This window comes from Muntiacus reevesi, chromosome 3 (genome assembly GCF_963930625.1).
Source record: "Muntiacus reevesi chromosome 3, mMunRee1.1, whole genome shotgun sequence".
In the NCBI taxonomy this organism is placed as follows: Eukaryota; Metazoa; Chordata; class Mammalia; order Artiodactyla; family Cervidae; genus Muntiacus; species Muntiacus reevesi.
The window spans coordinates 156,980,683-157,051,161 of record NC_089251.1 but is presented as its reverse complement, the minus strand read 5'-3'; the positions used below and the strand labels follow the sequence as shown (position 1 = coordinate 157,051,161).

The 70,479-nt window shown below is 54.0% G+C and overlaps 1 protein-coding gene across 2 annotated transcripts; it reads right to left on the bottom strand.

The window, feature by feature from the left end:
• Positions 1–32,628: 32,628 nt before the first annotated feature.
• THBS2 (thrombospondin 2) lies at positions 32,629–60,830 on the bottom strand. 2 transcript variants are annotated; one of them, XM_065930968.1, is made up of 22 exons: positions 60,670–60,830; positions 58,019–58,093; positions 54,203–54,759; positions 53,042–53,126; positions 50,134–50,330; positions 48,891–49,031; positions 48,214–48,310; positions 46,901–47,065; positions 46,553–46,729; positions 46,253–46,426; positions 45,909–46,036; positions 45,678–45,830; positions 45,143–45,361; positions 44,417–44,524; positions 42,890–43,049; positions 41,237–41,355; positions 40,377–40,611; positions 38,777–39,004; positions 38,093–38,364; positions 37,330–37,427; positions 35,828–35,967; positions 32,629–34,652 (listed from the first exon to the last, which is right to left on the bottom strand). In XM_065930968.1, the coding sequence occupies exons 2-22, from the start codon at positions 58,068–58,070 to the stop codon at positions 34,645–34,647; spliced, it is 3,513 nt and encodes a 1,170-aa protein (XP_065787040.1). In that variant the 5' UTR covers positions 58,071–58,093; positions 60,670–60,830; the 3' UTR covers positions 32,629–34,644. The 2 variants fall into 2 exon arrangements, with proteins under 2 accessions (XP_065787040.1, XP_065787041.1); XM_065930969.1 differs by lacking the exons at positions 58,019–58,093; positions 60,670–60,830 and adding an exon at positions 56,694–56,710.
• Positions 60,831–70,479: the final 9,649 nt, after the last annotated feature.

Here is a 70,479-nt window from a genome sequence, read left to right as displayed (position 1 = left end):
GGTGTCACATCCAAGTTTCTCCATGTCGGGCTCACTTTTTCCTGCCAAAGCATCTTCACTGGCTGATTCTACTGGGCTCTCAGGTTCTCTGACTTTCTGAGCTCAGTACTTCAAAGATGCAGATTGAGCCACTGGAATGCTTTTCATTGTGTGATTGTACCCAGAGTTCATGGAAAATAAATTGTCTAAAGCAATGCCAGTTCTCTTTGTTTATTTACAATTTAGGTGGTTAAAGAGAGTGGGATCATTTCACTAGTGCCTTCAGACATAAACCTTTTCTCTTAAAAAAAGAAAACCCAGAAAACAAAAATCCCTGTGTATTCTTTGTGCTTTATTTCTTTGTCCTCAACTTAAAACTTGAAAAATGTTAACACATGGAGGCTGGTTGTTGGGATGGCATTCTCGTTGCAATGACCCGTGTGCTGTTGTTGCAGAAACCAGTACTCGAGAAACCGAACACCACACTTGGAGAGCTGGAGAACTCGAGTTTATTACACCGGCAGGCCCAGAGGAGTCGACACTCTAAGCTCTGAGCCCCGAACAAAGAGGTTACAGAGCTTTTGTAGACAGACTGTAGTGGGCAACACTACAACCAACCTGTTAACAGGCTGGTTGAAACTAAGGGGTTTCACACAGGTGGGAACGGCAGTCAAGAGGGGGAGGGGGATGCTGACCTTTACATGGACAGGCATGATTAAGCAGGTTTGCAGGGGCTGGGCAATTCCAAAGAGCAGGACAAGGGTGAGTGAGATAAGCTCCAGTTCCTAACATTGTAAATCCCCACTTTCTGAGACTACGTGACCTACGTGAGCCAGACTTTGCAAGGGACAAGCTGAGTTACAGAGGCAGAAGGGGCAGGAGGTGGTGTAAAATTTTAACTTTTCCTCTTTGCTGTGACCTCAGGGGGCCCTCCTTCACCGTGAAGGAGGTCCAGCACCACATGTTTGAATCCATTTAAAGGGTAAGGGCTCCTCCTGTGTGGGTGGCCTGGGTCCTGGTTGGCGGCACCTATGGATGGCAGTCGACCATACCCTACAAAGGACTTGCTGAGGCGGTTTCCTGTGTCAGCTTAACTGGTCTCAGGGACTCCCCAGCTGCTGGCTAGACAGGATCCTGGGCGTGTCTAGGAGATGAGCCTTTGAATCCTTGAACTCAGGGAGCAGATGGCCCTGCCTGGGGCAGAAGGGCCTCATCAAACAGGATAAGGGCCCAAGAGGACAAAAAGGGGAAGGAGAGGCAAATTCCTTCCTCCCCTCGAGCAAGGCATTCACCTTCTCCCACCTCGGACATCAGCTCTCCTGGTCCTCGGGCCTCTGCCTCGGACTGAATGGCACCACCAGGAGTCCCAGGCCCCAGCTGTGGGGGGCAGATTGTGAGCCAGCTCCTACAATGAATCTCCTGAAATCAAGCATTTCGTTTAAAAAAGAGAGAGAGATTATCAGTAAGAAAATAAAAATGCATCTACTTAGCTTCATTTCCTGAAAAATAAATACTGAAACTATGTGCAGAAATGAAAACAAACTTGTTCTTTTGCCCTTATGATTCCAGTCTGGCTGAAGAGCAGAGGGAAGATCATTTTCTTTCCATCTATCATCTGTCTGTCATCTATCTTCTTCCATCTGTCTATCATTCTGCCCATCATATCTGCTTTGTTGTTATTGTTCAGTTGCTCAGTCCAGCTCTTTGAGACCCCATGGAATGCAGCACGCCAGGCTTCCTGTCCTTCAGTACTTCCCGGAGTTTGCTCAAACTCATGTCCACTGAGTCAGTGATGCCATCCAACCATCATATCTGTTTATCCGTCATCTATCGATCTATGCACCATCTATCCACCTATCCTCTATCCAATATCAACTGTTTATACATCATCTATCATCTATCATGTATCTATATATCATCTATTATCTATCATCTGTCTGTCCACCTATCTATCATCTCTCATCCATCTATCATCTGTCTAACCATCCATCTAAAGTAACTTCAGGAGATCGCATAGCCTCCTATGCGCAGGCAGGAGCACCACAGTCAGGAAGGGTTCGGAAGGTGGTGGGACAGGTCAGGCCTGAGTCACCTGCATACAGAGAGCCTGCAAACCACCCAGTGCACGGGGGCCAGTGCAGCTTCATCCACCCCCGGTGACGCGTCCAGTTGGCTCCTCGGTGGCCTGGCAAGCCGGTAGGCTGGTGGTTAAAAGACAGCACAGCACTGCTCCCGCCCTGTGGTCTGACCCCTCCCCATGAAAGAGGGTCTGTCCTCTAAAGTGAACCAAGGAGGAGCTGTGCTTCTGGGGCCAGGGACTAGCCCTGCATGAAACCAGGCCTGGGGCACACGAGAAACTCCAGCTGGGTCTTCAGGGCCCTCAACCCCTTTCCCTCCTAGGGGATTCATGTCCTCAGGCAGAGCTGCAGGTCCCAGTGACCTGGGTCACCCAGAGGAGGTGTGAGTCCCACCCTTCTGAATCTTGACCATCGTCCAGTCCCAAAGGACAGCTCTCGGGTCGGGATGTGTAAAGCAGGGGGGAGGAGGGCAGGCCCTAGCTAGGGTCTCCTGCCGGCACCGTGCCTGGCACTTACTTGGCCACCGTCCATCAGAAGAGCTCTTGCCCACCACACTGGACACACAGGGTTCTCGGTGAAAAGCTGAGCAGATGTGTTTCCTGAAAACCACCCGCACCCTCTGGTCTTCCCCGGTGGTCCCATCTGCGTGGCTGAAGAGCCCCGTCTGCTGAAATACCCCCTGCTGGCCTGTCTGTGGGTCTCCCGGCTGTGAGCCCTCCAGGTCACTCAGGGTGACATCAGCAGTCTCTGTAGGAACCCAGCCTGCAAGGACGTGTGTGATGGTTAACTCACGCCGAGTATGTTCACAAACAAAGCTGAAGTCCGTGTCCAGTGGGGGGGCTCCCGTGGGTCCCCCAGAGCTGCCGCTGGTCCACACTCTCTCCACAAGAGCCAGGAACGTCTGCCATGAGGGGTTGCGATGGCTGAATCGGGCTTGGCCCTGGACAGGTCAGGAGCCTGGGCATGATGGTGGAATCCTGGGGAGATGAGAAGTGGAGATGACAGTTGATGGTGACGCCACCACCCTCAGGTCAGGCACGTGTGTGGACAGCATGGCCGTAAAGCACGGTGTGCTGAGGGTCCACCGCCTGCAGGCTCCACGCGAACCTCTTCACGCAGGTTTGCTCAGGCCCCACGGTCACTCCGTCTTCCTCAGTTAAGACCTGAACTCAGGATGTGGGGAGCTTACTGAAGACCCCACACTGGCCAGAGCATGACCCCCGCGGGGGAGGCCTCCTCTGGGGCCAGTGGGGAGCTGCCCAGCTTCATCTCTGCACTCCGACGGGGCCCTCATGAGGCCCCAGCGCAGGCAGGACGCAACGTCTTAGTGCCTTGGCTCCTGGGAGTTAGCTCGAGGCAGGGCCGGGTCCACAGGGTGGGGACACAGCAGCCGCCGTGTTCAGGAGCTGCTTCAGAGCAGAGTGGAGGAGGCCCGCAGGCCTGGAGGTGCAGGGCAGGGACACAGCCGCCGCCCTGTGCAGGAGCCGCTTCGGAGCAGAGTGGAGGAGGCCCGCAGGCCTGGTGGTACAGGGCACGGGCACGCAGACCCCAGCGTCGGGGAGCTGGTCCCTCTGAGCAGTAGCGTTCCAGGCCCCAGATTCAACCAGGACGAGACCCTCGTCACGTGCCGGGAAAGAATGTGCTCCGGGGGGGTGTCGGCTGGCCCCTGGGCCTATGTGAAATAGGCCTTGGCTTTGGTGAGCAGGACAGAAGGTCCAGCAGGGCCACGGCCAGGGGCCTGGAGAGGAGGGGCGGTGGGCCCAGCCCCAGTGCGGGCTCTGGCCTTCGAGCCCCGAACGGGCCGGGGCTCCAGGGGGACGACCAGCCTTTCCAGGCAGCCTCGGGGCTCAGGCTGCGACGGCCGGCAGTGTGCCCCTCCTTACAAGGGTCTCTCCCACTAAAGTGGCTTCCTCGGGGCTCATAAAACCCAATCTCGGCCCCGCACTCCAGCTGGCTGCTGCTTCCGCCCGGGCAGGGCCTCCACCCTGGAGCTGGCCCCCAGAACAACCACTTCTCTATTTTTAGGTTGTGGCAAACCTGATGGCTTTTGCTGTTCTCCTCAGCTGTCTTCTTTGTATTTCCAATCGTAGGGAATACGAGTTCATTTTTATTCCTTTCCAGCCATATCAAGAGCATTCCTCCTTTGGCTCAAAAGCTGATGAAATGCTCTTGCTTCGTGCATGGCTTTATCTCGGTCCTTGCAGCGGGTGATGAGACCCCCCTCCAGTTCCACGGAGCCCTGAGAGGATCTGAGGAGGGAGGCACTGTGCCTAAAATCCCTAAAGTTACCCTTAACTCACTCTTATCACCTCGACAAAATCTGAATAAACCAGAAACCATAAAGTGATAAAAAGTGACATCACAGGTAAATAGGAACTTGAAAGTCTGAGCAGAAAGCAAGCCCAAAGGAACAGTCCATGCCAAGACAGAGAGCCGAGGTGAAATAGCCATGTACCCAGCAGGGCATTGGCGTGTAGCCAGGGGGATGCCCGGTGACACAGGCAGGAGGAGATTCTGTTATCCGAAGAATATTTTAAAGTCATGTATTCAAAGGAATTTTTTAATGATTTCCCAAAGTCTGAGAAAGAAAACAGCGCAACTGAGAAGTCTAATCTTTTACAAATGATCAGGGTTAGCCCGCCAAGAGTTTCTAACATGCAGGGAGAGTGAAGGACGCATGAGCCTGGTTCTGTGCACTGTTGGCAGGGGGCCCATTCCACCAGGACGTGGCTGTGATCATCTTTGGTAGTCTGAGTGAGTGAAGGTCCTGAAGACAAGAGAGGAGAGTGGGCGTGCTCACAGGACGTCCCCGGAGCTGCTTCCCAGGTTGCAGGCCCTGAGGGTGCACCTTACTCTGCACCACATCCCATCTCTGCAATATGCCTGACCATCTCTGCTATGTGGGCAGAGGGGCTTGGAGAAGATGGTTGAGAGGGAGCAGTGCCCTTGGACCATACAGACTTAACGTTCTGAATCGGGCTGCTGCAGTGGGCAGGGCCATGCTGAGGTTCATACCTCTGAGGGGTCTCCTAATGCCTGGGAGGTGGCTCAGGCCTTGGGGACGAGGCTGCAGGATCAGTGTCCAGGGAAGAGCAGGTCCCTCACAGAGGTGTGGAGCTGGTGGTGGTAGGAAGTGGGGACCAGGCCACCACCTGCCCTCTGGGATTGGGAATAAGGTCAAGAGGGTGTGAGTGCAAGGGCGCCTTGATTCTTAAGGGACTAGTTTCCTTTCAAGGCTTGCCCTGTGTGGATTACAGATGGAAGAACCCTAGAAAAGCTTGTTGCCAAGAGTCATGTGTAAAAGGAGAGCCGTGACACCGGTTATGTGAGTGAACACTAGACCGTAAGTGTTTGGAGCCGTCTGCTGGGGTTCCTGGAACCCCTGAGCCCCCAGAGGGCATGGAGGGCGTTCTCGCCCTGAAATCAGTGCAGGGCACGGGGGACGTGGCAGCCTTGCCACTCGCCCAGTTGCACCAAAGTGGAAAGAGGTCGGTTTTAAGTTGCAAAATGAGTTAAGAATAGGCAAATCCCCAGCAATTTTGTCTGGCCAGATTATACTTTTAGACTCATGCCTATAACTTTATATTTTAAAAGCTCACATTATTTTATAATCTCCTGAAAATACATCATCTTGCTATTTGTTTTTAAAACCTCATCTGGAATTTTTCATAGTATTTAAACACCTCTCCCTGAACATTTTGGATAAATAAAGTAATATCATGCCGTTAAGACCAACGACTGAATTGTCTTTAGACACCTCCTTAAGAAGCAGTTTTTATGGTAGGAGGGTTTCACTGCTGTCTCCTGAAGAGTGAGGCCAGGCTGCCGTGGTCTCCAGAGTGCTGGGGAGGCAGACGCTGGGCTCCAGGATGGGGATCACAGAGCTGAGGGTGTGTAGATGGGATACAGCCCAAACCCAAGTCTCCTGAGGCCAAAGCACCACGGCCTCTGCCCTCCTTGCAAAGGGCAGGGCTGTGGGCCGCCCGCATCCCCGCCACCCCCCGGGCCCATGGCCCCTGCTTCTTTAAGTCACCAACCCAGCCTCCGGGTGATCTCTGTGGTTGAATCACATTCTCTCCCATAGACAGTTGTACAGAACCCACATATTCCTTTATTCTATGTTCTTCTCCAAGGTCGTTGGTGCTGTGAGAGGTGGAAATGACTCTTGTGCTGGTCCCCAGGCCTGGGAGTGTCATGGACAGTGTCCCAGCAGCTGCGACCCACCCTAGGACACCCCACCTCCACACGCCATCCCCTTAGCCCCACGGCCCTGGCCATCCTCCCGTCCACATTGTCACTCGACAGCACCAAATACCTGCAGGACCTCAGCGCTGGCCATTCCCAGCCACTGTCCCCATGGAGGGCATCTGCACTGAAAGCCTCTGGATCGGCACGCTGGTTCTGTCCTTCACCTCAAGGTGTGCCTCTGGGATGTTTCCTCATCACCATCGGCAGAGAGAAGGGATGAGACGCACGTAAGTTCTGCACACCTTTAAAGATGGGCGGCCCCCTGCAATCCTATAAATCCAAGCGTCGGGGTGACAGTAAACGAAATGCAATGCTCTCGGGGCAGCTCTAAGCCAAAGCTTGATGAGGTTAATCCCACGTGATCCTCTTGACCAGCCCACAGAGCCCACATCTTCAAAGACCTTTTAAAGGAGAGCTGTACCCAGCTTCCCAGGGCCTCGGCGAGGGTGAACACACCAAGCGCTCAGGATGCCCCTGGACACCAGCACCTCGGTCACATGCGTTTCTTCATCGTCAGGAACCTCCCTGAGGCCACACAACGGTCAGCGGCCAAAGCGGGCCAGCTCCCCCTCACGCCAGAACCCAGAGCAGGAAGCGCCAGATTTCAGGCTCTGGTATCCTTGTCCTTTTTATTTTTCACCTGAAAACTTTGGATCTTGTGAACAATGGATGACAAAAATAGCTCACATATTTCCTTTCCATAGGAATATCTATATCCTTCCAGTGACTGGGAATTGGTGTAGCAACATGGTCAGGACCACCAGTGCTGTGGTCCGGCAACCTGAGGTCAGATCTAGGCTCTGCCGGTTCATCGCATCACCTGCCTTGGATCAATCTATTCATCTGTAAAACTGACATAATGGCTGTTCTGGGCAGTTCAGATAACATAACTGCCCCAGGGCACTCATACACAGGTACAAGTACACAGTCATTGTTGTTTAGTCGCTCAGTCCTGTTCAACTCTTGGAGACCTCGTGAACTATAGCCCTGCAGGCTCCTCCATCCATGGGATTCTCCATGCAAGAATACTGGAGTGGGTTGCCATGCCCTCCTCCAGGGGATCTTCCTGATCCAGGGATCAAACCCACGTCTCCCACATTGGCGAGTGGATTCTTTACCACTGAGCCACCAGGAAAGCCCCAGGTACACAGTAGGTGCTCCGTAAATGTTGGCTACACATACTTGTTTTCAACTGAACTTTGCAAAGATCACCCTCTGTGTACTGTTCCAGATGCCCAGTGAGAATACTGCCCTTTAAACACTATTTGGTGATGCTGACCTAACAGGACCCATTCTGTACCAGGTAAGAACGACTGTATACATCAGCCAAGTTTCTGTTGCCCCGTCAGCAGCCACGCCTCTGCGGGGACTTTCCTCGGGGTCATGTCTGCCCGACACTCCCTACTTGTCATTCGGCAGAGGTTCCAGCTGAGAGAAGATAGCAGCAGGCATAGAGACAAATGTGTATAATTTCAGACGTTTCTGAAGTGAGAAATCGCGGCCACAGAGGAAAAGACCACTGTGTTCCAGAAAATGAAATTTGGTGTCAAAACGTATTCTGATGAGGCTATTGAGGTTCAAAGAAAAAGAAAGAGCATTTCACATGTCCATCCACATCTTAGGAGAAGGCGATGACCAGGCTGGCCTCCGGGGTTTGTGCCTCAACTCTGACACCAAACGTTGGAATCTGCAGCTTTGGTCCAGCTGTGTTTCCCCTCCAGCACAAAGACACTGCCAGCGGATGACAGCTCCACATCTACGCCGGGTCCAGGGCAACATGGATGTGGGGCACAGAGCCTTCCTCCTGAGCACCCCAGGGCCGCCACCTCCTTCTCCACTAGCCCTGCTTCCCTGCAGGGACACCAGACTCTGCCCTTCCTCAGGGCTGCCCCAATTCTTCCCTTCCCATCCTACACCCCTAAGACTGCTGTGAGCAGGTGGTGAGAATTTGGAAAAGCTTCTAAAACAAGCAGAAGAGGAAGAAAATTGAAATTAAAAATCAAACTGCTCTGAAAGCCCATAGCAGACAAGCAGTCCCATGACACAATTGAAGGAACGAACAAATGGATGGACAAAGAACAGATAGTATCACTAAGTCTTTCCTGGTTCGTGGACACACAATGTGCATTTTTTTTAAATGTCATCTTTTCTGCTTCTAATTAGTTGTGCATAGTTTAATGACTATCGCATTGCATCATATACAGCGGATACTTTCTGGGCAAAGTCTTCATGGGAGCAAAAGAAAACCCTAAGGCCAATAAATCAGTGTATACTTGATAAAAACTATGAAAGCAAAGCCTTTGTTGTCCTCGTCAGCCAGCAGGCAGGGTCAGTTCTCGTAGGGTCAGAGCATCGGAGTACATGGCCCTGCATCATGCTGGCCCCATGCCCGCAGACCCCCACGCCCGCCGGAGACAAGGGCTGCTGCTTTATTTTTCAGACTCTCCTCCCTGCCAGCGAGGAAGATGAGCACGGCAGGAGGATGCCAGCTCCCCCAGAATTAAGATCATGTGAGCAGCTTTCAGAGACACTGACTCCCTGTCATTTAATTAAAGCAGGAATGAAGACTTGAGCACTTGAGAATCTTGGGCATTTTAGCCAACAGATTTATCTCACAGAACATGATTTCCCAAGCAGCAAATGCCTGCTTGTTCTAGAAAGAATGTGTCCCGTGGAGACAGGACAGCACGTGGTCTTCAGAGCATTTTTGTCCCACCGGCCCTGTGCTCAGCACCGCACTCAGGGTGACACGCAGCCTCGTGGGTGGGGGTCGGGAAGCACGGTTCACAGCCCTGCAGGAGAAGCGCTCAGGCCCTGTGAGCAAAGGGTGTTCTGCATCACTTTCTGGGCAATTTCTGAACAGTCTCACCTACAGGTGGAGATTGTCTTTAACTGACAGTGTTCTTGGCAACACAGACTGTTCTTGATAAACTGCACCAGGAAACTCCCACGGAGAGGAAGGGGGCGCTACGGACAGACCCACGACGGCGACACAGGACAGGTCACGTGTGCCCGCAGGTGTGCATGTGACACACCTCTCCCTAACGCTGGCATCACGGTGACTAACGCAGGGATGCCCTGATGCAAACGGCCCCCTTGTTCACCCATCTGCCCAGCCCCCAGACATCTCCCCTTCACCGTGGATGGCGGGCTCTCTGCTGGGTCTGCCAGCTCATGGGCGCGACCAGCCGCACACCCAGCGTCTCTACCGTGACTGTCTGAGGTTCTTTTCACCCCGGCCGGGGCCCCGACATAACCTGGGGGTCAGCGATCATGCTGGACTGTGGGCTCCTAAACAAGAATAAATCAGCACCTCCTCCATCCACTGGTGGTTAAAGTTTAGTCTCAAAACAGATCTCTTTCCACAGCTGACAGGGAACACAGACACTGGGTTCCTGCCTCAAAAATGGAGAAGAGGTGAGTAAAGTCTCCTCACTTTTGGGAGAAGCTCAGTGGCTTTGTGACCCAGAGCGGTGTTGGGGAACAGGATGCCTGCCTGCTGGCTGGCACGCCTGGGCGAGCGTGGTCCCTGCTGAGTGGACGCGGACATGGCCCCCCTTGCTCTGCTCATGCCTCTGTGAGACCCCCACGCCGGTGTGTGCACGTTTGACCTGACCTCGCAGGAACCTGGAGCCCCAGGGCCGCCTCACTTGTTCTCAGGGGAAGGGGCGCTGAGACCCCGCCCACTGCAGGCTCCGGGGGGCGGGGCTTGGGGACTTAGCGCTGACCCACCCCCAGGGGGCGGGGCCTCGGGGAGGGGGCGGTCCTTTCCCCAGTGCCTGTCAGTCACAGCTGTCGGCAAACGAACAAGACCTGGGTCCCAGGGCTTCAGGGCCCTGACGGGGCTAGGAGACCCTGGGCCCCAGCCAGACAAAGCCAGCGCCGTCCTTCTGTCGGGGCCAAAAACACTTTAAACCTAGTGTTTGCTGAGTCTTCGTGGCTCTTCTTTCTCTGTGCAAACAGCATAATAGTATTTTAAAATTTATTTGAAAGGGGATGATAGTAGTTAGTAGTGATTTTATACGTATTTGTAAAATAGGAAAGGTTGTACCTATTTGCAGTGAATCAGGAGAAATGAGAGAAGTTCAGTGCATCCTGAGATCTCCTCTGCTGGCCTCTCGGGATTTGGGAATTTTCATTCGAGGCTGTTCCACCAGGTGTAAGTAGCCTGGGGCTGACTGATGGCTCATGGAAAACATGGACATTCAGAGAGACTCCACTGGTGATGAGATACAGAAAGAGTTCCTGTTGCATGCAGTCCTATGCATGATGCCAAAGGTGTTTTATTAGGTTAAACTCAGAGCCTGCAGCCTGGCTGAGGTCTCGAGCCTTCAGTCAGGCATTGGGTACAAAAAGCTGAGGAGGAGACAGGTTAGAAGCAGGAGACTGCGGTGTCGTGGGTTCACCTCTCACATAGGTGGGATCAGACGAGCCCTGAACCAACTCGAGCATCCCTGTGGGACCGTGAAATAGACTTACTTGACAAAATTACCAAAGCTGCATCACACAGTTGTGTTGGGGTGAAGTAAGATAGGTGAAAGAAGTTATAATTCCTCCCATGTGCCTCATGCCTGGGGATCTTGTCCACACTCCTGATGCTGGTCTCTGGTACCCACAGGACACCTATGGTTCCTGCCGGCTCCAAGCCCAAACCAGGCAGGTGACCTCTTAGTGAGAGCTGACCTTTCTTCCGCTTTTTACAGAGAAATGCAGTGTGATGGCCACTTCCCGCATGCTGTGAGCGGAGGCAGGAGGAGGCAGCATCTTCACAGACGTGGCAGGTTTGACCTTGCCTGTCTTTCCATGAAAATAAAATTCATAAACAGTGAGAGTAAAGCAAAGTCACAGTCACACACGTCCCACAAAAGCAGCATATTGTTGACGTGAGAGAATCCATCTCAGGAGATGCTGTCGATGACATTATCCTTCACTTAAACCAAGCTGCTTATTTCTTCTGATGCTAAACCTCTTAAGCGGGGCTCCCATCACCTGGCGATGAGCGAAGTCTAGAATTCATGGCCACCTACCTTCAGTGTCACTCACCTCACCCTCCTCACTCCCGTAGACACCAGAAGTGCTTCTGTGTTTGGAGTGAAGGTGATTTCACCTCACCCTCCTCACTCCTGCAGATGCACACCTGTAGACTCCACAAGTGCCTCCGTGGTTGGAGGGGAATAATTTGCTAAAAGCAGAGCCTGTGGCTCACCCACTGAGATGCTTTCCCCTTTCTGGAGCGTTGTCTGGGCAGTAAGCTTCTTGCTGGCTGCCCTGGATATCATCTCATGCATTAATCTATGGGCTACTTTCATGCATATGCTTCCTGGATTGATTTTATTTTTGTAGGAAAGTTGACAGGGAATCACAGAAAAGTTAAAATGTTTCACGGATTCTGTCCTCCATCCTTCCCCCTTGCTGTAAAATGTGATTTCTCCTTGGAAAATACGTCCTGAAATGTAAACATTGCTTGGCAACAGGGTGGAATCTTGTGTCAGTGTGGCCCAGAATCTTCCTGTGGGTACAAGCCCTTAATTTTATTCTGAAGACAGTCCTTAAGAGGTTTTAAAGTTCCCAGAATTAATAGTCCTGGGATATCATTCAACAGAACAAACTTCTAATGAGAGATGAGGGTAGTCAGCACACACCCACAGTGGCAGCCTGTGAATCAGATCTCTCCATCTTTCCTCAGGGACACGAGAGACAGAAACCCAGTTCTGACAGGTCCTCTCTCCACTGCCTGGCTGGTTTGTCTGCTTTCCTCTTCTCCGCTTGCCAGGTGCAGGGTTAACAGCTCACCTGGCAAGCTGTTAGCAATAGTCAGCAAGTCCCCGTGAGGACCAGCCCAAGCTCGCTTCCTCCTGCCATCCCCGTGTCCTGCTCCAGGGTTGCTGGGACACCGTGAGGGGACCGTCCCTGCCAGAGGAGGCATCCAGGGAGCCCAGCCCGGGGGCAGGGGAGACTCAGGCAGACAGAAACCCGCCTCTGGCCCCGTGGGTCACCCGGGTGCAGCTCCTGTTCACCTCACCGTAGACCCAGGGATGTCCCCCATACTGGGAAGAAGGGGGACGTCTAGAGGTCAGGCAGATGGGGCAGGGGCCTGGCTACTCCCCTACGGAGCAGAGTTTTCAGACTGGCTTCCACCAGGAAGGGGCCTCGGCCTGTTGGTTCCCGCATCAGTCTGGTCAGCTCTTCCCTGGGGTCGGGGTGGGGACCTTTCCCTGGGGTATAAGTACCAGGTCAGCCCCGTCCATCCAGATGGCCCAAGGGGGTCTGGGGAGAGACAGGCTGGGTGGGGAAGGGGGTCCCCTTTCTCCCTGGTGCCCCCGCAGGCCCCTCCCCTGCACAGCCTCCATGCTCTGCACCCCCAGTCCAGCAGCACCTTCTGCAAAGCTGCTTCCTTCACACCTTCGAGGTGGGTGGGGGGCTCCCACAAGTCAAGTCCCCAGCCTGGAGGAGGGCGCAGGGGCCCATCCCTCTGCAGCCAGGACGAGCTCCCGCTCCGGGGCGCCCCATCCTGCCTGGGGGCCACAGGGCCTCTGCACGCCCCCATGCCCCCTTCCTTGACCCCTCCTACTTGGCCCCTCGGCGCTGACATCCCCCAGCTCCAGTGACCGCCGGCCTGTCCATCCCTCCAACAGGACCCTCACTGCCTTGCAGCTGCCCCTCGGGGTTCCTTGAGGCTTCAGACTTTTCCCTTTCTTTCTGGACCTGAGTGTGCAAGGGGCCCCTCAGGGCTGTGGCCGCCTCACCATCATAGTGGGAGTCGGTCCAAAGTGAGGGGCTGCCTGGCGGAGACCTGGGCCGGATCAGGACACGCGGAGCTGCAAAGCCTCTCCTCCCAGGACTAGGATGACGTCCACCCCCGGCGCGGCGGGAGCCCATGAGAGTCGGGGGCCCTTTGACCCGAGCTGGGAAGCGTGCCCCCACTGTCATCTGGTGTGTGCGCTTTGTCCACGGGGCTGCGGCCCGCGCCCTCTGAGCCCTGACTCCGGGAGGGCCGGGCGCATGACAGCCCTGGGCCCTGCTTGGGATGGATCGCTTCCTGTGTTTATCGCTGACTGTCCAGCTGGGCGCTAAGCTCATTAGGACGAGGACTAGCCTTCCTCTTCTCACAAGCCTGTAGAATCTGACAGAAAACGAAATTCATGCTTGGTGGTGGTTTAGTTGCTCAGTTGTGTCAGACTCTTTGTGACCCCGTGGACTGCAGCATGCCAGGCTGCCCTACCCCATGCCCTGTCCTTCCCCACCTCCCCGAGTTTGCTCAGACTCATGTTCATTGAGTCGGTGATGCCATCCAACCATCTCATCCTCTGTTGTCCTGGAGTGGGTTGCCATTTCCTTCTCAGGATCGAACCCTGGTCTCCTGCTCTGCAGGCTGTCTCCTGCTTTGCAGGCGGTCTCTGGCATTGCAGGCAGATGCTTTACCAACTGAGCCACCGGGGAAGTCTAAACTATGCTTTGTACCCAACAAATGATGAGATCAAATGAGCGTCTTCCATTTGCTACTTGTGCAGTGATGAATTCTCTGTACTGTGTTTTCTGGCATGTTTTTAAATATATCACTGTATAATCAGAAAAGGTATTTGATCACTGATACCAGAAAGCCTCTCAGGGAGAAAGCCATGGTTAGGAAGACAGACACCTTCACACGTAGCTCAAGGAGGAAGGTAATCCCAGGGCAGGCACTGGCGGGACATGGGGCAGCAGTCCAGGGCTGGAGGAAAGGGACAAGGCGCAGATCGGAGTGGGAGGGTGCTGAGGACCGCGCCAGAGGCCGCAGGACTCCCGGGAGCCTCGGGGTTGACTGCAGGCTGCCTGACCCACCGCCGCACAAGTCCTGCCTCCCCCAACTCCGCGTGCTCCGTGCTCACACTGGGGCTCTGCGCATTTGCTTCTGTTTTTTGGATGATTGGCTGTTCGGCTCAGGGTCAAGAGCTGGGTTGGGGGCTGTAGAAATTACAGAGAAAGTGGAATCCCTTATCTGCATCAGCATTCACAGGCCACGGCGAGGCAGGGGCTCTGTGTGACGTGCGGGCTGACCCCGCACAGGAGGCGCTGGGACGCTGCATGCACGTGCACGGGGTGACAGCTCCGCAGATGGAGTGCAGAGCGTCTCCGAACGTCCGCGTGCACCCGCGTGCACACCCACCACCTACCTGCCCGCTGCCTACGGGAAGGCCAACAGAGGGGTCAGCGCGTCTGCTTAAGCTGCTACCGCAGGACGCCCCCCATGGTGGCTTATACACGACAGACACTCCGTCCCCAGGTCCGGAGGCTGGACGCCCGAGGTGCAGGGACCATCAGAGTCTGCTGAGGACCCTCTTCCAGGCGTCTGCTCACCGTGGCTTCACGTGGAGGGAGGGGCAGAGGGGTCCCTGGGGATCCTTTACAAGGTCACTGGTTCCCTTTGCAGGGCTCCACCCCAGGACGGCGTGACCCCTGTGGACCGACCTGCTAGGGCTTCAGCATGTGGCTTTGTGGGAGAACACAGGCATCAGTGTGTGACTTTGTGGGGACACAGACGTCAGTGTGTGACTTTGTGGGGACACAGACATTAGTGTGTGACTTTGTGGGGGGCACAGACGCTAGTGTGTGACTTTGTGGGGGACACAGACGTTAGTCCGTCACAGCCCTGACTGCCAAGATGCCAGGCCAGCAGGGCGCCGGTCCTAAGGAGAACACTTGGCACCTGCAGACGGTCCTCTGCTCACCCTTGTCCTCGTGCCTGAACAGCTCCTGTCCGTGGTGGCAGCAGGTGTCTGTTAACCACTCACTTTGCTCCAGACACTGCACCAGACGCTAGATGCACAGTCAGAGCCCCTCGACAGCACGTCATAGATGCCATGATACTTACAGACTCAAGCTGTGTGAAAATCCTGCTCCGAGTCTGTCGGAGCCATTTTCCAAACAGCATGTACTCACTTCATTTCTGCATCACACCCTGCTCATTCTCACACCATTTGTTCATTACTAAGATATTTGCTATTATGACCCATGGGCTCTGGTCTTTAATGTTACTATTGCAAAAAAATTACAACTCGCTGTTGACTCAGGACAGGCAGCAGTTTTTGGCAATGAAGTATTTTGTAATGATGCTCACTCCTTGGAAGGAAAGTTATGACCAACCTAGACAGTGTATTAGAAAGCAGAGACATTACTGTGCCAACAAAGATCCGTCTAGTCAAGGCTATGGTTTTTCCAGTAGTCATGTACGGATGTGAGAGTTGGACCATAAACAGAGCTGAGCACCAAAGGATTGATGCTTTTGAACTGTGGTGTTGGAGAAGACTCTTGAGAGTCCCTTGGACTGCAAGGAGATCCAACCAGTCCATCCAAAAGGAAATCAGTCCTGAATATTCATTGCAAGGACTGATGCTAAAGTTGAAGCTCCAATACTTTGGCCACCTGATGTGAAGAACTGACTCATTTGAAAAGACCCTAATGCTGGGAAAGATTGAAGGCGGGAGGAGAAGGGGATGACAAAGGATGATATGGTTGGATGGCATCACCGACTCAGTGGACATGAGTTTGTGTAAACTCCAGGAGTTGGTGAAGGACAGGGAGGCCTGGCATGCTGCAGTCCATGGGGTCACAAAGAGTCAGACATGACTGAGCGACTGATCTGAACTGAACTGATTTTATAATGAAGGTCTGTCCGTTGATTTATAGACATAATGCTGGTGCACACTCGACAACCACAGCATAGGATAGTGAGCACTGGGAAACCAAGTAACTTGTGTGAGTCACTTTATTGCAATATTTGCTTTCCTGCCGTGGCCTGGATGTGACACGTCATTCAGTTATGCTGAAGGAAGACCAGTGGGACCTAGCTTTTATGGTCCTCGAAAACTTTGCAAAAACACACGTCACCACTAAGGGGACATAAAACCCTGTCACCTCCAGGAATGATGATCCTTCCCATCCAAGGATCAGGAACAGGCATGAATGGCGCTTTGCATGCACCCTCCCAGAAAGCCTCGCATCTTTGCCCTTGCACAGTTCGTACAGAAAGGTAGACACTGTCCCTAGCACGGAGGATGAGTAGTGAGACACCCACAGTCTGGTGTGGCATGTGGAGTAAAGAAGCCGCCTCTATGCTTACTGCCCAGCCCTTGCCCAAGCAGCATGCCAGGGCCGCTCCCAAGGTCCAGTGGAGGGATCGTGGCTCGGGCTGAGAGTGAGCCTCGTCTTTTGGCTTCTCAACTCCTCCTGCTCTACTGCTCTGGGTTTACTGCTCTCACTGGAAGCAATGATGCTGAAGCTGAAGCTCCAATACTTTGGCCACCTGATGAGAAAGCCAACTCATTGGAAAAGGTCTTGATGCTAGGAAAGATTTAGGGCAGGAGTAGAAGGGGATGCCAGAGGACAAGTTGGTTGCATGGCACCACCGACTCAGTGGACATGAGTCTGAGCCAGCTCCTGGAGACAGTGAAGGGCAGGGAAGCCTGGCACTTGCAGTCCGTGGGGTTGCAGAGAGTCAGACACAACTGAGGGACAGCAAGATGTGGCAAAGTGCACTTTATGCGACCCAGCACAGCTGGGGCTGGCTGTGCTGGCCCCACGGTATGTCTGGTATCTGCGCAGATTAGATGGAGCCTGGCCTTCCATGAGGAGGGCTGCTCTGTGTTCCCCCACCTTCGTGCCTCCCAAACATGGGACATGAATACAGTGACAGACTCTCCTGAGCTCTCATGTCCCGGCATCAAACTCAGGCATCTTTGCTGCTGGACACAAAGCCTACAGAATTTGACAATCTGTGGCTTTCCTTGTCCAACATGTGTCTGCATCATGCTGTTGTAGATGACATGGCTCTAAGCAGAGTTGAGTCAAAAACCGTCTCTCTCTGTAACCAGATTGTGGATTCCAGGATGTCTGGCTCTAGGTGAGTGATCACACCATCGTGGTTATCTGGGTCATGAATATCTTTCTTGTATAGTTCTGTGTATTCTTGCCACCTCTTCTTAATATATTCTGCTTCTGTTAGGTCCATACCGTTTTTGTCCTTTATTGAGCCCATCTTTGCATGAAATGTTCCCTTGGTGTCTCTAATTTTCTTGAAGACATCTCTAGTCTTTCCCATTCTATTGTTTTCCTCCATTTCTTTGCTCTGATCACTGAGGAAGGCTTTCTTATCTCTCCGCACTATTCTTAGCAACTCTGAATTCAGTTGGGTATATCTTTCCTTTTCTCCTTTGCCTTTTGCTTCTCTTCTTTTCTCAGCTATTTGTAAAGCCTCCTCAGACAACCATTTTGTCTTTTTGCATTTCTTTTTCTTGGGGATGGTCTTATTCACTGCCTCCTGTACAATGTCATGAACCTCCATCCATAGTTCTTCAGGCATTCTCTCTGTCAGATCTAATCCCTTCAATCTGTTTGCCACTTCCTCTGTATAATCATAAGGGATTTGATTTAATTAGTATCTGAATGCTCTAGTGGTTTTCCTTACTTTCTTCAATTTAAGTCTGAATTTGGCAATAAGGAGTTGATGAACTGTGCCATAGTCAGCTCCCAGTCTTGTTTTTGCTGACCGTATAGAGCTTCTCCATCTTTGGCTGCAAAGAATATAACCAGTCTGATTTCAGTGTTGACCATGTGGTGATGTCCATGTGTAGTGTCTTCTCTTATGTTGTTGGAAGAGGGTGTTTGCTTTGACCAATGCATTCTCTTGGCAAAACTCTATTAGCCTTTGCCCTGCTTCATTCTGTACTCCAAGGTCAAATTTGCCTGTTACTCCAGGTGTTTCTTGACTTCCTATTTTTGCATTCCAGTCCCCTATAATGAAAAGGATATCTTTTTTTGCTGTTAGTTCTAGAAGGTCTTGTAGATCTTGATAGAACCGTTCAACTTCAGCTTCTTCAGCATTACTGCTCAGGGCGTAGATTTGCCTTACTGTGATATTGAATGGTTTGCCCTGGAAACGAACAGAGATCATTCTGTTGTTTTTGAGATTGCATCTGAGTGCTGCATTTTGGACTCTTTTATTGACTGTGAGGGCTACTCCAGTTCTTCTAAGGGCTTCTTGCCCACAGTAGTAGATATAATGGTCATCGGAATTAAATTCACTCATTCCAGTCAATTTTAATTCACTGATACCTAAAAAGTCAATGTTGACTCTTGCCATCTCCTGTTTGATCACTTCCAATTCATCTTGATTCATGAACCTAACTTTCCAAGTTCTTCTGCAATATTGTTCTTTACAGTGTCAGACTTTATTTCCATCACCAGTCACATCTACAACTGGGCGTTGTTTATGCTTTGGCTCCATCTCTTCATTCTTTCTGGAGTTATTTCTCCACTAATCTCGAGTAGCATATTGGGCACCTACTGACCTGGGGAGTTCATCTTTCAGTGTCATATCTTTTTGCCTTTTCATACTGTTCATGGGGCTCTCAAGGCAAGAAGATTGAAGTGGTTTGCCATTCCCTTCTCCAGAGGACCATGTTTTGTGTGATCACTCACCTAGAGGCAGAAATCCTGGAGTTCAAAGTCAAGTGGGCCTTAGGAAGCATCACTGCAAACAAAGCTAGTGGAGGTGATGAAACTCCAGCTGAGCTACGTCAAGTCCTAAATGGTGATGTTGTTAAAGTGCTGCACTCAATATGCCAGCAAATTTGGAAAACTCAGCAGTGCCCATGGACTGGAAAAGGTCAGCTTTCATTCCAATCCCAAAGAAAGGCAATGCCAAAGAATGTTCAAAAATACCGCACAATTGCACTCATCTCACACGCTAGCAAAGTAATGCTCAAAACTCTCCAAGCCAGGCTTCAACAGTACATGAACCCAGAACTTCCAGATGTTCAAGATGGATTTTAAAAAGGCAGAGGAACAAGAGATCAAATTATCAACATCCATTGGATTATAGAAAAAGCAAAAGAGTTCCAGAAAAACATCTACTTCTGCTTTATTGACTAAACCAAAGTCTTTGACTGTATGGGTCACAACAAACTGTGGAAAATTCTTAAAGAGATAGGACTACCACACCACCTTACCTGCCTCCTGAGAAATCTGTATGCAGGTCAAGAAACAACAGTTAGAACTGAACGTGGAAGAGTGAACTGGTTTCAAATTGGGAAAAGAGTATGTCAAGGCTGTATATTGTCACCCTGCTTATTTAACTTATATGCAGAATACATCTTGGGAAATGCCAGGCTAGATGAAGCACAGGCTGGAATCAAGATTGCCAGGAGAAATATCCATAACCTCAGCTATTCAGATTACACCACCCGTATGGTAGAAAGTGAAGAGGAACTGAAAAGCCTCTTAATGAATAAAAGAGGAGAGTGAAAAAGCTGGCTTAAAACTCAACATTCAAATAATCAAGATCATGGCATCCGGTCCTACCACTTCATGGCAAATAGATGGGGAAAGAATGGAAACAGTGACAGGCTTTATTTGGGGGGGCTCCAAAATCACTGTAGATGGTGACTGGATAAAATTAAAAGATGCTTACTCCTTGGAAGAAAAGTTATGACCAACCTAGACAGCATATTAAAAAGCAAAGATATCACTTTGCTATCAAAGGTCCATCTAGTCAAAGCTATGGTTTTTCTAGTAGTCGTGTATGGATGTGAGAGTTGGACTATAAAGAAAGCTGAACACTGAAGAATTGATGCTTTCAAACTGTGGTGTTGGAGAAGCCTCTTGAGTGTCCCTTGGACTCCAAGGAGATCAAACCAGTCAACCCTAAAGTAAACCAGTCCTGAATATTCGTTGGAAGGACTGATGCTGAAGCTGAAACTCCAATACTTTGGCCACCTTATGTGAAGACCTGACTCATTAGAAAAGACCCTAATGGTAGGACGGATTGAAGGCAGGAGGAGAAGGGGACAATAGAGGATGAGATGGTTAGATGCCATCACTGATTTGATAGACATGAGTTTGAGCAAGCTCCTGGAATTGGTGATGGACAGGGAAGCCTGAAGTGCTGCAGTCCATGGGGACACAACTGAACAATTGAACTGAAGTCAACCAAATTTTACCTAGGAGAAAATCTCGACACTTTTCTACAGTTCGAGAGCCCAAGGCACAGGCTGGCTGAGCAGGGCCAGACCCTGGGCGTTGCATCCACTATGCACAGACTCCCTCCAGTCTGGGGCAGCTTCTTAGAAAAGCTTCCCACGCATAAGCACAGGAGGACAGGCCGGTGCCCCCGGCCCTGACCTTCGGCCGTGACTTGGTGGGCCAGGAGGCCGGAGCCTCGGTCCCCAGCAGACTCGGGAGGGTGAGCTCACACACCCCCAGGGCAGTCCTCCCAGGCGATGGCCCCTGCCCTTCCCTTGCAGCTGTCGGTCACCAACCCCAGCGCTCCCTCCTTCCCCTCTCCCCGTGCCTTCCCCTGGCCCCTGGTCCCAAGTGTGTGCGCACCGTGAGGGCCGGGCCCCTGCCGGCCACTTAACGACCACGTCCCCACACCTGAGGGTGTCCGGAACATGTGGGATTCTAGAAAACATCGCTGAACGGTGAGTAAAGGAATCCATGTGCTTCGGTGTGTTGTTTGCGATCAGAAGACTTTCCGCGAGTGGCGGGTCTGCCTCCCAGACTCACTCCTTCCTGAGGCTCGGGGCCCCGCACACTTCCACATGCAGTGAGCAGCTCGTGTGCCAAGCCGAGAGTCTCCGCCCGCGGGCCCTGGAGTGTAGGCATGCGCCTTCTGGGGCCGTGGGCAGTTCGGCCGTGCCAGTCCCCTGGTGCCCTGGGTTGACCACATCACGTGTGTCTCCCCAGCCCACCCTGCCGGGCCGGCTCTCGCCACATCACTGGTCTCCCCGCGGCCGGTGGCTGGGCTCCTGTGGGCACTGTGGCAGCCGGAGGCCACTGGGCCCAGGAATCTGGGTTCCTCTTACTTGAATCACCACAATTGCACTTTTCTGGGAAGCTTGGAATCTGGTGTCTGACAAAATGCATGCTATTTATTGAAGGTAAATGTTGAAACTTGCCATTTCACAATAAAGTAAAAGTTGGATATAGTCTCAGTAGCCATTAAGAGAACCACAGATTTTTTTTTTTCATAGAAATATTTTTTAAGTCATGCTTTGGCAAACAATGTAGTAGCTATTTCTGGGTTTTGAGCTTTTCTTGAGCAAGAACTCTGGGCTTAAAATCTTGAAGCATACTTCCATTTAAAAACTAAGATAATTCACAGAACACTGTGAGAAGATGAACACTACATAACTGCTGACAAAGCTCCTTGAGTGTGGGGTTTGGGGCACGTGAAGAGGGGCTCGGGGAAGGGAGATGGGAGTCAGTGGGCCCCCAGCATTGCTCGGGGCCCCTCTGATGGTCAGAGGGTTTCTGTGAGCCTGAGTGGTCTTTCTCCTTCACAGCTGAGAAACCGGATGCTTTAACCAAAACCACGCAGCTCGGAGATGCCACACCTAAAACTTGGGCCCCAAAGCTCTGCCTCTTATTGCGAACAATGTCTGCCTTTTACAAAATGACTTTCATTCATGCATGCAAATCATTTTTTAAGTAAAAGATTATAAAAAGAAATAGCCTGTGTCTCAGGCTCAAAGTCAGGAACCCCAGAACCCTCACAGACTTGCTCTCTGATAGTATGTGGCTACTCACCACCTTCTTTTCATCTGCAGAAAAGGGTAGTTCCTCCCTCCCGGACCAGCGCATCAGTTGTCAACATAAACTGAGAAAATGTGTTATCAAAATGTCTAGTTTTTCTTTTTACAATTGAATTATGTTTCACATGTTGTTTTTCCATCTAGAATATATTTTGATGGCAATTTCTCTTTCTTCATTTTATTGCTGAGCATGCTGAGTGAAGTGTGGGGAAGCGAGAATCTCAGGAACCATGAAGCCCCCCGCCCCCCCCCCCACTGCCTGAGGACATGTGGGCCCTGGAGTCTGACTCTTCACACAGGAAGACACACTGGAACCTCCTTTGCCTGGATTGAACTCAAGGTCCTGTGGGCTCTGCCCTCCAGCGCTCGCCCTTAAAGCAGAGATTCGACCAGGAAGGCCCTGCCACCTGGGAGACGACACCCGCCTGGTGATGCCCGTCTCGGAAGGTCCTTGCATCCCCACCCGTAGTTTTATCATGCGCCCGTGGCAGCAGGCTCGCTCCCCACCCCGCTCAGAGGATCAGCTCTGTCTCCCATCACAACCACGCTCGCTCGCCCCCAGCTCCCATCCTGGATGGAAGCAGAGCGTCTCCGCTCTTCCCGCCTCCTGCTCCGCAGCGCCCTGCAGACCCCCTTCCTTCCAACGGCCATCTTCTCCTGTATCCACGGATGCTCCCTGAGAGCAGGTGGGCTACGCTGACCACCCCACTTCTCCCCTCCCCCAGGTCCCCTCATGGGCTCCCCCACAGCCGGTCCTCTCTCAAGGAACCCGCATACCCATCTTTAGTAAGACGGTCCCTGCGCTGACCTCGGTTTGGGGGCCTTACTGTGGGGGGTCCGGGGCCAGCTGACCTCTGCTTCTGCCCCTCCCCAGGGCACCACCTGACGAGTCTCCTCGAGGAGATGCTGGGAAGATGCTGCGGAGCAGGGAACTGGCTGCCAGGGGCTGGCGGGACCACCGAGCTGATTTCAGTTGTCCACACTTTCACTCTGCTTCGCCAAAGTTCTTGAGCTCTTAAACAAAACCCCTGGTGTCCTTAGGCTGCCAAGGCAGTCAGTCCCATCAGAGGTTCAGGTTGGAATGCGGCCTGAGGGAAGAAGAGAGGAAAAACCGGGCCTTTGATGTGGATGTTTCCATGGCGGCTCAGACGGTAAAGCATCTGCCTGCAATACAGGAGACCCAGGTTCAATTCCTGGGTTGGGACGATGCCCTGGAGGCGAGCACGGCAGCCCACTCCAGTCCTCTTGCCTGGGGATTTCCACGGACAGAGGAGCCTGGCGGGCTGCAGCCCACGGGGTCACCAAGAGCCGGACGCGACTGAGTGACTAACACTCTCACTTTGGTGTGGATACGTGGACACTTGTGGCATCTGTTTTGTGCCTGAAATCAACTCCTGTTCCCTTCGTCTGGCAGCTAATCTTCCTCTACCAGTAATGCAAGGTCTCTTCCAGGACCTGGAGAACACTTTTCAGAAGCAGATTTTGTGTGATCCAGGAAATCCCAGTGTGTAACATGAAATAACTCTTTTGAACTCAAAATGGTGAGTGAGCCTTTCAGAAGACTCTTCTCAGCTGGGGAGGTCAGAGTCCAGCCTTTTGGAGGAAAGTGGTAGAAATGCGGCTTGGACCCCAGAGGACGCTGGCAGCCCCCACTCACGTCTCTGGGCTTCTGCGTCCACTCCGAGCTCTTTGGTGGTGAACCAGCTGCTTCTGGAAAGAATGGTGTAAATACACAGGCTCGCGTTGTCTTGTGGGCGGAGCCTCGTGGCTGGTGCTGCCTCCCTTTGCAGGAGCATCTGCACATCCACGCACGCAACCCAAAGCTGGATCCCCTTGTTCCTGAGCCCCACCCACCCCCTGACCCCCCAGCCCAAGCTGCAGCCGGTGGGTCAGCCAGGCCTCTCCAACCCTTCCACACTCAAGCTCCAACTGCCTCCCGAATACCTCCTTATACCCTTTTCTCTCAGCCCACAGGGTGAGCAGCCCCGTCACGGGGCGATTAGGGGTTTGGGGCTGGCGGACAAACGCTCCAGACTCCTTTCTTTCAGAGACCTTCTAATTCCTCAAATGGGCCTGAAGACCCTTGAGCTCGAATTGCTCACTGAGAGGTGACCTCTCAGTGGTGGACACACTACTCCCCTCAGCCACTTCCCAGCTCCTGGAGTCCCAAGATAAGGGACCTGACCCCAAGCTCATGGCCGTGCTCCCCTTTGGGGGCAGCCAAGCTGAGATGAAGTTCAATTGCAAAGTCTCCTTGGTTCCTGGAGAATCGACACAGAAACTAAACTCATGATCACAAAAGCTGAAACCTTCTGACGCTGACTGCATCGCATCATGACCGTCCAGCCTCCAGGAACAGAGCCATCTGGCCACCCACACAGGTCAGAGGACACCTGTCCTACACAGGCAACTGGGGTCTCCCTCTCGGTCACCTCTCTGTCTGGGCCCCAAGGCTAACAGTCCCTTCTCTGATTGCATGGTCTGCTTTCAGCAAATCAACCTGCAGGGGACATGCTTAGGCTTTAAAACTGCATTCCTTTGGAAGGTTACACCCAGGACATTGCTATTAGGATTTGGGTGTTTCCTAAACTTGTCAGCACCTCCCTCAAGGTTAAGGCTCGGGAAGGCTCCCCCCTCTGTGAGGACGGCCTCGCCCAGCCCAGGCCAGCCCATCCGGATTGAATTTTCCGAGGGTCCCGCCTTCTACTCAGAGGCAAGGAACAAAGCGGCCGTGGGAAAGTACCTGGAGCCCTGCTGTGTCTTCGCCAGGCTTCCTCCGCCCGGTCTAATTCCTGCTGAAGTTTCAAGGGATGCTCCTGCTGTAGAGGTCACATTAGCAATGGTTGATGCCAAGTCCTTGCTCAGCACAGCCCCTGGAAGGCCCGCCTGAGCACGTCCACGTGTCCTCACGTGCCGTAGGGACCCCGGAACTCAGGGGTCTCCTCCAGACACTCCGAGCTTGTTGCCGATTCTTTTAGGAGTTTTATCCAGAGATAATTTAAATTTGAGTCAATGATTTTCCTCCCAAGACAAATAACCATAGGTGGTGGAGATAAAGCTGGCAGCTCAACCTCTACTGGTGACTTGACTCAGGCCTGGAGGAAAAGGGGCCAGAAAGAAAGAGCAAGACCCCAGAGAGGGCAGAGGACAGAGGGCAGAGGGCAAGGGTGGCTTCACGTCATTCTCTTCTGTACACTTCTCTTAAGCCTTTGCTCACACAAAGCAAAGCATCAGAATTCTTAGTCTGACCAGTTCATTAACTGAGCCTGTGCTACAGTCATGATCATATAGTTCCCATTCTTACAGTAAGGTGAAATTCATGCCATGTGAAGTTAACCATATTCAAGTGTACATTGCAACAGCATTTAGTGCATTCACAATGATGTGACATGATCGCCTGTATTTCATTTCAGAACACTTTTATCTCCACGAAAGATGATCTCTGACCATCACCAATCTGCTTTATGTCTCTACAGATTTACCCATTCTGGATATTCCAAATAAATGGAATCATATAGCACGTACCCTTTGTGTCTGGCTTATTTCATTCAACATAATATTATTTGGGTTCATCCCAAGTGGCACTGGCGGTAAGAAGACACCTGCCAATGCAGGAGATGTAAGAGAATTGGGCTTGATCCCTGGGTGGGGAAGATCCCATGGAGAAGGACAAGGCAACCCTCTCCAGTAATCTTGCATGGAGAATCCCGTGGACAGAGGAGCCTGGTGAGCTACAGTTCATGGGGTTGCAGAGTCAGACACGACTGAAGTGACTTAGCAAACATGTATGCATGCTGTAGCAGGTATCAGAGCATCAGTTTTAAGGCTGAACAACATTCCACAGTTTGAACTCCATCCATCTGTGATGCATGTTCGGCCGTTTCCAGGTTCTCACTGCTGTGGATATTGTTGCTAAGAACATGTGTGACACGCACTTGTGTGAGTTCCTATTTTCAGCCCTCTGGGGTTTATACCCAGGAGTGGAATTGCTGGGTCATATGATGTCTCTGTTTCACTTTTTGAGGAACAGCCAAACTGCTGTCCAGAGCAGATGATTCATTTTTCATCCCCTGCAGCAAAGAGCTCCAGTTCCATCATTGGTCCATCTTTACCAACACTTCTCTTGTTCTTAAATTATTATTTCAGTGGGTATGAAGTGAACCTCATCGTGGTTTCTCTAGTGGTTAATGAGAAAAAGTTGGTGACCATTTGTATGTCTTTAGAGAAATACCTATTCAAAACTGTTGCCCATTTTTCTAGTTTTTTTTTTTTTTCTTTTTTTTTCTTTGGCTTTTGTTTTGGGGTTGAAAGAGTTCTTATCTATTCTGGACACCAGATCCTCATGAGATTTATAATTTCTAAATATTTTCTCCCATTCAATAGTTTGTCTTTTTACTTTCCCAGTAATGTTCTCTGATACAGACATTCTTTTTAATTTGATTGAGTGTCCAACTTATCTTTTCTTCCCCCCTTAATGCTCATGCTTTTGGTGTCATGCTTAAGAGTCCATTCCTAAATCCAAGGTCATGAAGATTTATCCATGTTTTGTCTGAGAGGTTTATAGTTTTAGTTCTTATATTTAGGTCACTGACTTAATTTAATTTTTCTGACCTAAGTTAATTTTTCTATGTGGAGTGAAACAGGAGTCAACGTTGTTCTTTGGCACATGAACATCCACTCATTGAAGATGCTGTTCCTTCCTTACTAAACAATCCTGGGACCCTTGTTGAAAACCAGTCCACCGTGAACATCTGGGTTTACCTCTGGACTCAGTTCCAGTGTGTTGGCCTATGTGTCCGTCCTTATGTCAACACCAAACTGTTCTGAACACTGTACCTTTGTTGTAGAATTGGGAATCAGGAAGTGTGAGTCTGCCAATTTTGTCCTTATCTTTAAGTCTTGTGTTGGCAATTATTCAGAACTCTTATAATCCCATATGAAGTTGAGGGTCATCTCTTCCATTTCTGCTAAAAGTTATTGGAATTTTGATAGGGATTGAACCGAATCTATGGTTTGCATTGTGTAGTATCATAGTTCTAAAATGTTAAAGCCTCCAATCTATAAATACAAGCTGTCTTACCATTTATTTAGGCTTTTCTTATTTTTTTTCACAATGTTTTCCACTTTTATTATGCAAGTATTTTACCTTTTGGCTGAATTTACTTCTAGGCATTTTGTTTCAAATTCTATTGCAAGTGAAATTGTTTTCTTAATTTTATTTTCATATTATATCTTGCTGGTGGATAGAAACACATAGCGATTTTGTGTGTTGATCATGTACCCTTCAGCTTCTCTGAATTTGCCTTTTTTCTTTATTGAGGTATAATTGACATATAACATAGTTTAAGTTTAAGGTGTACAACCATATTTTTTAAATTCCCCAAAATATGTCATTAGAAAAGAAAGAGCTTGGAAATCAGAAAGAGAAATTATGAATAAAATACCATGGCATTCCAGAAACAGATTTTAGAGTTTTCTATTATATCCTTTATCAAACAGCATGCAACAGCCGTAGAGAATCAGCAGGCTATGTGACTATGTTTAAAGAAACTGCTAGGATGGACCGTGTTGGCAGTCTCTGTGTCCAGCGACTTAGGACTGAGCTTTGATTGACCTGGGGTTGCCAGTCCTGTTCTGGAACTGACTCATCTCACCACGCGTGGTGACGCTTTATTGCTGCTGTTTAGTCATTAAGCTGTGTCTGACTCTTTGCAACCCCATGGACGGTAGCCCGCCAGGTTCCTCTCTCCATAGAATTTCCCAGGCAAGAATACTGGAGTGGGTTGCCATTTGCTTCTCCAGATGTTCCTGACCCAGGGGTTGACCCCATATCTCCTGCTTGGCAGGTGGATTCTTTACCACTGAGCTGCCTGGGAAACTTACTCCTCCCCAAACATAGCAAGAAACTCCGAAATCTCCTAGAGCCCTCCTGATGCCAATCTAATTCACGCTTCCCAGCAACTGAAATCTTCAGCTGAAGTGCCGTTGCGTCTTGTGTACAAGATGGAAGTTTCTAAAGAAATGAGTCCTGATGGAGAGACTGTGCCTTCATGAGGTATGTGTATGTGTGCATGCACAAGCATATAATGCAAAATACACATGATTAAGGATCTTATATCATATATTCATGAGGCATGTCTATGTGACACATGAGCATATAATGCTAAATCTATAAATTTAGTTCAGTTCAGTTCAGTCGCTCAGTCGTGTCTGACCCTATAGACTACAACATGCTAAGCCTCCCCACCCACTCACCAACTCCCGGAATTTACTCAAACTCATGTCCACTGAGTTGGTGATGCCATCCAACCTTCTCATCCTCTGTCATCCCCTTCTCTTCCTGCCTTCAATATTTCCCAGCATCAGGGTCTTTTCTAATGAGTCAGTTCTTTGCCTCAGGTGGCCAAGGTATTGGAACTTCAGCTTCAGCATCAGTCTTTCCAATGAATATTCAGGACTGATCTCCTTTAGGATGGGCTGGTTGGATCTCCTTGCAGTCCAAGGGACTCTCAAGAGTCTTCTCCAACACCACAGTTCAAAAGCATTAATTCTTCAGTGCTCAGCTTTCTTTATATGTGAGTCCAGCTCTTACATCCATCCATGACCACTGGAAAAACCATGGCTTTGACTAGACAGAACTTTGTTGGGAAAGTAATGTCTCTGCTTTTTAATATGCTGTCTAGGTTGGTCATAACTTTTCTTCCAAGGAGTAAGCATCTTTTAATTTCATGGCTGCAGTCACTATCTACAGTGATTTTGGAGCCCCAAAAAATAAAGTCTGCCACTGTTTCCACTGTTTCCCCATCTATTTGCCATGATGTGATGGGACCAGATGCCATGATCTTAGTTTTCTGAATGCTGTGTTTTTACCCAACTTTTTCACTCTTCCCTTTCACTTTCATCAAGAGGTTCTTTAGTTCTTCTTCACTTTCTGCCATAAGGGTGGTGTCATCTGTGTATCTGAGATTATTGATATTTCTCCCAGCAATCGTGATTCCAGCTTATGCTTCATCCAGCCCAGCATTTTTCATGATGTACTCTGCATATAAGTTAAATAAGCAGAGGGACAATATACAGCCTTGACATACTCCTTTCCCTATTTGGAACAAGTCTGTTGTTTCATGTCCAGTTCTAACTGTTGCTTCCTGACCTGCATACAGATTTCTCAAGAGGCAGGTCAAGTGATATTCCCACTTCTTGAAGAATTTTCCAGAGTTTATTGTGGTCCACACAGTCAAAGATTTTGGCATAATCAATAAAGCAGAAATAGATGTTTTTCTGGAACTCTCTTGCTTTTTCGATGATCCAGCGGATGTTGGCAATTTGATCTCTGGTTCCTCTGCCTTTTCTAAATCTAGCTTGAACATCTGGAAGTTCATGGTTCACGTACTGTTGAAGCCTAGCTTGGAGAATTTTGAGCATTACTTTACTAGCGTGAGATGAGTCCAATTGTGTGCTAGTTTGAGCATTCTTTGGCATTGCCTTTCTTTGGGGTTGGAATGAAAACTGAACTTTTCCAGTCCTGTGGCCACTGCTGAATTTTCCAGATTTGCTGGCATATTGAGTGCAGCACTTTCACAGCATCATCTTTTAGGATTTGAAATAGCTCAACTGGAATTCCATCACCTCCACTAGCTTTACTCATAGTGATGCTTCCTAAGGCCCATTTGACTTCACACGCCAGGATGTCTGGCTCTAGGGTAGTGATCACACCATCATGATTATCTGGGTCGTGAAGATCTTTTTTGTATAGTTCTGTGTATTCTTGCCACCTCTTCTGAATATCTTCTGCTTCTGTTAGGTCCATACCATTTCTGTCCTTTATTGTGCCCATCTTTTCATGAAATGTTCCATTGGTATCTCTAATTCTTGAAGAGATCTCTAGATTTCTCATTCTGTTGTTTTCCTCTATTTCTTTGCATTGATCGCTGAGGAAGGCTTTCTTATCTCTCCTTGCTATTCTTTGGAACTCAGCATTCAAATGGGTATATCTTTCCTTTTCTCCTTTGCCTTTCACAAAATATTTGATTAAGTATCTTATATCATATATTCATGAGGCATGTGTATGTGTGTATGCACGAGCATATGATACTAAATATATATGATTATTTTATGCTAAGTTTATGTGAATATATTTTGTATATACATAAATGTCTTATTTACCAATTGTAATATATCTCTTAAACCATAAGAAAAACCATTCTTTTTTTTTACACTAAACTATAACTGATTTATAAAAAAGCTGAGCACTGAAGAATTGATGTTTTTGAACTGTGATGTTGGAGAAGACTCTTGAGAGTCCCTTGGACTGCAAGGAGACCCAACCAGTCCATCCTAAAGGAGATCAGTCCTGAATATTCATTGGAAGGACTGATGCTGAAGCTGAAAATAAATCCACCGTACAGCAAAACACATTTTTATAAATAATGAATTATTTGAAAGTAAATACACAGCACATAAAAGGAGGTATGGTCAGGTTTTACTACTCTACTTGTTTCAGAATCCACCCTCTAGAGGTACATGGGCATCTTGCAGTCAGGCTGTCCTCTTACCCCGAGGTTCATCCGTTAGAGACCCCATTTGGCCAAGAAAAGGCTGACCTCCCGAGAGCCTGGAGTCTAGGGCCTGAGCCAATGGCCGGGGTCTGAGGCTGTCTGGGTGGCTGTTCTTCGAGCTGACCACCTGGTCCTGTCCACACTTGGGCACTTGATCTAAGCTTGTTTGCTGGGATGCTTCTGACTGAGCTGTTGTTAACGATGTAGAGAGTGTCTTTGCTGGAAATGTCAACATCTCACTTCTCATAATGTACTTGGTGTGTTTGGGGGTCAAAAAGTCACTCTATGGAAAAGCAACAGCTGGAAACAGTTCAAGTTCCCAGGCCTTGTTACAGCTGAGAGATGTGACCTGAAGGTCACCCTGGAGCCTATAATCGCGGGTCACCTGCCCTGGTCACTGAGACCCGCGTGGCCCCCACGGGGCTCAGAGCTGCCTCCATATCCATCCCTCGGTGGCTGTACCAGGGGACCCTGGACGGCGGGGACAGCATGGGCTGAGCTCAGCCAGGGTCAGACCTGGCGACGGGTTGACACTTGGCGGCAGCTCAGGGCCCAGACGTCTTGGTAGGAGTTCTGCGGGCTTCTCCAAAGCCAAGGTCACCGTCGGCTGGGCCAGGAGTCTCTGTCATCTCTGGACCCTCGCCCTCTGCCAAGTCGCTCCCCTGGGACCAGAGGCCCAGGCTTGGCCAGGCGTGGACGGTCCCCACCTTCCCCCTTCCTCCCCTGGGATCCCAGGGCTGTGGTCCTTGGCATCCAGATGAGGATCTTCAGAGGAGCGAAACCCTGATTCTATGACCAGGGTGGCAGAGCTGTCAGGCAGCAGCCCCCCGGGGTCCCTGAGCCGTCGAGCGCCAGCTCCCGTGGCCAAAATACCACTTCGCAAAACAGACGAACTGAACACGAGCCGCTCGAGCAGCTCAGACCCAAGGGACCCCCGGGCCTTCCATCCTCAGCCATGACAGACCCCGTGGACCCCCTTCCCGTCAGCCCCCTCAGGCCCTGGAGGAGGTGCCGTGGGGGACCCGGCCTCGGACCCCCACACTCCCTCACCTCGGGCTGGACCCACGCCGGTGTTAGAGTCACCTCCAGTTCCTCCGACGCTGGCCCACCGAACACTGCCTGAAGGCACGGCTTTGGGGGTGGGGAGGGCGTTTTCTTCAGGGACAGTGACGGAGCACAGCGTGACCCCGAGTGTTAGACCCTCACGTAAAAAGAAGGGACTCCACAGACCTGCCCCCCCGGGGGGCCACCGCCTCCCCCACAGGTCACAGAGACACAGAACTGGTCCTGGGACCACCGGGTGCTGGCGGGGGGCGGGCCTGTCAGAAATTGCCTTTCCATAAACATTCCCCAGATCGGAACGTGAGGAGCTGCGCCTTGCTTCACCACCTGACTTCTCAGCACCCTCACCACGCCCCTGCCCGCTTTCCGTCTCACAGGCGGCACGCACCTCAGTGTCTCCCATCATCGCAGCCTCCTCCTCGCCCGTGTCCCAGCTCCCCTGAGCATCTGAGTCCCTTCCCCGGGTCTGGCCTCGTCCTCCTCCTCCACGTGCGCACACCCAGCTGTTCTCCACCCAAATCAAGCCGGATCTTCACCTCCACACGTCCCCTCCGGAGGCCTCTCCTGCACCCGAGGCTTCCAAACGTGCTGTCCATCTGTCCGTCTCCCCCTGCAGCTCTCACAGTTCCCCCATAACTGAGGCCGCGGTACTGCTCAGAAGTCCCGGGGGCAGTGGAGCAGCCAGAGATGCCCAGGCTGCCCGTGGCCTCCTCCCGTCACTGAGCGAGCGGCTTATCCAGACACCGCCGTGATCGCACACGCACCCACTGAGCCTCCTGTGGCTTCACGCTCCCATTTGCCACCAGACTGGTCCAGGGAAGCACCGTCCGTGTGATGAGGGGCCCCGTGGGTTGCCCCTCTCCCCTGAGTCGTCCCAGGGGGAGCGACACTCACCACACCACTCGGTCCCCAGCGGGATAGCAAGAGGCAACAGAGGATGGACTCCCTAGGGTTACATCCTGCGTGACCCGGGGGGCTCCACCGACCATGGTGAGACCTGCCTTCAACAGCCTCCTGCTCTGTGAGACCCCCGACTGCATCTCGGCCTGAGAAGGGGGTTTGCTCGTCCTGCTGGGGTCCGTCCACTGCACCCCGGCAGGAGCCCTGCTAGCTCTTTAAAAAAGGGAGAGAGATTGATTTATAGAAAACCTTTTTACAATTTATTTCCTGTTATGAACCTTTGAAGTATAAAAATGAGGCTCTAGCTAAATGCAGGGTTCAGTGGTGAAAATCTGACCATGTGAACAAATAAATTAATATTTACAGTCTTTGGCAAAACAAAAGAAGTTTCATCCATCTGTACCAAAAGTCTGTTTTTTTAAAAAAAAAAAACATAAATAATTTACAAAAAAAGTATGGTACATTCTAAATATTCACATCATCATCCCGTACCACCGAACACACCAACATGGAAACCTGCACTCTCCTCACCGCGGGGACGTTTAATGACACCTCCCAACACTCCGTCGTCTTGGGAGGACAGCTCCCCCGAAAAACGTAAGAAGTGCAGCACAGCAAGAAGGCAATTAACCTCAGAGAAGCAACAAATGTAAGTTTATCAGACGGCACGAGCAAGGGAGACAGGTCGTGGGTCCTCTCTCTCCGTGACGGAGGCGTTAGCCCGCTGTCAACCGGAAGGGAGGCCGTCTGCCACATCAGGCTGACAAGACAAGTCTTCTTCCTGAGCCCCTACGTGGAGTGAGAGTAACTAATATTTCCTGCAGAAACATCATGCAACTTAAAGCGAAAAACAAATCAAGCCTGTGCACACTGCTGTTTGACTAAGGGGTGTGTCTGCCGAGACAGCACTGGTTTATCCTTGGCATTCAAAGTCTTCAAAGTCCTACATACAGCAGATAGAAAATAGTGAAAAAATATATATATATGGAATTAAAGTCACTGGCAACAGTATATATTAAGGTTCCATTATAAACTCTTCATTATTATTTGTTTATTCTATCACATTTTGCAGCATGCTTGATCATGGCAATATAACATTATAAAGCCTTGTATTTTGACAGAAGGCATTTTGCTATAACTGGATCTTTATATTATATGCTAGTTATATGTTTACTTCTAGAAATTATACTATATATGCACTACTTGGCATATTTAAATAAGTTACTGGTGAACAGCACTGCATTCTATACTCACTCAATAAATATTAGCACATTTATAACTGGAACCTTAATGGAATGTGTTACCAAGTTAGGTAAAAGCAACTTGCCCACAGTGTCAAAGCCTCGATGAGGGATTAGATGTAGAAACGCATTTGCCGACCGCTTCTCCACTGGCTCTTCTACAGCAGCAGAGATGGGAACGAGCTCCAGCAGGGATTCTGGGGACCACACCTCGGAGCCAAGGGACAACTGGCCGTGAGTTCTCCCAGGCTGGAGGGGCCACTGTGGCAACGGCAGGACCTGCCAAACCATCAGGTCAGCAGGGCTTTGCCAGGCCCAAGTCTAGGCCCACAGCAGAGCCGTCTCACAAGGGTTTTCCTTCTATGATGAGACCACATCTCTGAGGGATTCCACTGTGGGACAAGAGAGTCGGGGAGCAGGTATTCACTTATTCCCATGGATATTTCTGATGTTCCTGACATCCCACATATGTGACTGCTGTCTCCTGACCGCTTTCTGATGATGGATTTACTTCAAACTTGAGTTGACCCTTCTTTATAATTTACCTAACAATATTTGGGTGCTCTCACACCCAACTTAAAGCACTGAAAGTAGTGTGGCAATATTTTTCCTGCTTAATTTATGATAATGGCTTATACACAATACTCCCTTCAACTCCATATACACATAAATACAAAAAGTACTTACATTTCATATGTAAACGTCATTCTTTTTAAACACACAAGAAAAGAAAAACAATGCAATATCATGCTCAATTTTCACTCCACATAAAGTCTCATGGATCATCAAACTGCTTTTCCTGTAGTGGGTTGGATGTTCATCTTTCAGTTCCATTATTATTTATCCTCTGAAGGCACATGGCTTTGGGTTGAGGACAGCAGGTGAAGAGCCAGTCAAGGTCAGGGTCAAGGACAGGAGTCTGCTAGAGAGGGTAGCTGGAAGCGCTGGGATGGGCTGAGGTGTCTGGGTAACAGCATCTACAGTACTTTGCTGGAAACACAGCAAATCTTGCTTAGACATCTGCAAAACATAGTGGAAGAACTTGGGAGACTGGACCATGAGTTTTGTTTTGCTTTATTTGTTTAACTATAACCTAAAATATCATTACTTCTATTTTTTAAAAAGACATCCACAGTATGCATGGATGCATGAATGATTGAATGAATGGATGGAAAGATGGATGGACGGGGATGGATAGATGATGATGGGTGGATGGGTGGATGGGTGGATGGATGGATGAACAGACGCATAGATGCAATGATGAGTAGATGGATGGATGGATGATAGATGACGGATAGATGGATGGATGGGTGGATAGATGGATGGGGATGGATGGGGATGGATGGATGGATGGATGGATGGGTGGATGGATGGATGGATGGATGGATGGGGGTGGATGGATGGATGGATGGATGGATAGAAGCATAGATGCGATGATGGGTAGATGGATGGATGGATGAATGGATGGATGGATGGATGGACATATGGAAGGAAACGTGAAATGTCTCAACTGAAACCTAATGTGAGGAAGAGAATACTCCATCGGAATCAAGAAGACATATCAACACTCTTGCTCTGTGATTTTTGAGAAGCATCTCTGAGTCTTACCTCAACCGTAAAAGATACTTTCATATCTACAGGAAAGCACAGGTTTAGACCACAGAGAAGCCAAGTTCCCATCTAGCTCTATCACACTTTGACTTGAACATACGCCTAGAGAGACAGCCAGAGAGTCCCTCCCAGCACCTCCTCCCTCCTCTCCCTTCCACTGTCCCTCCCTCCCTCTCTCCGTCTCTGCCTCCTCCTTCCTTCCTTCCTCACCCTTTCCTGACTTCTTTCTCTCTACCTTTCCTTTTCTTCTTCCTCCCTTCCTTTCTCTCTATCAGGGACTGCGATCTAAAGTGCCAGAGGGGCCCAGAAGATGCAGACAAGGCAGGAAGCTGCGGGGTAGAGTACAGTGGGCAGGTAAAGCCTGTGAATAACACAAGTGTGTGTCCTACTGAAGACATTCACATGGAATTCAAAACAAACAGACCGACAGAGTCCGTTCAAGCTGACCAAACCAAACATCTGCTGGGCGGGCCAGCAGTTTATTTCCCTGATGTGCAGCTCTTGTAAAATGAAAAGCAAAATGTGCATTCCTTCCCCATTCCCTGTGACACACGGCCCCGCTGACCCCTGTTCTCACAGCTCACCTCTGCATTCATATTTGAGGTCCGAGAAGTAGACCATCTCTTGAGAGAAGACAAACAGACCCAGCCGCCCACCGGCGTAGGTTTGGTCATAGATGGGCCCTGAGTCCGCCATGACTTGTTTTCCTTCATGTACTAAGACTCTGAAAACAAAACAGGGAGACGGAAAGAGAAGGTCAAGACCGTGGAACAGTCACCAGAGGGCGGGAGGTCAGCTTTCTCCTCACAGGGCTCGCCAAGAGCAGCAGGCAACCTTCCTCCCCGTGACTCACGGACAATCGCCCGCCCAAGCTTCCAGGCTGCCCCTGCCCTTAAGAGCCAGGAACGCTGCAGTGGAGTCAGGAGGCCCTTCCCTCAGCCTAACCTGATCTCAGCTCCGACCCTACCGTGACCTTAGCTCTAACCCTAACCATGACCCTGACCCTAACTTGACCTTAACGCTAACCCTAACCCTGACTCTAACACCGACCCTGACCCTGACTCTAACCCCCGCCCTGGCAGCAGGCTCCTGGCCTCCACACTGCACTAAAGCCTTGTGCTCACCTGTTTCCTCGAGAACCGTGAGCTGACCGACATGTAAGCACCGGCCCCACCCCTCATGCAGAGGCACTAAATTTCCGTGGCAGGGGAGGAGCTCACGAGTGGTGAGACAGGGACTCTCCCCAGAAACAGTCCCTGCAGCCAACCAGCACCGCCCCTTCTCAGATCTGTCTGCTGTCATCGAGGGCGCACACACTCCTGGTAGAGGATCAGACCAGCCTGTGCGCTAAGCCTAACTCTGCAAAAAGTTTCAACTTCAGTCACTGTGCTTTAATCAAAACTGATTAAAAATGCTGTCATGCTGAGAGAACGAAATTCTGTTGGGCTGCTTTGTCCAAGTTTTGTTTGAGATGAGTCTTGGACTCAGCAAAAATATCCTTGTTTACCCAATGTGGGACTGAGACCTTTGGGGCCCTTATCTCCCCATTTCTATAGGGCGCAGACCTATGCTTCATGTGCAAGAGGTTCGCCAGTCGTGTCTATAAAAGCACCAGGCATGGCATCTTTACTAAGCAAGAATATTGAAATTGTCTGAGCTTCCCTGGTGGCTCAGATGGTAAAGAGTCTGCCTGCAATACGGGAGACCTGGGTTCAATTCCCAAATCAGAAATAGGCAGGAACCTGTGCAAGGGAATCACGCACTAATCCACAAAGATGCAGCAGTTCAACTGCACTTTCCCTCCCATGAGGGAGATGCTTACCACCTTCTAGCTTATTACAAGTTTGATCTCCTCTTCAATGGTTTTGTTTTGGCTTTTTAGTTTCTTTTTCTTTTTTTTAAGTGACATGCAGAAGAAGATGGACAGAAAAGAGAAGCGTTTAAAGTGGGAAAATCCAGGGCGCAGCACAAGGGCAGAATCCACTTCAGCTGATTCATCTGGGGACGCCGTGCAGCGGAAAGACATTTCTGAAACAGACAATTGCTGGGCAGAAACGCAGCGGGCAGCGAGTTTCCCTCCCCCTACCTTATGTAGCCCGTCTTAGGCCTGTGGGTCAGATGCCACCGGTAGGCAGTGTAGTCCTTCCAGCCGATATTTTTGGGGTCGTGCCATAGAGTGCGAACCTGGGGAAGAGATTACTCTGAGAACAACCGGCTCCCTGAGCCCTAAGCGCAGCTTTAGAGCACCAAAAAGGAGACAGAACATCCCTGTGACGAGAAACCCCCACGCTCGGGCAGCCAGGTCTCCCTCTGACGAATCCCACGACGTAAACCTCAGTGTGAGCAAAGCCCGCTGACGGGGGCCGTGCCGCTCACTGTGAGGAGCCCCTGGGCCGAGCCCCGGGCCTCTGCTTTCCCAACGCGGGACCAAGACCTCTGGAGCCCCTTTCTCCCCGTTCCTATAGGGCACAGACCTATGCTTCACGTGCAAGAGGTTTGCCAGTCGCGTTTATAAAAGCACCAGGCATGGCCTCTTTAATAAGCAGGAGTATTGACATTATCTGAGCTTCCCTGGTGGCTCAGATGATAGAGTCTGCCTGCAATGCAGGAGACTCGGGTTCAACCCTTGGCTCGGAAAGATCCTCTGGAGAAAGGAATGACACCCACTCCAGTGTTCTTGCCTGGAGAATCCCACGGACAGAGGAGCCTGGCGGGCTACAGTCCCTGGGGTCGCAAAGGGTCAGACACAACGGAGTGACTCACACTGACCGGCCGAGGTGAGGTGAAGGTGACGGGGCTGCTGTCCCGAGGGCCCGCGGCAGCCGCCCGCCTGGGGGATGCGTGCTCACCTGGCCCTCCGTGTTGCCCGTGTGCCACAGAGCGTTCCTCAGGTGCTCGCCCGTCCCCGTGGTGGAGTTCACCACCTTGAGGGACACCCCCGAGTAGCCGTAGGCCCGGGTGGGCTGGTCTTCCCAGTAGGTCTGTGTCACCTGCTTCCACATCACCACATAGAAGCGGCTGCTGGACTGGTAGCCAAAGACGAAGCCAGCATAGTCGTCGTCGCGGTCCGTGTTGACGTAGAACGTGCCGCTGAAGTCGACAGACCCGAACTCGTCGAAACCTGCAGGCCGCAGGGAACATCGGTCGTCAGAAACAGCCTTCTAGGAAAGTCCTGGAGGCCCGGGGACCTGGACACAGGTAGAGAGGGCTCTTCCCTTCCAGCCAACTGGAGCCCTTTCCTGGGCGATCAGGGCACTTAGGGAACCTAACCTTCCTAAAGTTACGGGAGGGCTGCACCGCCTTAGGTAATAATTTAAACACAGAATCCATAAAATAAAACGGCCTGCTGAATATGAGATCTCAGAGACTGGGGGGGCAAAGACGCCCTTCCCCAAGTTCCCCCATCACAAATACTTAGGCAGATGGTTTACAAACCGAGGGAGGGTGGGAGCTGTCAGAGAGGCCCATTGCTCCACCCCCTCGGTCTCAAAGGGCAAGCTTGCGTGCTCCGTGGCGCGCGTGCTGAGGCTCACCAACAGCGATGCCAGGGTCGGAGTTGGCTGTCTGCACCAGCTCTTTGCCTTGATGGCGAATGACCCAGTTGGGATCAATCTGAGTGGTGCCCTTGGGGTCCAAGTGGACCATCTGGAAGTTCCGGAAGTCTGTCTCGCTGATGGCGTTGTTCTCAGGACACACATCGTCAATATCAGGGACACTGTCATTGTCGAAGTCATCTTTACAAGCGTCCCCACGCCCGTCGCCTGTCGCCAAGGAAAAGCAGAGAGAAAAGAAGAGCTCACCATCTGCCTCTCTGTGTCTGAGAAGACTTAGTACATGAGTCTCTGAAGCCCTGAGGCCAAGGGCTTGGCAGCGCTTTCTGGACCAGTGCCTGTAATCGCTGACATTTTGCCCCAGCACTCTGAGGAGGAGTCTGGACTCTCTTCTCAAAACGTCGCTCTGATAACACTGCAGTGAAGCTTGCCATGTGTGAGCTCCCGTGAGAGCCATTTCTTTTCATTCTGAACTTGAAATTGGGGTACAAAACCTGAACTTTGCCAGGGGAGATCAAGCCGAATTTCCAGCTTTTCCCTCTGATTGTCTTCAGAACCTTTGCTGCTACCTCAGTTGCCCCTGCTTGCAACCTACTTGGCATTGAGGGCAGAACTCTCTAATGAAAAATGATCTCCCTGGGGAGAAATGGACTTCCACTTTTAGGGGGCATCTTGTCAATTTTCCCAGGGGTGGGGTTGGGAGCCACGGACCAGCCTGGCTTATGGAGAGATGCCCGCTGAGACCTCATAGGTATGCAGTCCATCCATGCTAATGGTGACAATCCAGACGACCACTCACTAAATCACCCCATCGGAGTGCCTGATGCTTCAGAGGGAGAAAAGATACCAAGTTCAACCAAGTTTCCATCACATCCTTCACACGGCCCCTCAGTTCAGCTCAGAGGCAGACGGCCCCTCAGTTCTGCTCAGAGGCAGAGGGTCCCTCGGTTCTGCTCAGAGGCAGACAGCCCCTCGGTTCTGCTCAGAAGCAGAGGGTCCCTCGGTTCAGGTCAGAGGCAGACAGCCCCTCAGTTCAGCTCAGAAGCAAAGGGTCCCTCGGTTCCCCTCTGAGGCAGACATTCCGTGCTCTGGGTGACAGGCCCGCGCTCTGGCTGGCAGGAGTGTCCAGAGCCCCGACGACGTCCCCGAGCACCGGCCTCGCCTCCGCCCCAGCCCCCCAGCACCAGCCAAGCCCTCCCCCAGCCCAGCTGTGGGGAGAGAGGCCATCGGTCCTCGTGTCCACAACGGGCTCCGTGCTGCTCGCGGCCGGGTGTCCTCGGAGCGCCCCTCCAGCCAATGAGTCTCCATGTGCCTCGGTCAGTGGGCTCCGGCCCCCCGCCTCCCGTCTCATCCACAGCAGCCGCGCGTCCTCCACCAGCGCTGGGGTCAGCCTCCAGCAGACACCAGAGGCCGCCCGGTCGCCCCCGCACAGCTGCGCCCCTGCTGCGTCACCTGGACCCTGAGCCGCCCTGGGCTCCGCGCCCTCCAGGTCCCCTCCCCGGGAACCACTGGGGCTAACGAGTTCTCTTCGTCCAACATCTCACATCCCCGTGGCCCCGCTGCTCCTGCGGGAGGCGCCTACCGTCCGAGTCCTCCTGGTCGGGGTTGGCGACCAGCCGGCAGTTGTCCCTGTCGTCAGGGACCCCGTCGTTGTCGTCGTCCGAGTCGCAGGCGTCGCCCTGGCCGTCGTGGTCGTGGTCGGCCTGGTTGGCGTTGGAGATGTAGGGGCAGTTGTCCTGGTTGTTCTGGTGGCCGTCCTCGTCAATGTCCTCATTGTTGTCACACTGGTCTCCCACGAGGTCGTTGTCCACGTCGGTCTGCGAGGCAGAGTTCGGGGACAGCAGCACTGAGCCTCCGTGCCGCAAAACAGATGCCGGGGTGAAAGTCACGGAGCACGTGCAGGCTGGACCACCGCACCCCACACGCGCGCCGTGACCGCAGAGAGGAAACGGCCTCCTGCGATGGCCCGCCAACGTCAGAATGGGGACTGGAGTCCAGGCGCCTCTGCATCTAACCCACCTCCCTACAGGGGCCCGCTCTCCTTAAGGGAGAGTGCAAGGATTAGCGGCCGCACAGTCGAGTCCGTTCTGACAACGTCCTTTCTCCAGCACGTTCTGTGAACTGCACCAGCACGTTCTATTCCCACTGTGACTTCCAGAGGCCAGCCTGGAAAAGCAGCCAATTCCTCTGTCTGCATCAGGGAAACACTGAGCTGATCAGGAGACTCGCTCCCACGCACAGCGGGGCAGAGGCACCTACTGTCTGGCTGGGGGCCACCGAGATAGAGTCATGCTCAGCCTCGCGTTCAGTCAGCGCTTTCAATTAAAACGACTGAGCAGCCTGTGCTGTCACATCCTGGCAGAGCGCGTGGAAAACCACAAGGCCATACGGCCTGTGATGGTAACTCCTCGCAGACGCCCTGATCGGCCGCCCCGCCGGTACCTGCTCGGGGTTGTGCACCAGCGGGCAGTTGTCACAGTGGTCGCCCACGCCGTCCCCGTCGGTGTCCCGCTGGTCCGTGTTGTACACGTAGGGACAGTTGTCTCGCTCGTTGAAGACATCTGTGGGGTTCAGGGAGAACAGAGCCCCCAGAGTTAGAGAAGGCACGCTGCTTTGCTTACTACACTAAACAACTTACAGCCAAACTTCTGTTTAATAAAAAAGAAATCTAAGAAATCATAAAATGTGAAGATTATTAGATTCATGGCAGATTTCCCATTAGAAGGAAAATACCCTTAGTTTAAAGAACCAATGCTTGGAGGTCTCTGGATGGTGACGCACACCGAGGGTTAGCAAGCCAGTCACTGCAGCGTAAATGTCCGCGTCTTCACGCTGACTGTTTGCCCTAACACCCATGCAGAAAATGTACATCGAGCTGCTAGGGGCTGGCCAGTCACATGGGCTCCATAAACTCATCCATTTCCTACGTTACTAGGAAACCAACAAGGACAGACACTGATGGGGGCTTAGGTGCAGTACCTTATACCCAGAAATCTGAAAATAGATCATGAATTTCATTAATGACAAAGTTATGAAAACTGTGAATTAACCTGGCAGGTGGGGGATCCCAGGACATGAAGGGGTCCTGGCAGGTTGGGGGTTGCAGCAGGTGGGGGGCTCCTGAGAAGTGATGAGGGTTCCTAGCAGGTAGGGGGGTTCCTGGGAGGTGGGGGATTCAGGCAGGTGGGGGGGCATAGGAGGTAGGGGGTCCTGGCAGTTGGTGGGTCCTAGGAGTTGGTGGGGGTTCAGGCAGGTGGGGGGTCCTGGGAGGTGGGGGTCCTGGCAGGTGGGGGTCCTGGCAGGTGGGGGTCCTAGGAGTTAGAGGGTCCTGGCAGGCGGGGAGGGTTCTGGGAGGTGGAGAGAGTCAGGGGAAGGACCCCTGACAGATACAGGATTTGGAAGTCACAGATGGATGATGGGAGGAGATGCCTCATCTCCAGGAAAAGCCCTCGAGAGCAGTTGGGCAGACGCCGTCCTGTGCTGGTGGAAGCCAGTCAGTGAGACGCCGAGTTGCACCAAGAAAGCAGCCTGGAGACAGCGTAGTTGGGACGGCTGGGTGGGGGGAGTGGGTGTGAGTCTGGCGGGCTGCTGGCCGGGCTGCAGGCGCCCAGGGTGAGGCCATGCAGGCAGTGGGTGCAGGGTCATGCCCGCAGGCACCGCTTAAAAGGCCTGGTGCTGTCAGAAGTTTCCAGTGTCCAGGGTGAAACCCTAGCAGGGTTTTTGCAATGGACTTAGTGACGCCTGGAAGCGGGCCGTTGGGGAAACAGGGGGGGTACGGGAGACCCTTCTCAGAAGTTCGGTTTGTTCAGGGAAGGGCGCTGGGCTCCTGGGGCTGTGAGCGGCGGCGGGCATGAGAGGAGACACCAGGGCTGGCAGAACACGGGACGGGGAGCCGGGGTCAGGAAAGGAAGCTGCAGGTGGGCTGTTTTCTACAGTGTGGCCCAAGGCCCCGGGGAAGAGGGGCTGGATGGGGATGGTCTCGTGAGCAGAGACATGACTCGGGACGTCGCCTGTTGGTAAAGAGATGGGGCTGAGCGCCCCCGGCCAGCACAGAGCCCCGCGGCGTCCGCAGCCCGCGCGGACAGCCCCGCTCACCGTCCCCGTCGATGTCCACGGAGCAGGCGTCGCCCTCCCCGTTGTTGTCCGTGTCGATCTGCGCTGGGTTGTGCACATAGGGGCAGTTGTCGCATCGGTCCCCGACCTCGTCTTTGTCGTAGTCGAACTGACGGGGGTTGAAGAGAAGCTGGCAGTTGTCCTAGAATAAAAAACGAGGGAAGAATTCCAGAAACAGCGTAGAGACGCTTGCTAGGTTACTCATAACATGACTCGGCACTTAAAAGTCGTGTACTTAACGCAGATCAAGATGACCAAGGTAGAAACAGAGCCAGGAAGCTCGACCTACTACTTCTTGACATCAAGTCCTTTCCTAATTATGTACACTACCTATCCCTGTGAAAAATTTTGAGATTGTCTACGGTAAAAGGTGATACAGTATATATATAATGGTGAGGATAGACACATAAGACAGTGACCATAGGCATGTCAATGTTGAGGGAATGAAGGATAAAAAGAGTCGAGGCATCAATGGACGTGAACCCGCGAACAACGACTCAGCTGCTCTGGGTGCTAGTGCCGAATCACGTATGAGTACGTTAGATCGCACATGTCTGCTGCAGTTCTCTCGGGACATGGAGAGCCCCTCGGACTGCAAGGACATCCAACCAGTCTACCCTAAAGGAAATCATACCCTGAATAGTCATTGGAAGGACTGATGCTGAAGCTGAAGCTCCATCCTTTGGCCACCTGATGAGAAGAACTGACTCACTGGAAAAGACCCTAATGCTGGGAAAGATTGAAGGCAAGAGGAGAAGATGACAGCGGATGAGATGGTTGGATGGCATCACCGAATCAATGGACAGGAGTTTAAGCAAGCTCCAGGAGTTGGTGATGGACAGAGAGGCCTGGTGTGCTGCAGTCCATGGGGTCTCAGAGTCTGACACGACTGAGCGACTGAACAAGATTCTACTATCAAAGCAATGAGCGGTAGCCTCTCTCCTTGAAGAGACAGCCCTGGATCACTGGCACCACTCCCCGCCCCTCAACACCCCAGAAGGAGGATGGAAAAGTAAAAGTAAGCTATTGAAAGCGTTCTAAGTAGAGCAGCCCGCGAGGCTGCACGCCTGACTAGCTAACGTGCGTAGAAACCACGGGGTTCTCCCGGCGACTCCAGCCTCACTGGGGAGAGAAGTCCCAATGGTTCACAGTGACCGTTCGGAAGCGCTCCTGCCCCGGCGCTCCGGAGTGCAAGGAACAGCTCCGCGGTGCGAGGAATGGCCCCTGGCGCTGGGGAGAGAGGAACGGCCAGGGGCGCTGGGGAGAGAAGTCCCGGCGGTTCACAGTGACCGTTCGGAAGCGCTCCCGCCCCGGGCGCTCTGGAGTGCAAGGAACAGCTCCGCGGCGCGAGGAACGGCCCCGGGCGCTCCGGGGCGAGAGGAACAGCCCGGGCGCTGGGGAGAGGAGTCCCGGCAGTTCACAGCAGCGTCGAGCGGAGCGCTGCGCTCCCGCCTCGGCGCTCTGGAGCGCAAGGAACACCCGGGCGCTCGGGGCGCGGGAGCCGCCCACCTTCTCGTCGGTGACGCCGTCGTTGTCATCGTCGTCGTCGCAGGCGTCCCCGATGCCGTCCTTGTCGAAGTCCTCCTGCCCCGAGTTGGGCAGGAGGGGGCAGTTGTCCTGCGAGAGGAGGAAGCAGACGTTATGGAAACGTCCCTGAGCCCCCTGCCCTCAGGACCAAGCCGGGAGGGCGCAGCTGGTGGCACTCGAGGAAGCCCCACTGCGGGGACCTCACGGCCAGGCTGGGCCCCGCGTGTCCCGGGGGCTGCCCGAGGCCTAACGTCAGCACCGCCCGTGAGGGCAGAAAGGAGGCCTGTGTCTGGAGCCCGGGATCCCCGTGAGGAGCCCACGACCACAGAGCCGGGAGAGAAGGGAAACACTGGACGGACCGGGCCCACCAGGCTCCTCCCCAAAGCTCCGGCAGCAGTGACGGCCTCTGACCGGCCTCCAGGCTGCCTGGGGCCACGGCAGCTGCAGGGGTGCGCCAGGAGCCAGGGGCCAGCACCACCATCGCCCCATTCACTGGCTTCAACCCTCTGAATTCAGCCGATAAACGTGTGTCAGGTGCTCTGTCCCCCACCAATTCCAACAATTCCCCAGAACGACCCCTGGAATCTGCAGAAAACCCCGGGGACAGATGTCTTGGGGGCGGTGCTGGTGGGTGGCCTGGAGTTTCCCGCCCCCCCCCCCCCCAAGTCCCGGCGGCATCCGGCTGGGCACGTGGCGGGGCGCCCGCACCTTGATGCAGTGGTAGGTGGCGTTGGTGGCGCACACCAGGTTCTTGTTAGGCCAGCCGTCCAGGTCCGAGTCCTCCCCGCAGATGAGCCCGTCGCCCGCGTAGCCCGTCTGGCACTCACACTTGTACATGGGGTCGCTGAAGTGGCCCAGGTAGATGCACTCGGCGTGCCGGTGGCAGCTGTGGGTCTTGTCCTTGCAGGGGTTCTCGGGCTCACATACCTGCAGAGGCGAGGGCGCACGCTGACCCCGACCCTGACGGGGGCCCTGGGAGCCCAGGTCCGTCCAGACCCCCGGGGCTGCACTCCCCGGATGCCAAGCAGGGGCATGGCCCGCCCCAACCTCGGCGACACCTGGGGTCACGGTGAGGCCACAGCTCCTCACCCGGGCCCTCAATGCTGTACGTGGATACTCAGCTCCGCGGGCCTTGCTCCGCGGGCAGAGTAAGCGGTCCCTCCCCACGCCACCCGCCCCTCTCCGCCCCAGCCCGCCTGACCGTCCTCACACCTCTACTGGAAGACAGCGGCCGGCAGCTCACCTGCTTCTCAGTCCTGGCTGCCTCCAGGCCGACGCCAAAGGGCTGGTTCCCCTTGTAGCGTGGCGGGCAGGGCAGGCAGTGGTAGCCGGGGTTGGTGTTGACGCAGCGGTGGGCCTTGCTGGTTGCGAAGCACACGTCCGTGACCACGGCGCACTGTGGAACCAACAGGCTGGACGTGAGCTCCGGCCCCGGCCTCCTTGGGCCGCCCCGCGGCCTGGGGAGGGCACCCACCTCGTCCAGGTCCTCGCAGTGGGTGCCGTTGCCCAGGAAGCCCACGGGGCAGGCGCCGCAGGACCAGGAGCCGTCGGGGAAGCTGCTGCACTCGGCTCCGGGGAAGCAGGGGTTGGATAGGCAGCCGTCTGCAGGGAGGGAGGAAATGGTGAGGCTTGCAGCCACCCACCGGGCGGCACCTCGCCCAGGAGCAGCACCCAGCAGCGTGCTCAGAGACACGTCCAGCCCCACAGCAGGTGCCTGGCGGCCGAGAGGCGGAAGGCCGAGGAGCCACGCCGCACACCCACGTGCCGGGAGGCTCCACACACCCACCTGCCGGACAGCTCCCCACCCCGCACACCCACCTACAGGGCAGCTCTTCCTGTTACACATCTGGTGCTCCTTGACGTCCCCCACGCAGTCCTTGCCCCCGTGCTGGGGCTCGGGGCTGTTGCAGACGCGCGTCCGCTCGCGGATCCCTCCGGCACAGGTGACCGTGCAGGCTGACCATGGGGACCAGGGGCTCCACCGGCCGTCCACTGGGGGAGGGAGGACAGCGAGGTCATGCGGGGACGGGACCTGCGCTGGGACGCGGCCGGGTCTCCACGCGGGAGCGCCAGCCAGACGAGGGGCTCCCGGCGCCCGGCCGAGCCGTGTCCACTCACCCGGGCAGGGCGGGCCCTGGCAGGCTTTGGTCTCGCGGCCGCTCCCCTTGCAGTTCCGGCCCCCCATCTGGGGCACCGGCGAGTTGCAGAGGCGGATGCGGGTGACGTTGCCGACGCCGCAGGTCACCGAGCAGGAGGACCACGGCGACCAGTGGCTCCAGCCGCCGTCCTGCCGGACTAGCGCAGAGGGGGAAAGCACACCAGGCCTCAGAGGGCTGAGCGGAGAGCCGGCTGACCCCTCCCGGGACCTTCCCACCCACCAGGTGGGGAAGAGCCCCCGCGGCACGCGGCCCAGACCGGCGGAGGCCCCCGGGACTCCCAGGACCCCGGGGCGGGCCTGACACTCACTGCGGTGGTCGCACTTGCCCAGGCTGCAGGCCCGCGTCTGAATGGATGGCCCCAGGCAGGTGTTGCTGGTGACGTCACAGGAGCGGCCCCTCTGCTGGGTCCCCGATCCGCAGGTGGCCGAGCACTCCGTCCACTCCGCCCACGGGGACCAGCCTTCCTCGCCGTCTGCACAGGGACACCGCTGTCCGTCAGGCCCCAGGGGCCAGGACACGGGGGTCCCAGCCCTGCAGTCTGAGCAGACTCCCTGGGTAGATGTGGGAGGTGGGCAGACACGTCCGTCCCGGGGTCGAAGCGCGGGAGTGGACCCCAAAAAAGGGAAGGGGCCGTACGAGGAGCTTGCCGGGATGCCCACTGGCCCCTGGCAGGAAGGGGCCATGGGAGACCCTGATGGCTTCTCAGAGGAGACACCGATTCTGCTGCAGGGCTGTCGCTGGGGCCACCAGGCCGTGAGCTATTTCCACTCTAACCGCTGTTTGCTGGTTTACATACAGTAATGAAGCTTCAATTTGGGGTTGAAATGACAGGACGCTAAATTTAGTTCCAAATACTCTAAATGTGAACAAGTTAAATAAAAGGAAATTTCCTGCCAAGAAACACCCAATGCCTGCCATGCACATTAGTACACACTGTCCTGCATTTTCATCGTAAAACTCACCCTGGGACACGGGCATCATCACCCTGAAGCCCAGAAACGCTACATTTTCATGGAGACGCAGAGCCCTGCCCATCGCCATGGGCTCCCAGCTCCCGCCCAGGCCAGCAACCTGCAGGCCCCCAGACCAGGATGATGAGACGGGCAGGACACGCGGAGCATGTCTCAGAGAAAGCAACCAGTCCGGTCAGCGCTGCTGTGACACGGGAGGGGGCGGGGAGCCGCCGTGAAGGTGCTGGGGGCGGGGCTTGGCGGGGCTGGGGCGGGGCCAAAGGCAGGGGGAGGGGCGGGGCGGGGGCGGGGCGGCCAAAGGCAGGGGGAGGGGCTGGGGCGGGGCGGGGCGGGGCTGGGGCGGGGCGGGGCGGGGCTGGGGGCGGGGCTGGGGGCCAAAGGCAGGGGCCCGGCTGATGGGGGGATCACCGAGCCGGCAGGGAGCCGCGAGCGTCTGGGGGCTTCCAGAGCGGGGCACTGGGCTGTCCGGGAGCCGCGAGCGTCTGGGGGCTTCCAGAGGACCTGGAGGCTCTGTTGGCGCGAGGTCCCGGGAGCCCTGGCCCTGAGGACCGCAGCCCAAGCCCCCGACTTCCCGCAGCTGGCACGCGACGCGCAAGGACACGGCTGAGCCCAGAGAGCTGAGGTTGCGGCCCACCCGCCGGGCACTCACCGTGGACGCAGGACGGGCAGCACTCGCCCTCCACGAACCAAGGGTCCGCACACGTCGCGGGCGGGCAGCTGATTTGGTGGCAAACGGTCTTAAATTTCTACAAGGAAAGCAGCGTTTGTGTCACACGCGTTCAGAAACAGAAATGCTGAACAAGGGCCGGACCGGAAGGGTCCGGTGGCTCCGCTTGTTGCAGAGACGCGGGGACATCTCTGCCCTCAGCTGGAGCGGCTCCCTGGACCGTGACCCCCTGGGCCCCCCACACGGAGCACCAAGCCCAGGGCCCGCCACACCCAGCAGCGGGACAGGTGGGACGGGCGACGTCCAGTGTCCAGGCCGAGTGGGTGACCGAGTGGGTGAACAAGGAAACCAAACGGGCTGCCGTCCTGTGGGCGCTGACAATCCCCCGGGGTGTGTGCTGAGCCCGAGGCCCTCGCAGGACCCAGCGGCATCACACCCAGGAGGGGCGCCTGCCAGCCCTGCCTGCTCCGCCCCCACCACCGGGAGACCCTGGCCGCGCACTCCTGGTTCTCCTGCAGAACCACGGGCTGACTCCTCATCCGGGGTGGCCTCCATCCGCACGGCTCCTGCAGGCAGCATGTTTAGCAGGGGCCCCGCGGGGTCTGGGGGTCCGAGCGTCCAGCCCGGGGCTGCCCCCCGGGGACTGTGCATCCGCTCACCTTGCAGGTGCATTTGGTGCAGCTGTCCACCACCCAGGTCTCATTCTCTGCAAAGAACCGGCCGTCCTGCCAGCAGGCGGACATGTTCCTGGTCTTGGGGGGCCCGCCAATGAGCTCCCAGAGAAACTGGTTGTCATTTGACTGGAGGATGGAGGAAAGGACGTCAGTATGGACGGACGAGGCTGTGCAGCCTTCGTGCTCAGCCACAGCCCACACCAAACTCCCATCTTTAAATAGATTGTCCTCTGAATCCGGGCTTCCTGTTTCCTGGGAGATGAATCTCCTTGAGTTCAAGACTTCCCAGTGGAGGCCATGTAGCCCGTGAGCACCTGTTTTCCACCAGAGTCCTCTACTCACGGCATTCTAACCAGATATCTGGGTCTCTGTCCAGGGAGCTGGCTGGTTACTTCTGGTTAGCAAAGGCTAGTGGTGGTTAGTAAATGTTACTGATGGTTACTCATGGTTACACATGGTTGGTGTTGGTTAGTCATGGTTTGTGGAGGTTAGTTGTGGTTAGTGGTGGTTACTCATTGTTAGTGGAGACTAATTGTAGTTAGTGGAAGTTAGTAAAGGTTAGTTGAATTAGTGAAAGTTAGTAGAGGTTAGTCATAGTTGTGGTTAGCGGTTACTCATGGTGAGTGGTGGCTAGTTGTGGTTAGCAGTGGTTAGTCATGGTTAGTGGAGATTGTCATGGTTAGTGGAGGTTATTTGTGGTTAATGGTGGTTACTCATGGTTAGCAGAGATTAGTCATGGGTAGTCTTGGTTAGTGGTGGTTAGTCATAGTGACAGTTACTTGTGGTTAGTGGTGGTTAGTTGTGGTTTGTGGTGGTTACTAGTGGTTAGTGTGGTTAGTCATAGTTAGTGAACATTATTTGTGGTTAATGGTGATTACTCATGGTTAGCAGAGACTAGTTATCATTAGTCTTGGTTAGTGGTGGTTAGTCATAGTGGCAGTTACTCATGATTAGCGCTGTAGTCATGGTTAGTGGAGGTTACTAATGGTTAGTGGTGGTCACTCATGGTTAGCAGAGATTAGTCATAGTCATAGTGGCAGTTACTCATGGTTAGTGGTGGTTAGTCATGGTTAGTGGAGGTTTCTAATGGTTAGTGGTGGTCACTCAGTTAACAGAGATCAGTCATGGTTAGTTATGGTTAGTGGAGGTTAGTTGTGGTTAGTGGCAGTTACCCGTGGTTACTGGGGGTTAGTCCTGGTCAGAGGGGCGTCACCAGCTATGCACCCACCACTTTGCGCAGGTTCTCGTGGAGCTGGTTCACAATGACGTGCAGCCCCGAGAGCTCTCGGATCATGCTGCCCAGCTCCTCGCAGGAGTGCTCGCACACCTCTGGGCCCCTCTCCGCACTCCGGCCCACGTGATCCATGGTGACCATGGGGCTCAGGTGCAGTGTCTCCGTGTTCTCACTGATGGCGTTGGCTTCAGCTGAAGGAAGGAAGTGGGACAGTCACAGCCTGGCCGGCACAGCGGGGTGCTGCTCAGCGTGCTCGTGCTACGTGGCTCCCGGGAGCCCGAGAACTGGCGTCTGTTTCCCACCACAGCCCGTTCCCACCACAGGACCCTGCCCTTCACAGCACCATGGGGACCAAGCCTCAGACACTGCCGGCCGCAGAGCAGAAGTTCAGCTCAGGTAAAAAATGCAAAAGCATCAGAGACACATCTGCCTCGTGTTCAAACTGGTTAGAGGCAACAGCTTCCTGTTTTTCTTCTTTTTTATATAACTATTTATATAACTTATTATCTAAAATAAATTCCTTATTTTGGTCCCAAACCTCAAATCTATTTCTGACCCCATAATCTCTATACATTCTGACAACCTCTCTCAACTCCTCAATTATCCCATTTTTTAAATCCTAAACACCATTTATTTTGGCTACTTGTTCTGCATTAAGGTAAATTTTTTTTTCTTGCTAAATGAGTAATTTTGTCAATTCTCTGCTGGCCTTGGAAGACCCCTGAAGTGCAGAACCTGGACTATGGACTCAGAACCCACTGCTCAGAGATGGTACAGGCCTCGGAAATCCCCAAACACAGGACACACATCTACACCAGTAAAGACAAAAGTGATCTGGGAAAGTCCCGAACCAGGCGTGGCCTCCCCGTGGAGCCAGCCAGGTGGGACATGGTCGCCAAGGCCAGGCCATGTCGTCTCCACAGTGACGCTCATGTCTTGTCTGAGACGTTCCATGACTGAGTCACGACTTGTCAACATTACAATTCTGTCAGACCTTCTATGATTGGGTTTTTATTACGTGGTTGTAAATCCTTGTTGCAACTCACACGGATCTTAAGAGGTTCCCTCAGACTCGCCAGGCCTAAAGCCACGTGTGTGTGTGTTGGTTGCTCTGCTGCTGCTGCTAAGTCACTTCAGTCGTGTCCGACTCTGTGCGACCCCACAGACGGCAGCCCACCAGGCTCCCCCGTCCCTGGGATTTTCCAGGCAAGAACACTGGACTGGGTTGCCATTTCCTTCTCCAATGCATGAGAGTGAAAAGTGAAAGTGAAGCCGCTCAGTCGTGTCCGACTCTTTGCGACCCCATGGACTGCAGCCCACCAGGCTCCTCCGTCCATGGGATTCTCCAAGCAAGAGTACTGGAGTGGGGTGCCATTTCCTTCTCCAGAAAGCCACATATAACCATAAGCATATTAATCACTAGTCGTACATAGAAGAATAAAAATAGGGCAACAAAAATGCCCAAAAGTCCCAGGACCACCTTACGGAAGACGAGCAGAGTCCTTCTTCAGGAGAGGACGTCCCAGCCTACAGCATGGGGGGCTGAGACTGGGGTGAGGGCCACTCCACCCCCACCCCCTGCCCCCTCTCTGAGGGTCATCGCTCCCTTTCCCTCTCTCTGTCACCCAGACATCACCAGGCAACTGCTCCCAGGGATGCTCGGCTCAGATCAGAGACAAGCAAGGCTCCCTCCATCTGTGTCCTGGGACCACCTTCTCTTCCTGTGTGTCCTCTTGGATGTCAGTTCACTCTGTCTTAGCATTTTCAGAACTTTTGCTTTTTTATGACCACACCCCTCAGAAAGACTGTGAGCTAATCCAGAGGGACCTTGATTCAGCTGGAGCTGGCGGTACAGGGTGGGATGTCGTGGCCACAGCGCTCAGGGAGTCTGGGGGCTGAGAGCAAGTGTGTGGCCCACCATAAAGCCCTCCTAGGTGCCAAGCATCACGATTTAAACTCTTTCCCTCCTGAACTCAACTGACCAACAGCTGAGAGATGTGCCGATTGAAAGGCAGCCGGCCGTGGACGGAAAAACACACTCAGAGCTGCACTCACGCTGCGATGCCAGTGATCAGGCCCTGGGCTCTGAATCCTCAGCGCTGCGTTCCCACATGGGGTCAAGGACTGGGTCCCAAAGCTACGTTACAGATATCAAACCCCATATCCTTCCACGTGGATCCAAAAAGCGACAATTTATATTTGTGTACAGTTGATGTAAAGAAGCCTTTTAACAAAGTGAATCAGAAGATGGGGTCATGTGGCAGTTGAGAGCCTCCTCTGTGGGGCTCAGCCTGGGTGGGGGGCAGTTACAGGCCCTATCAGTCCCCACCCTCTTTATTTGTAAAACGAGGAAAGCGGGTGAGCCCAACTCAGGGGGTTTTGAAGATGAAATATGTTGCATTCAAAAAGCCCAGCATAGTGACCTTCAAATATCAAACACTCAAGACAAGGTTGACAAATTATGGTTGAATATAAATTCAAAATGCAATTAACAGACAGTGTGGGATTATGTCAAAGGTTCAAGTGGTCAATTTCATAATACGACGGTATCACCAGCTGTGACTAGTATAAAACGTCCCATAAACCAAGCTTGACAAAGAGCTATGGAGTCATCTTATGAAGAAGATCTTCATACATCAGTAGGCTGGCATCATTGCATATATTTAAAATCATGTTAAAATGCCAGGGATGCTTTTGGCATGTAAAATGATTATATTTGAATAATTAAAATGTATTCACAGTTAATCCTTCAAGCAATGTACTGTTTTCGGATGTCAGCACACCCAAGTTGACCAGCCACCTGGGCAAGGCCAGGATGGCACCGTATTCCAACGCGTCCCCTTACCCTCCACGGCCCTCCCCACGGGAGGAGGACCCGCCGCAGCGGGACCCAGGCACCTACCTCCCTGGTTCTGCTGACAGCCTTTCTTGCTCAGAAGATCCTCCACCGAGTTTTCAAAGACTAGGTAGACGTTCTGCAGCAAACCCTGAGACACGTACGAGGACAGAAACACAAGCGGGTAAACAGCAGACATTTCAGGACATGCTAAGCAATGTCTCAAAGACACAAGATGCAATTTAAAGCAGTGAGAACGTTTTCTCCTGCGCTCTTATTCTCAGCAGGTCTGAAATCTCGTTAATGGGTTACCTGTGTATGTTACTTCAAAGCTTCGTTTGAGGCCAGAGGCAGATGTGGGTTTGACTTAAGAAGGGAGAGCGTTTGAGAGAAGGGGCTTGAGAGGGATGGTGGAGACAGGCTTAGGAGACAGATCATGGAGGCCACACTCTCTGCTGGGGACCTTGAGGGTGACCAGCACTCCCACGCGTGGCCATGGGTTGCAGGAACATGCACTGCTCTGCCTGTCCATGGAATAGACAGCTCGTCTATGAGACCAGGCAGTCCACCCCGCGACAGTGAGGATCTCGTCCCACTGGGCTGAGGGCTTCCTGACGACCGCCAGAGACCACACGGGGCATCTCTAGGCCTCTTACTGAAATAGCTGAGTCTGAACATACATTTATTTCCAACACACACACACACCTGGAGGAGAACAGTCGCTGACCCTCTGCTGTAGTTTCTAAACACTTGCATTTAGAAAAAAATCCTCTTGCAAACATATTTTACCTGAGATGAACGTGGAACCACTCCCTCATAAATCAACAGCCCTTTCCTTAGGAAACATGGTTAATTTTCTCTCCTGCCAGCCTGTCATGTCAGGAATGAACTGGAATCTGGGGACCCCGGGAGACATCTGAACTGAGCTGATGTCTCCATGATCAAATCAATGTTCAGTCTGGAGATCGGTGACCATTCTGGCAGCTAAGAAAGGTGTCTGCGTCCACGGCTCTGTTGGGCCCTGGGTCAGAGTGTGTGTGTGCACGTGTACCGTGTGTGGTGTGCGCATGTGTGTGCAATGTGTGCGCGCGCGTGTGTGCAGTGTGCGTGGGTAGTGTGTGCCGTGACCACGTGCCAGCCGCTGTGCGTGGGCGCTCCTCACGCACGCGTGCCCGTGTGCACACCCCCACCCAGGCCAGGCCCGGCGGCAGTGCCCGCAGCACCTACCCGGAAGTGGCTCTCGCGCGCCGCGCCCTTGGCCACGTACATCCGGCTCCTCTCGGTCTGCAGGTGCTCGTAGAAGGGCTCGTCCAGCGCGAAGCTGTCCATCAGGTCGCAGCCCACGTACAGGCTGTAGGTCTCTCCGGTCACCTGCACCGTGACGTTCTTCCACTGGGAGTCAGCCAGGCCCACGTCCTCCAGGGAGATGACGTGCTGGGTGCCGTCCACCCAGTAGGTGAGGTCCAGGGTGTCCGCGGGGCCGTTGGACACGATCTCGAACTGCCTGTGCGCGGCGCCCGGGCCCTCCAGCGCCAGCAGGGTGCCGCGGGACCGGCGGTCCTGCTTCAGGCTGGCCGTCAGGAAGAAGCCCTCCTTGCGCCGCATGGCCTCGGCGATCCGGCTCAGGTGCTCCGCGCTCACCGGCGGGATGTAGTCGAAGCGGACGAAGCGGTAGGCGGGCACGCTGGGGTCCGGGCCCCGGAACTGCTTGGCCCCGATGGTCTTGCGGTTGATGTTGCTGATGCTGAAGAGGTCGAAGGCGGTGTCCTCGTCCTGGTCTCCAGCTGCTTGGGGAGCAGGGCACGAAGGTCAGGGGCGCCGGGGCACGGGGCCCTCCTCTCGGGGGCCAGGCAGGCTCACACGCGGCCCCTGCGAGGCCCGGGAGCCCGCCCCGCCTCGCTCACCTGGGCGCCGCCTGGCCCGCCCTCCCCGCCGGCGACTGCCACAGGCCCGGCTCGCGTGAGCGGCTCTCTGTGCGGACCAGCGGACGAGCCTTCACGGAGAAAGGGAGCGGCGTCCGGCCCGACTCCCGCCTCCCTGACAAGGGCCCTGCGCCGCCGTCTCGGCTCCGCCTTGAGCGGGGCTCAGGGGAGACGCTGCCTCGCGCACCCAAGCGCCGCGGAAAGCTGCCGGCAGCTGCACCGCTGCGGAGCGGCTACCTGCGATGTCGCTTTCCTGGAGACATAATCTGAGCTGAACTCCTCCCGTGGGGACCCCGTATTTCTCAGAAATACACCCTGCCTCTCAGGGCTCACACTGCCAGAGAGCGTCCGAGAGACCACGAGCCTCAAGGCCACAAACGCATGGTTTCAACACTCCCTCCAAATACTGGAAAGAGAGGCTGTCTGCCCTCACCAACACTGCAACACTTTAAATCATTGGAAATAATTTTCTGAACAGAAAGTCTAAACAAAGTATAACTTTTATCTAATACTCGGCAAATTGCAGCATTTGATTGCTTGGTGTTGTTGACAGAAGTGTTCATCTTACTACCCGCAATAGAACTATTTGACCATATGTCAAATATGCTTAAAATCATTAAAGACTTTGACTCTGCAGTTTTACTCTGGTAAGTTATCCTAAATACGTAATCACAAATGCAAGGGTATATGTATTCACAACAGTATTCCCTGTGGTGCATTTATAGTCATGTAAATGTGTAATGTAGATGGGAATGGCCTAAAGATACAGGAATACAGAATATTCCTTCTAATGGAATATTACAGTCATTAAAAATCATGTTATAAGAAAATAAACACGTGAAAAAATATTTAAATATGTTTTTAAGTGCAAAAATGGGGGAAGGATAGAAGCTGTAGAACACCAAATACTTCAGTATGCTGTAAATATTACCTACAAAAAAAGGCAGCGGTTTCTCTGGAGGTCCGGTGTTTACGGCTCTGCACTTCCAATACTGGAGCCGCAGGTTTGATCCCTGGTTGGCAAATTGACATCCCGCATGCCTTGTGGCACAACCAAAAAAACCCAAATAAACAGTTGTTGTTGTTGTTGTTTCTAATCCAATTTAAAAAAGAAGGAAGACAGACCATGTCCAGCAAAAGACTGCATCTACAGGTGGGAGGGTATTTTTCTCTAATACCTCAGTTTTCCAAAAATAAATTTCCTACCATATGGACTCAAAAGTGAGTGAAGATTTATTTTAAACCAAGTTAAGGTCCTAAGGGGTGAGCTGCTCCAGCCAGGCCTCCACTTTATCCACCCTTATCCAGCAGGTGACCCTTGTCCTGGGGGCCCAGGACACTCACCCTGAGCGCTGGACCAGGTCACCCAGGGCATCCACACTCACCCTGAGCGCTGGACCAGCTCACCCAGGGCATCCACCCTCACCCTGAGCGCTGGACCAGCTCACCCAGGGCATCCACACTCACCCTGAGCGCTGGACCAGCTCACCCAGGGCATCCACACTCACCCTGAGCGCTGGACCAGGTCACCCAGGGCATCCACACTCACCCTGAGCGCTGGACCAGGTCATCCAAGGGCATCCGCACTCACCCTGAGCGCTGGACCAGGTCACCCAGGGCATCCACACTCACCCTGACCGCTGGACCAGGTCACCCAGGGCATCCACACTCACCCTGACCGCTGGACCAGGTCACCCAGGGCATCCACACTCACCCTGACCGCTGGACCAGCTCACCCAGGGCATCCACACTCACCCTGACCGCTGGACCAGGTCACTCAGGGCATCCACACTCACCCTGAGCACTGGACCAGGTCACCCAGGGCATCCACACTCACCCTGAGCGCTGGACCAGGTCATCCAAGGGCATCCGCACTCACCCTGAGCGCTGGACCAGGTCACTCAGGGCATCCACACTCACCCTGAGCACTGGACCAGGTCACCCAGGGCATCCACACTCACCCTGAGCGCTGGACCAGGTCATCCAAGGGCATCCGCACTCACCCTGAGCTCTGGACCAGGTCACCCAGGGCATCCACATTCACCCTGAGCGCTGGACCAGGTCATCCAAGGGCATCCGCACTCACCCTGAGCGCTGGACCAGCTCACCCAGGGCATCCGCACTCACCCTGAGCGCTGGACCAGGTCATCCAAGGGCATCCGCACTCACCCTGAGCGCTGGACCAGCTCACCCAGGGCATCCGCACTCACCCTGAGCGCTGGACCAGGTCACCCAAGGGCATCCGCACTCACCCTGAGCGCTGGACCAGCTCACCCAGGGCATCCGCACTCACCCTGAGCGCTGGACCAGGTCACCCAAGGGCATCCACACTCACCCTGAGCGCTGGACCAGCTCACCCAGGGCATCCACACTCACCCTGAGCGCTGGACCTGGTCACCCAGGGCATCCACACTCACCCTGAGCGCTGGACCAGCTCACCCAGGGCATCCACACTCACCCTGAGCTCTGGACCAGGTGACCCAGGGCATCCGCACTCACCCTGAGCGCTGGACCAGCTCACCCAGGGCATCCGCACTCACCCTGAGCGCTGGACCAGGTCACTCAGGGCATCCACACTCACCCTGAGCGCTGGACCAGCTCACCCAGGGCATCCACACTCACCCTGAGCGCTGGACCTGGTCACCCAGGGCATCCACACTCACCCTGAGCGCTGGACCAGCTCACCCAGGGCATCCACACTCACCCTGAGCTCTGGACCAGGTGACCCAGGGCATCCACACTCACCCTGAGCTCTGGACCAGGTCACCCAAGGGCATCCACATTCACCCTGAGCGCTGGACCAGGTCATCCAAGGGCATCCGCACTCACCCTGAGCGCTGGACCAGGTCACTCAGGGCATCACACACTCACCCTGAGCACTGGACCAGCTCACCCAAGGCATCCACACTCACCCTGAGCTCTGGACCAGGTCACCCAAGGGCATCCACACTCACCCTGAGCGCTGGACCTGGTCACTCAGGGCATCCCACACTCACCCTGAGCGCTGGACCAGGTCACCCAAGGGCATCCGCACTCACCCTGAGCGCTGGACCAGGTCACTCAGGGCATCCCACACTCACCCTGAGCGCTGGACCAGCTCACCCAAGGCATCCACACTCACCTTGAGCGCTGGACCAGGCCCACAGGGCAAGCAGCAGCAGTGGCCGCAGCATCTTGCGTCTTCCCAGCCAAACCCCTGCAGATAAATCAGACCCTGTTACTTAAGGAAACATAACCACAACTTCTAATTTGGATTGGAAATTTTACTCATATGATCATTTAAAAACAGTTTGTGTATAAAAATCAGAAACAAATGGATTTGTGGGCAAAGTTAGATAGAAAATATGCTTTTCAAATGAGTTTTTCTAACTAAAGTTGGTATTCATTGGACTAGCATTTGTCAACAAGCACTGTACTAATGATGTCCTAAGCATTCATATTATTTAATCCTCATAATGACCTAGGAGACAAATATGATCATTATCATGTCCATTTTACAGATGAGTAAGTGGAGGCTCAAACAAGTTAAGTGCTTACCCAGACCCAGAACATAAACCCAGGAAGTTCGAATTTAGAAAAATATCAGCCTGGGGAAAATAGCCTACAAAGGCATTTTGCATAAATAGCCAAAAAAAGTTGCACATGATTTAATTAAAGAGAATAAATAGTAACTGTATATGAGTTAGAAGTAAACCTAGTTTGCTGGATCATAACTGCTAAGAAAATAGCCTTCTACTTAGTAATCATTTTTGCTTTGCTTTTCTATTTTCTTGAGGCCTGTTTTTCCATTCTTGAGGATTCTCAGTTGGCAGGCTCAGCAGACACTGGCCCAGAAGTCAGAGCCTGGCCGGGAGCCTGCTCCACTGTTAACCCCTGCTCGGCCTCCCCGTGTCCGGGCCTCAGCCTCCTTGCCTCCCCTGAGCATGGGCCCCAGGGCCCTTCCAGAGACACGCTGCGTTCCACAGAGGTGAAGGCAATCTGAGACCCCCACCCTCCTTGTTTAGGGCTTCAAGGGTCCTGAGCTTCTTGATGAGAAAGAAATCCCTGCAGGAGCCTCTCCAGAAGGAGCGACTGTCCCCGAGAGGGGGACCGTCGCCTGGGGAGGGGCTCCAAGCAGGACTCTCCTGTCCCCGCAGGCTGCAGACACCTGCCTTCAGCCCGTCCACAGCAAGTGCGGGGCTTGGCTGTGTTCTGCAGCCCCAGGCGGCGGGCGGGCCCCGCGGGCAAGGCGCAGGCTCAGAGCTGCGCGCCAGCATCACCGTGCTGGGGAAGCGTCCTCGAGTTCTCTGGCCTCAGGCACCCCTTCTGAGGAATGAGGACCGGGCATTTAAATCAGCCAGTCACAGGGTGAGTGTGGGAAAAGAGCCCAGCAAGTCAGTGTTTGTAAAGACTTCTGAAGCGCAGCCCAGTAGGAGAGACGGAGAGGCTGCCGTTAGCAGGACTCTTCCGAGGACGGAGTCACGCGGTGAACCCTCCTCGGGGACTCAGAACAGCACTGGCACTCCGTGAGTGCTGCACAAGTGACTTCAGAGTAAGCGGGGGGCAGGCATGTCCTCTGTCCCCCACAGACAGACAGCGGGACCACTGCCTCCAGCAACAAACTCCGTCCGAATTAAGAGTCCCCACGTCCTGAGGGCTCAGCTTCCCGTCGGTCCCGAGGACACAAACAGAGCTCTGTCGGGAACAAAAGCAAGCCCTCTGGGGCTGAGACAGACGTGTCGGCGCTCTGCCATCAGCCACACGGGCCTGGGGGGCCCATGCCGTCTCGGGGGTCGCCCAGCAGAATAGAAACCACCAGGGTCTTGGCTGGGGCTCCAGCCTTCTCTCGTCCCGTGTTGTTAATAGGCAACACAGACACTACGGGGACACATGCTCCCACGTTGTACACCTCGCTTCACACATTCAGGGCTTAAGGTTATAGCTTTTTCCAAAAGAAAGCTGTCTGCAACAGAATGTCGTTAGCACTTTTACAGTTACACCTAATTACATTAGAACTTTCACAAAGATCTGCAAAGATCTTTTGCAATTCTTATACCAGCAATCAGCGCAAACATAACTTTACTGAGAAACACGACCTTCCAATGGCCAAAAGCGAGGTGATTCAACAGAACCCCTCACTGTCCTCAGCCTCCCCTTGCAAAGGAACCTGACCCCCCTTCACAGAAGTTAGGCTAATTTGCTAATTCCCGCCGCCTTTTCATCTGCAAATTACCGCCCAAACTTGTAAGAACAGCTGGAGTCTCTGGGTAGTCAGGGCAGTCTTCACTGACTTACTAAATACCATTCATTAAAAACTTTCAGAAACACTTTTCAGCTATGAAAACAGTTTAGCATACGTCTTTGTAACTTCTCATCATTCTTTCACATCCTCGGGAACAACTTCTAGTTGCTTCCTCACAGCCTCCCCCAGTAACAGACTTTATGGAAGCATCCTGTTCAGTGGCTGAAACGGAAGCCTCTGCCCAGGATTCCAGGCAGGTACCTTCAGGAAAGCCCCGGGGGTCCTCAGGCAACGGGCAATCCCGGCAGGATCACAGCATCCTCTGTGCAAAGATGCCAAAGGGAGCTCACCTGCGCCAGTTCTGCACTGAGCAGTAGCAGGTGAGGGGAGGACCTGTTTCTGCTTAGGTGCCAACGGGCAAGCTCCCTCCCTGCCTCAAAACTAGTTTGCACTTTCTCCTTCTCCCCTCTTAGAATAAAAAATTTTTAAAGACTTTTCTGGAAAGTTAAACTACAGCGCAGTGATTTGGTAAATGGAGAAGCCGCTCTTACCTGGTGTGGAAACCCTGCGGGAATGACTGGCTCAGAGCCGGGAGCGGGTCGGGGAGGGACGAGCGGCCGCAGGAGACCCAGCCCCGCTCTGCGGAGGAGCTGGGCTTGGATCCGCGGCGGGCTGCGGCCGCCCCTTATATGCGCGGAGTCCGGTGCGGCGGGCAGTCAGATGCACGCGGAAGCGCTGGACTCGTTCCCCGGCGGGATGACATAATTCCTCCTCTGATCTCGCATTTGCTGGAGCACCTGGCACGGGTCCGGTCCGGCCCCCTCCTGCCCCCACCCGGGCGGCCCGCCCCTGGTCTGGCCGCAGCCGGGGGACCACGGGGGAGGAGCCGGGGAAGACGGACTTTTCCTGCCTTCTCTCAGGAAATACAATGCTATAAATAAAACCAGCGAGATTGGCTGGAGCTTCTTGCTGAGGAGAGAGAATGCAAGTTGTAGGCTTCCAATCTGGTTCGCATTACCCGAAGTGAGAACGGTCTCTCTCAACCGAGGAAAAGGCCATCAGCAAAAAGCAGAAGAACTGGTGGGTGGAAATGGTCAGTATACGTATTGACGAAGCTGTACAGATGAATTCATTTATCATGTGCAGAAAGTGTGGTATTTAACCTAAAGGGACGTCAGTGCATCAGTTGGATGACTGAGAAACAGGATTGGGTGGATTTATTTTCATCCAAATCCTGCTTCATGCCCAGCCTGGGCCCCAGGGTGTCCGCTCCCTGGGGACACCGCGTGTCGGACCAAGAACCTCCGGCACAGACTTTCCCGGCAGCAGGAACAACCTGCAATCAGCTTCCACAGCCTCACTTAGCCCGACAGTCCCAAGGGCAGGTTTCGCAGGGGGAAGCCTCCAGAAGTAAGAATGGTAGCAGCTGTGGGCTCCCCGCCCCCGCCAGAGCGCACGCGTCCCCCAGGCAGGCTGGACAGTGCGCAGAGGAGGGGGGACGGAGGCAGGGATGAGGCACCCCCAAAGGCGAGGCTGGGCCTTGCATAGAGGAGTGGTCCCAGCACAGGCTGGCAGATGGCACCCGAGGCGCCGGGCCATGGTGGGCAGAGCCGTGGACAGGTGAAGTCTGAGCTGAAGGGCGTCAGAGGGGTTTGCTCTGAGCCACCTTGGAATCTGAGCAGTAATGTTGCTGAGGAGCCTGCTTCTCCACCTGGGTCCGTGCTGGGTGGGGGTCACAGAGGGGCCACAGGCGCACACAGTCTAGCCCTGCCGAGGCCCAGCCCAGGCATCCATGGGGCGTGGGGGGCAGAGAGGGGCCGGGGGCTTCTGATTGAGCAGGCAGCATTTGTTACCTTGCTCACTGCTTGTATTTTTTGAAAGGATTTGTTTATGGCAACTGTTCACTTTTTACCAGGTAGACAATGTCAATTTCTGACATGCAGAGAATAAAGAAACTTGACTCAAAGAACATATATGTGTGTGTGTGTGTGTGTTAGTCATGTCTGACTGTTTGTAACCTCATGGACTGTAGCTCACCAGGCTCTTCTGTCCATGGGAATCTCCAGGCAAGAATACTGGAGTGGGATCCCATCTCCAGGGGATCGTCCCAACCCAGGGATCGAACCCCAGCCTCCTGCATTGCAGGCAGGTTTTTTACCATCCTGTCCAAGGTGAGATATCTTACTTTTGATCAACTAATTGGTGGCAGAGTCACATGATTTAAATTTAAAATTCTGAGCGATGTGTAACTAAGCTAATGTCACCACAAACTCCAGAGAGGAACGTCTAACCCAGTTTCCCTTAAAGCCTTACTAGTGGCTAGCAGTTGATTTGCCAGTTGACCTGACTTTGCTTACAGTTTGGCTTTTCCTTGGCCAGAAGTTGGCCTCTGGCCCTCACATCCCACTTGCCAGCAGAAGGTACCATCTCGTCAGGCTTCCCTGGTGGCTCAGCTGTAAAGAGTCCACCCACCATGCAGGAGACTCAAGAGACGCAGTTTCCAACCTTGGGTGAGAAAGGTCCCCTGGAGGAGGAAATGGCAGCCCACTTCAGCATTCTCGCCTGGGGAATCCCATGGACAGTGGAGCCTGATGGGCTACAGTCCCTGGGGTCTCACAGAGTCGGACATAACTGAGTGACTTAACAACAACAACTCCTCTGCCCAGCCGCGGGCAGCCACTCACCCCACGAGCGTTAGGACAGAACGTGCTGCCGTGTTGAGCATCTCAGGAGCGCAGACCACACCCAGGACAGGTCAGAGGGCCGCCTTGCTGGGGCCCCAGGGAGATGTTCCTTCCACGGGGGAGGTTTCTTGAGGAGACAGGACGTGCCTGTCTGGATCTTGGCCTCTGGGGAGGGCATCTGAGGTCAGGGGTGCCCCAGGAAAGGCCCAGGTGAGGGGAATTGAAGGAGGGGTCAGCCCTTCTGGGGCAGGGAAGTAACGGGAGGTGAGAGATGGCAGGAATGCTGGGGCCCTGCTGGGGCCGGGCTGGGCCGCTCTCCTGCAGGGAGGTGGGGACCAGAGGCAGGGGTAGGCACAGGACGTCTGGGGCCAACCACCCCACCCTGGGACAGAAGGACAGGTGACCCGGAAGCGCAAAGCAAGGCCGGGTCACACCGGGCGGGCCCCGGAGCAGAGTGTCAGCTTCCGGGATGAGGAATAGGGTGCGTCTGCTGGAAGCAGGAAGCAAAGGCCAGAGCAGCGCGGAGCCTGCCCACCGGAGGGGGAGTCACGTTCCCAGCGCCCACCACCTGGAACCGGTGCACGTGGCCCTGTTCCGAGACCCGGTCTCTGCAGGCGAGGCTGTACTGGGGGAGGGCGACCTAAGTCCAGGGACCCGCGTCCTCATAGCAAGAGGACCACCGGGACACAGGACACCCTGTGAGGGCAGAGGCGGAGCGGGGAGGGGTGCAGCCACCCACCAAGGGGCCCCCAAGGTCACAGAGCCCCAGGAGGAGCCGCCCCCAGAGCCTCCAGAGGGGGCCCGGCCCTGCTCACACCCGGAGACGGCGAGAGAATTCACCTGGGCCGTCTCAGGCCACCCCGCGTGTGCCCTTCCTTGCAGCAGCCCCAGGAGACCAATGCACGCCCCCCAGGCTCCAGAAACTCCCGTGCTCACAGCCCTTCGGGAGCCCAGGGAGGCGCAGTGAGGCCAGTGTGGCCTGTCGGCGGTGACAGGTGTTCCACTGACCAGCCGGTGACCATGCCTGGCTGGGGACAGCATCAGCCCAGGGACAGCGGTGCCTGACCCGGAATCAGGGGCCCTGGGACTGAGGACAGACGGGGTCCGGCAGGTTCCTCAGCAGAGTCAAAGATCCGCTGGTTTAGAGCATCCTGGCCGCCGGGCCAGGCTGGGCTCCCGGAAGCGCCCGGGGCAGTGCCAGCTCCAGCCCGCCCCTCAGGCAGGTGTCCAGTTACAGACGGGCACTGCAGTAGATCTGGCCCTGGAGCAGGAGGGGAGGGAATGGAAGGAGCAAAGAGCCGAGGGGCCGCGGCCAGTAAGGCGAGATGCAGAGAAGCCTCGGCAAAGGGTGTCTTCCTGTCTCTGGAGCTAACTTAGGGTTTCCGCGCGCCAGGGAAACCGGGTTCAGATCCCCGATCACTCATGGCAGCTGCCTGTTGGGCAGTCACGTCCATTCACAGGAAACACCTGAGCATCGACCGGCAGCCACGGACGCAGGGAGACAAGGCCGGGGATTCACCAGAAAGGCGAGGAGTCTCCCTCACGGCCTGGCGGCCTGGGAACAGGGTCTGCTCTGAGCCGGGGCTCTGGATGCTCATGAGAATCTTCTGAGTTAAAGGGTGGACCCACGGCTTACAGAGGAGCCAACACGAAAACCCTGAGCCAGCGAGGTTCGGATGGGATTGAGGAGGGTGAGCCCAGCGTGGGCCCTGGGGAGTCTCCCACTCCCCTCCCCCGACCCCCGGCTCTGTGTCCCTGGGTGGGGGGAGGGTGAGGGCGCCCGGAGATCCTCCCCATGTTCACAGAGCCCCCCACGCACCCCAGGGGCAGGTGAGGGCGCCCGGGGACCCTTCCCATGTTCACAGAGCCCCACATCCACCCCAGGGGGAGATGAGGGCGTCCGGGGACCCTCCCCATGTTCACAGAGCCCCCCATCCACCCCAGGGGCAGGTGAGGGCGCCCGGGGACCCTCCCCATGTTCACAGAGCACCCCATCCACCCCAGGGGCAGATGAGGGCGTCCAGGGACCCTCCCCATGTTCACAGAGCCCCCCATCCACCCCAGGGGGAGGTGAGGGTGCCCGGGGACCCTCCCCATGTTCACAGAGCCCCCCACCCCAGGAGGAGGTGAGGGCGCCCGGGGACCCTCCCCATGTTCACAGAGCCCCCCACCCCCACCCCAGGGGCAGGTGAGGGCGCCCGGGGACCCGCCCCGTCTTCACAGAGCTCCCCGCCCCCAGCTCTGTGTCCCAGGGGTGGAGGTGAGGGCGGCGCGCCTTCGGGGCGCAGGGCCGCCGCAGGCGCTGGGAGCTCTGGATGGGAAGCGGCCGCATCTGTTTGCTTTCAGCTTCCGCCCGCTGCTGGGCTTTCTCACCCGCTGTGGGCGGAGGGTTCCGGGAACTCGCTCTGCCCTGACCGACAGCAGCGGAGAAACTGCAGCCTGCGACTCCGACTGGAGGGCGCCCGGGCTGGTCGCGGGAGGAGAAGATTCCTTTAAACAGCTCCTGTGGATGGAGGCCAGGCAGGATGAGGTCGCGGGTTGTTTCCAGTCCTGGCGGGGACGGAGTAGCCGCACCGAGACGCTGGGGCCGGGCTGGGGGCGGCGTGGGCCCAGAGCGAGCCCGCAGATGCTGGGGGGCGTGAAGGCGCGTCCGGAGCGGGAAGCCCGGCTCCAGCCCGGACCCCCCGGGCCCCAGCTCCCTCCCGTGTGAAACGGGCGCAGTCACAGAACCCGCGGGGTCAGAACCGGTTCTCAGCCGACCTGGGGTTCTGTGCCCTTCCGACATCAGCGGGTGAAACGAGGGTCCTCTCCAGAGCCCCCACACTCGGGGGGTGCTTGGGAGCGGGACCCGGCTCTGCGGGTCCAGGCCGGAGGGTCCAGCGACCGCACTGACCACAGAGGCCCCAGCTCAGCTGGGGGGCGGGGGTGCCTAGGAGCGCCCGTGTCTGCGCTTCCCCTGCTCTTGGGAGCCGACGAGGCCCCCAGGGCTGCAGACTCCTGATCCCATGGAGACCACGGGGTCGCAGGGACCGGGCGCCTGGGCTGGAGGCGCCGCCCGCTCTGGCCAGAACGCCGGCCGGTCCCTTCCGCTGTGTCCTGCACCCCCACATCTGACAGCAGCTCCCGGTGTGGGGCCTCCTCTACCTGGCCTCCTGGCCTCATGCATCCCGTCGGGGTTCCGGCTCTCCCCAGCCAGGCCCCGCCCCACCTGGCCTCAGCCTCACTGCATCCGACTCCCGCTCAAGTGGGATGTAAACCCAGGTCCACAGCAGGGGCGCCGCCTCTCCGCCTTTCTCACCGGCGGGTCAGGACAGCCCGGCCGCTCAGGCCGAGGCGTGAGTCACCCCGATCGTGTGTCTCGCTGGAACTCCTGCCCAGCCTCCGCGCCCACCGAGGCCCGGCCCTCCAGGTCTGTCCCGCCCGGCCTCTGCCGGCCCCTGGGACACGGACTCCGGCCCCAAGGCCTCGCCGGCACCCAGGAGTCAGCCTTCCGCGCCGCCTACGTGGCAGTGAAGTGGGAGACCGCGGAACACCTTCTCAGGGGCCCGGTGAGCCCAGGAGGGCCCAGGGAGTGCTGGGTGCCCCCAGGCGTGAAAGAGCTATCCGCTGCCTGGGTGCGAGTCGCTTCAGTCCTGTGGAGTCTGTGACCCCAGGGAATGCAGCCCGCCAGGCTCCGCTGTCCTTGGGACTCTCCAGGCAACAATGCTGGAGTGGGCTGCCATGCCCTCCTCCAGGGGATCTTCCTGGCCCAGGAATTGAACCCGCATCTCTTACGTCTCCTGCATTGGCGGGCAGGGTCTTTACCACGAGCGCCCCCTGGGGAGCCCTGGCTAGCTGCCCGCCGGGTCATTGGCACCCTGACCCCCATGCCACGCCCCATAGCCAGCCCCGGGAGTGACCACAGGGACACAGCAGACACCCCCCTCCTCCTCCCTTGTCCTTACTGCCCCTCCCCCTCCCACATCCTCTGGGCTCCCCTCCCCCCTTCTGTGCCCCAAGTGCTCTTTTTAGGAACCTTGACCTTGCTACCCCTTCTGCGGCTTTCCCGTCAGCTGCCCGGTGGCTGGTTCTTTCCACTGGAGGAGCTCAGACCTCGGCTGCAAGGTCTCCTCCGTGCCAGCTGACCAAGACCTCTGCTTGCTCCCTGGCCTGACCCGTGTCCTGTGGCTCTCAGGACCCATTCACGCAAGCTTGTCTGCGGATTCCTGGAGCTCGTGTCTCTCCCACTGGCCTGTGATCTCCGGGAGTCAGCGGGGGTTGGCCTCCTGCCTGCAGGGCTGTGACCCCGGCCTGGGGGAAGGACCCCAGGGGGTGGCCGAATGGGGCCGTGACTGCAGGAGGGACGGGGGCTCCCCTGGTGGTTCCATCCACATCCCGCTGCTCCTCGCCTTGTGCCTCAGGGACTTCTGATTACCCAGCTGAAGTTCACCGATAGCATCTTGTTCCTTTGCTAAGCTGACAGTTAACGTCAGTAAACGCCATGTGCCTGGACCAGACCACTCTCTGAGAATATCTAGGTGTGAAGCTGAGACCTGAAGGCACAGCAGCCTCCAACGGACCACTTCCCACAGAATTCCTTGCTGAGCTTGGGGGAGACTCGACCGCAGCCTGAAAACCGAGTCTCAGCCTGTGCTGCTGGGGATTGGGAAGAATCTAAAGTGGCGTGAAGGCTGCTTTTGCCTCAGAAACCCTCCATCAGCAAGACGTTCCCAGCCCAGGCTCCAGATCAGTCCATGGTCAGTATCAGGTGTTTAATGAGGAGCCAAAGTTCCAACAAGATCCTGGGGGCATTCAGCCGCCCTGACAGGCCGGTGCATGTTTGGACTGTGATAAAGCAGAGAACGCAGAGAGAGAGGGATAGGAACAGAAGACAGTCTGGGGGCATCCCTTCGACTGGGCCAGGAAGCACACCGGGCCTCAGTAAGGAGGCTCCTCTTCCCCGGGGTAGCGGGAGCTGGCCCGCTCCAGGGCCCCGAGGGAGCATCGTCTCTGTCCCACACGGGACGCCAGGTGTCTCCTGAGGGCCCCCAGAAGGTGGCTGCAGCTGGTTCTGCCCCACCCAGAACCTCCAACACAGGCTGTGCCCACCCCACCCATCAGGCCCCCCGTTCTCAAGGCCGAAGAGCAGCCTGCACCCGCAGTAGGGCCTCGAGGAGGAAGCATCCACCTCCTTTCTTCCGATAAGGATCTCACACGCACATTGAAGTCGAGCGACTCCACACAGACAGCTTGGGCTCTTGTTTCTCTCAAGCCCTAAAGACAGCCGAGCTCTGATCCACGATATACAGGAAACCAGGGTCTCCCGGCCCCCAGGCCCCAATGGACATGGCCGTGGCAGTCGCCCTGGGCCGTCCACACCCACGGTCAGTGGAGCGCGTTATGTCAGCGTGCTATTTCTGCGGGGTTTTCCCTGAATTTGTTTCACCTCTGGGGCATTTTGCTCAAGATGTCTGTCGGGTGAAAAGACTTCGTGCTGAGTCACTCTGCGCGGTATCCTGGGAGAAGGCACACATGGCCTTGGGTTTTCGCAAACAGATTCATCTGACTGACATTTGCACAATGTTTTTGTAATTAAGGAGCAGGAATCGGAGCAAAGAGACAAAAGTGAAGATTTTCAGGCCCGTCGGCCTTGTGCCTGCTGTTCACTCGCTGTGTGCACACGTATGCGTGCACTGTTGCTGTGGAATCCAGACCAGAAGGACAGAAGAATCCAGTGGTTATAAAAGATCCCAGCTCGCGTGACAGATGTAAATATGACTCCCAGAATTGAGCAAGGGTAACCTTTTGCAAAGCACAATCACAGAAAAGAGTTTAGAAGTATCTTCTTTCTTTTCAGTGCCCTTGCAAGTGAATGATAGGAACAGATTTTGCAAGATGTCCTAAGCCGTGTGACCTCGAAAGAAGGGCTCAAGGCCTTCATCTTCTACTCAGCTTTGAGTCATTTCAAAAAGTCTTTGGCAAACCTTATATATTAGTCAGAGCTCTCTGGAGAAAAAGAACCAATAGGCTCTACACATATAAAGATTGATTATAAGGAGCTGGCTTACACAATCAGGGAGGCTGACAAGCTTGCAGCCATCAAGCTGGAGGCCCCGGAAAGCTGATCATTTAGGTCCAGTCCTCATCCAAAGGCCAGGTGCCAGGAGAAGGGAGGATGTGTTTCCCATCTGGGGGCCCAGGAAGAATTGATGCTTCACTCAAGTCCAAAGGAGGGTCGGGACACCAGTGTCCCAGTTCAAAGACAGTCAGGCAAGAAGCGTTCCCTCGTATCCAAGGGAGGGTCAGCATTTTGGGTCTATCCAGGCCTTCAACTGATTGGATGAGGCCCACCACACTAGAGAGGGCAGGCTGCTTTCCTCAGCCTACAGATTCGAGCGTTCCTCTCATCCAAAAACACCTTCACAGAATGACATTTGGCCAAGTGGCTGGGCTCCCCATGGACAGATGGCACAAAAAATTAGCTGTCACAACTTATATGGACAAAAGTTAAAAACCAAAAGGAGAGGAAGCCGAAGGAGTCCTTGGGTGAGTGGAGTTTTGCAGCAGGTACAGGCTAGTAACGAGCTGTGTGTGATACGAGCGTCCAGAGTAGACTCGCTTCTCAGTGCTTGCCTTGATCTGTCAGTGAGGAGAATGAATCCAGTGACCTGATATTATTAAGGGAGTGTAAAAGGAAATCCTTTTAATTCAAATGCTCATCCTGAAACTGTTTCTTGTCCTGTGAATTCCATACTTTCAAGTTTTGAAGCTATTGAAAAACAGAAAAAGAGATAGAAATTGTCTTTGCTTGTAAATCTGTATAAAGTATTTTATTTCCTCCATTCAGAAAAGCAGTAACAAAGTCCACATAAGAGGTTCTTAATTAATTTAAAATTCTATAAATTTGATAAAGCACCTAGCACAGTGAAAAGAATTCAGAGGTACAGAAATGTACATATTTTGAACTGAATTGTTGATTCATAAGTGAAGTTGGTAATCCAAAGTCTAAGGAAAAATGAGGGAAATAGAATAAGATTTTGGGCTATCCAACACTGAAAGCAGCTCTGTGGTATAAGAGCATCATATGAAAATAATACAATTTAACTCAAATTTCAGGGTTTTCTTTGCATTTCTCCTAATATTTAGTGCATTTATCTAAAGATATCTCTCAGACTCATCAAAACATACTCATGTTCCTATCTATACAATTTCATTTTCATTTTTTGAGTCTATTATAAATAGGACTGTTTCCTTAATTTCTTTTTAAAATAATGTATTTAGTGTGTAAAAGAATAGCTGGCTTGTGTATTGATTGACTTGTGTGTTGATTTTGTATCTTGCAATATGCCAAGTTTGTTTATTAATTCCAACAGTCTTGTGTGTACATGTGGAGTCTTTAGGGTTCTTCCCATATAAGATCATGCCATCTCCAGAGATAACTTTGCTTCTTCCTCTCTGAGTTGGATGACTTGCATTTCTCTTTCTTGCCTAATTGCTCTGTCTAGGACTTAACCATGCTGAGTAGAACTGCTAGCATGCACACTCAGTCATTAAGCCATGTATCCAACTCTTTGCAACCCCACGGACTGTAGCCCAACAGGCTCCTCTGTCCATGAGATTTCCCAGGCAAGAATACTGGAGTGGGTTACCATTTCCTTCTCCAGGGGATTTTCCTGAACCAGGGATTGAACCTGTGTC

Excerpts from the sequence above, each read along its gene's own strand:
- THBS2 (XM_065930968.1), bottom strand. The coding sequence starts at position 58,070 with ATGCTGCGGCCACTGCTGCTGCTTGCCCTGTGGGCCTGGTCCAGCGCT. Across the intron at positions 46,427-46,552 it reads CCAGGGCCCGCCCTGCCCGG|TGGACGGCCGGTGGAGCCCC; the intron begins GTGAGTGGACAC and ends TCCCTCCCCCAG. Across the intron at positions 44,525-45,142 it reads CCACCTACCACTGCATCAAG|GACAACTGCCCCCTCCTGCC; the intron begins GTGCGGGCGCCC and ends CTCCTCTCGCAG.